At 41.1% G+C, this 72,089-nt stretch overlaps 2 protein-coding genes across 7 annotated transcripts; both read right to left on the bottom strand.

The window, feature by feature from the left end:
* Positions 1 to 9,801: 9,801 nt before the first annotated feature.
* On the bottom strand, positions 9,802 to 16,253 carry LOC131258211 (auxin-responsive protein IAA26-like). 2 transcript variants are annotated; one of them, XM_058259353.1, is made up of 6 exons: positions 15,875 to 16,253; positions 14,810 to 15,411; positions 13,173 to 13,441; positions 12,058 to 12,205; positions 10,631 to 10,695; positions 9,802 to 10,113 (listed from the first exon to the last, which is right to left on the bottom strand). In XM_058259353.1, the coding sequence occupies exons 2-6, from the start codon at positions 15,373 to 15,375 to the stop codon at positions 10,061 to 10,063; spliced, it is 1,101 nt and encodes a 366-aa protein (XP_058115336.1). In that variant the 5' UTR covers positions 15,376 to 15,411; positions 15,875 to 16,253; the 3' UTR covers positions 9,802 to 10,060. The 2 variants fall into 2 exon arrangements, with proteins under 2 accessions (XP_058115336.1, XP_058115342.1); XM_058259359.1 differs by having other exon boundaries at positions 13,173 to 13,435; positions 15,875 to 16,252.
* A 29,473-nt stretch (positions 16,254 to 45,726) lies between these two features.
* Positions 45,727 to 70,658, bottom strand: LOC131258195 (cytochrome B5-like protein). 5 transcript variants are annotated; one of them, XR_009177964.1, is made up of 7 exons: positions 70,397 to 70,640; positions 58,702 to 58,797; positions 58,543 to 58,580; positions 55,195 to 55,272; positions 55,016 to 55,107; positions 48,103 to 48,265; positions 45,727 to 46,047 (listed from the first exon to the last, which is right to left on the bottom strand). XR_009177964.1 is itself a non-coding variant. In XM_058259320.1 (6 exons), exons 1-6 carry the CDS (start codon positions 70,455 to 70,457, stop codon positions 48,199 to 48,201), a joined length of 432 nt encoding a protein of 143 aa, XP_058115303.1. In that variant the 5' UTR covers positions 70,458 to 70,639; the 3' UTR covers positions 47,930 to 48,198. The 5 variants fall into 5 exon arrangements, 3 of the variants coding, with proteins under 3 accessions (XP_058115303.1, XP_058115320.1, XP_058115326.1); XR_009177963.1 differs by lacking the exon at positions 45,727 to 46,047 and adding an exon at positions 47,141 to 47,530; XM_058259320.1 differs by lacking the exon at positions 45,727 to 46,047 and having other exon boundaries at positions 47,930 to 48,265; positions 70,397 to 70,639.
* Between the last annotated feature and the right edge of the window lie 1,431 nt (positions 70,659 to 72,089).

Here is a 72,089-nt window from a genome sequence, read left to right as displayed (position 1 = left end):
CACAATATATAACAATTTTCTTCCAAGATAAATGACTTAGATCTAGTGCACTCACAATCACAATTAAACAAACTCAAAAATACTTGAACTGGTTTGTCAAAAGAGAACTAAGAGAAAAACTAGATATAAGAATTTTACGGATTGGTTTATAATGAAGAGGAGATGCCTTGAAAAGTAGGTAGCCTCCTGTGAGTCGAGATGTATGCGAGCAGCATAATAAATACATGTCGGCGCATGCCTACTTATTAATTACTAGGTAGATGTACAATGATTCTTTGTTTTCTTATGCATGAGTAAGGCAAAACATATGCAGAGGAAACTAAAAGTGTTCGATTAAAGATACATCATACCAAATAACATCGTGCCTCGCTACAGCCACACATGTGTGAGGTTGCTTCCATGATATACCCTTATTTTCCAATACAAAGAATTAATGAGGGGTTTTAATATAAATATTTAGTTTTCTTAACAATTTTTCAGTGTAAGACTAAAGTAAACACAATTAAGACAAGTTGGTTAACAAAGACAAAAATTGATTTTCTAAAATTTTCAGATATATTTTTAAAAACCCTTTTTAATACAACATTCAAAAATTTGAAAAAATTAACAGAAAATTAGTTGGGCAAATCAACGAAACGAAGTGCATCATAAAAGGTATCTTAAAGATTTGAACCTAGCATAATGTAAATGTGCTTGATTTATTTGGAGGAAATAATATAAAGTTTTGAACTACCCCCCACAATAACAACTCAAACACATCATACGCACAATATTTTAAAGCAATTTGAGTTTCTTAAGTCAACACATTATAAGTATTTGCTTTATTTCAGTTTTATGAGTACTCTAGAGAATGTCCCAATTGTCATGGGAAGTGGTATCACTTCCACGCTCATATCGTAAGTCTATCAGAGATGTACCTACAGCTAGACATCCATTTATATCACAATTATGAAACTCATTAAGGATATAGTCCAACCTTCCTCGCTACAGTTCATGGCACTGTTACTCCATATGAACAAGGTTATCAATTTTCATATATAGTGCTGATACCAAATCACTCAAAGTAACTTGTTGTTATCCATTAAATATAGTTTTTAGAATCTCCAGTCATACAGGTTGGTTTTCCATTGCCGGTGATTTATCTAAATGGGACTTAACCCCATTCCCCTCAATGTACCTATCACTAACTCTCTATTTAACACTTTAGTTAGTGGATCAGTTAGATTCTCTTTAAACCTTATAAAGTCAATTGCAATTATCTCAATCTTGGATCAATTACTTGACTAAGTTGTCTTAGACGCATATGTCTAGACTTCCCATTATAAGTTATGTTGTTTGCTTCAGCTATCGCAACTTGGATATCACAATGCATCGCAATTGCTGGCACTGGTTTACCCCACAAGGGTATATTTGGAAGCGTATTTTTTAATCATTCGGCCTCATCACCTGTGATTGTAAGAGCAATAAACTCAAATTCTATCGTGGACAAAGATATAAACGTCTACTTCTTAGACTTTTAAGGCCTGTTTGGTCAGCTGCATTGGGTGGGATTAAGGTGGATGGAATTGTAAAAGTTACAATAAATGCATGTGTAAGATATTGTCCTTGGATTGGGTGTATCCCATGTTTTCTAATACTATGTTTGGAATGTATGCATTAAAAAATAAATTTCAAGATTTACTTTCAAATTGCACTTGGATTGAACCTAGATGAAGCAAAAATCCACCATTCATGGGATTAGTAATCCCATTTCACACTTTCCAATACAAGGCTCATTTTCCAAAGCCTATAAAGTTAATTTTAATCCTATTTCACACTCCTTCCAAGCATGTCATTCCCAATTTCAAAGTAGAATTAGTAATGCAATCTTATTTAATACAACTTAATGCAACTTTCTAAACAGGCCATTAGGAAACGGCGACTCCTCTAAGAGTAAGCACATAACCACTAGTAGACTTGGATTCTATTAAATCTAATATCCAGTTTGCATCACTGTACCCCTTTAATACGACTGGATATATGGTATACCCGAGACCATAGTTACAAGTCTTTTTCAAGTATCTTAATAATCTATTTACGACATTTCAGTGATCTTCTCCAAGATTACTAATGTATATATTCAGCTAACCAATTGCATACACAATATCGGATCTAGTACAATTCATTAGATACATTAAATGCCTAATGACACTAGAATACTCAAGTTATGATACACTATCACCTTCATTTTTACACAATTTTACATGTGAATCAAAGAAAGTGCTTCCAGGTGTAGAAGAATATATTTTTTCAAAATTTTCTCCACACGGTATGATTGAGTTAAAATGATTTCATCAGAGTCTTTCATAATTTTGATTTCAAGAATCACATATGCCCCTCTTAAATCCTTTATGTCAATTTGTGAACTAAGGAAAGATTTAGTTTCATTCATCACCACATCAATGTTAGAATCAAAGATCAATATATCATCCACATATAAACATATGATAACGTCTGCATTTTCGAATACCTTGCTCTATACATATTTATTTGATTTATTAATTTGAAAACCATTTGACAACAACACATTGTCAAATTTCTCATGCCATTGTTTTAGAGTTTGCTTGAGTTTATAAAGAGAGTTAATTAGTTTGTATACCTTGTTTTCATAATATTTTATCACAAGCCTCTTAGATTGGTTCATGTCAATCTATTTCTTTAACTCTCCATTTAAGAAAGCGGTTTTCGCATCCATTTGGTGGATCATAAGGTTGTAGATGAAAGCAATAGCTATTAATACTTGTATAATTGTAATCTTGGTGACTGGTGAATACGTGTCAACAAAGCCTATTAATTCTTTTTGCATATACCACTTACCCACAAGTTTAGCCTTGACTTTTTCAATAGATTCATCCAGTCTGAGCTTAGTTTTAAAAACTCATTTACAACGTATGCGTTTGCTACCCTCAGGTAGGTCTATCAATTCTCAAGTGTTATTGTGTAGTATAGAGTCCATTTCATTGTCAATGGCTTCCTTCTAAAAGGTCGCATTAGGAGATTTCATGGCTTCATTTTACGGAGATGGATAATTCTTTACAGGGAATGTGTAAAAGTCAGGTCCAAAGCCAATATCAACTTTGGCCCTCTTATTTCTTCTAGATTCCAATGGCTCTTCTATTGTATCATTCTCTACATCACTTCCCCTGCGGTTGAATCTGACACTTCTATGAAAGAAGTAGCCTTAGATTTAGTTGAGAATATATTTTCAAAGAAATCGACATCTAAGGATTCAATGATAGAATCAGCATCAATATGATCATGAGACCTTAAAACCAATAATATATAAGCATCTTTATTCTGTGCATAGCCTATAAATACACAACCAAGAGTTTTGTCCCTTAATTTAGTTTTCTTCGGTAAAGGTAACCCTATCTTAGTTAGGAACCTTCACACTTTAAGGTATCATAGGTTTTAAGGATTTTTCTTCCACAATTCATAAGGGGTTTTTATCAAAATGGTTATGAGGTACACAATTTAGAATATGATATGTAATATGGAGAGCTTCGCCCCATATATTATAGGGCAAACCAGAACTAGAAAACATAGCATTTACCATGTTCATTAAAGTTCTATTTTTCATTTCAGCTATTGTATTTTACTGAGGTAATATGGAGCAATTACCTCATGTATAATCCATTTTGATTCATAGTAAGACTGTATTCACCACCTCTATAAGATTTAAGAACATTCGCTTTTCTTTCTGGTTGATTTTTTACCTTATTTACAAAGGTTATGAATCTATCTTTTGTTTCATCTTTACTAATGATTAGATATACCTTTACATATATGGAGTAATAATTTATGAATGTAATGAACAACTTCTTTTCTTCATGAGCCATAATATTTTTAAAGTCACATAAGTCACTATGAATTAAGTTTAGAATTTGATTGTTACTTTTAACTCTTTTGAATAATTTTCTGGAATACTTAGATTGTACATGTATTTTACATTTATCTTGGTTTTTCTTTTCCACTATGCAAATAAGCTCCACAGATATCATGCTTTCAAGAGAATGATAATTCACATATCCTAGTTTAGTATGCTACATATCAAGAGAGTTAATTAACTAGATGGACTACCACCATTATCATTCATAACACTTAGTTTGAACAATCCATTAGTTATATAGCATTTTCCTACAAAAGTATCATTCTTAAAGATAACACATTTTCTGGATTTAAAATTTAACTTAATTTAAACTCATTCTTATTAAGAGTAGATCTAGAGACAAAATTCTTCTAAAGATCCAGTACATACAATACATCAAGCAGAATTAACACATTTCTAGAAAAAGGCTTCAAGCTCACATTTCCTTTGCTAACGATATTTGTCTTGGACAAATTTTTCATTAAAATGTCACTTGCATCATCTATCTTCTCATAGGAAGAAAATGCACTACAGTTGTAATAAAGATGCTTGGTGACACCTGAATCAATCCACCACTCATTTGAGACATAAGCAATGAGTACTTCAATAATGACCCCCATAAACTCTTCCACAACATGTGCATAGTTATTTTCTTTCTTATCGCATTTACAGAATCTATATTCCTTAGCAAAGTGTCCATTTTTTTTATACACATAACATCTTCAATCTTCTTATTGTTTTTGTCTATTTCTTTGTTTCTTTGGTCATGTTAATGCTTATTCTTTTGTGGTCCAGACCTTTGGTTTTCCTGATCATTTTGGCTATTCTCAACAAGGTGTGCCTTAGTTATGAATTTTAAATCTAGAGAAAGTTTATCATGGTTCCTCGCTTCTTCCTCTATAAGTATGTGAAGGATGAGGTCATCGAAGCTTAAATACTTTCTCTTATACTTTAGAGAGTTTTTATACTTCTTTCAAGATTTTGAAAGTTTTTCGATTATTACAACAGTTTGGAAAGCCTCATCAACCAGCATACCTTCAGACAAGATTTTATAAGCTATCATCTGTAGATTATGCACCCGATCTGCTAAAGACTTATCATCAGGTATCTTAAAATCAATATAATAACTAACTACATACTTCTTTATTCCAACATCATTTTGAATATCTTTTCAATATGATTCAACGGTTCTTTAGCAGTGGAAAGATGACAGCAGATATTGTAGTTTTTGTTAGTCATTACATTCATAATATGATTTCGGCACATATAGAAGAATCTGAAGAGCTAATACACGTTATTGTCGTTGTCTTAAAGACAAATTTTCTCCAAAATGAAGATGATCCTTGATGCACTGGTCTCAGAAAGTCTGCTCCATAATATAACAATTCTCCTCTAAGATTTTATGAGCTATCATCTGTAAATTATGTACCTGATCTACTGGAGACTTATCATCAAGTATCTTAAAATCAATATAACGACTAACTATATACTTTTTTATTCCAACATCCTTCATTTTGAATATCTTTTCAATATGATTCTACGGTTCTTTAATAGTGGAGAGATGACAGTAGATATTATAGTTTTTGTTAGTCATTACATTCATAATATGATTTCGGCACAAATAGTCACAATTTTTCTATTTCAATACTTCAATAGATGTCATTGGTTCATTTGTCTCAAGCGATGGGGCAGAGTCTTTAATAACATCAATTAGCTTGAGGGTAGTCAGATAGAATTTCATTTTCGTTCTTAACATGAAAAAATCTCGATTCTAAGAGTCTCAAAGACGATAGCCATAGTGTCAAGATTTTTTAGAGAGAAATCTATCTGTAAATTGTTGATTATAAAATACATAGATATAATAGAAAATTCAAAATAAAAAACTAGAAATAAGGATAGAAGAATCTGAAGAGCTAACACATGTTATTGTCGCTATCTTAAAGACAAATTTACTCCGAAAGGAAGATGATCTCTGATGCACTTGTTTCCAAAAGTTTGCTCCATAATATAACAACTTTCCTCTAAGATGAACGGTTTAGATTTGGTGCACTCTCAATCACAACCACACGAATTCAAGAATACTTTAACTAATTTGTTCAAAAAGAACCCAAAGATGAATTTTTTAAATTGGTTTACAATAAAGAAGAGATGACTTTATAAAGGAAAAATAGATAATCTATTATGGCTCAAGGCGTATGCAAGCAGCATAATAAATGTGTATTGGCTTTAGAGAGAAATCTATTTTTAAATTGTCGGTTATAAAATACATAGATATAGTAGAAAATTCAAAATAATAAACCAGAAGTAAGGATAGAAGAATCAGAAGAGCTAACCCACGCGATTGTCACTGTTTTAAAGACAAATTTGCTCTGAAAGGAAGATGATCCCTGATGCACTGGTCTCTAAAAGTCTGCTCTGTAATATAACAACTCTCCTCCAAAATGAACGGCTTAGATTTGATGCACTATCGATCACAGTCACACAAACTCAAGAATACTCTAAGAGCGTGTTTGGATTCATGGTTTCGAGTGTATAGTATCGTATTAGTGGGGTTGATGGGACATATCCCTCGTTTGGAAATGAACGGCTGGCGACACATTCAACGCTCGTGAATACGCCTGAGAACCACTTTGCATCATCGATGGGATTGTACCGCGCAACCGGCCGGACGTTCAGTCAGATGTAAACCGGAAGAAAGCATTTTCTTCTTTCACTGTATTGTTGGTAATGCCCAGTATGACCGTCTTTTGACAAATCCACACCATCGATCATCTTCCTCTCAAGATTTAAACCATAAATGGTGAGCTTTGATCATCCGATGATGTGGCCCACTGAGACAATAAAGCTGAAACAACAGCCGAACGATCTTCTTTTGATCATTGTAGCGATCATGAGGAAGTACATGGCCATGAAAGGTCAACATTTTTTTGATGGGTTTTTCTCTCTCCACCTAATGAACGGTTCAGATCCACCTTTCATTGCATGATGGTGGCCCATAACGAAAAGACGGAACCTCCGTTTCGCAACAGAGTCAACGTCGACTCTGTGAAGTTTGGTGGCCCACTTATTGAAGCTTCTTGGAAAATTCACTCCGTCCATTGGATTTAGGACGAAAAACCATCCGAAAGGGAGTGCTTTTGGAGTGAAATCAGCGTGACCCATGAGGGTGTTTACTCTGCCGTCCATTTCATGTTTAACGGTTAAGATTCTGCAATAGTTTTCATAGAAACAAAAGGACACCTAGGCAAGGGTAATGCCCACCTTCTGACATGAATGAACGGCTCAAATCCTTCAATGGAATAGTGAGTGGGCCCTACTACACGCAAGTATATACATCGTGTGACCCTTATCCGATCGTTTCCAAACATTGATCTGACATGAAATTGTATATATGCTAGAGTAATACGTCCTATCCAAACATTGGTTAGTGGCACGTCTCCGTTGGATGTATTCTGAATATTACCCAACGTATACATGAATAGTACCGGATACAATACAATACAACTAAAACGTGAATCCAAACACGCCCTAATTAATTTGTTTAGAAAGAACTCAAAGATGAATTTTTTGGGTTAGTTTGCAATGAAGAGGAGATGCCTTTATAAAGGAAAAATAAATAGTCCGTTATGGCTTAAGGCACATGGAAGTAATATGATAAATGCATATTGGCGCATGCTTACTCATTAATTATTAGGTAAGTATACAAACTACTCTTCGTCTTCTTATACACGTGTAAAACAAAACATATATAAAGAAAAGCAAAAGTATCTAATAAAAAACACACCACACCATAGCCTCACCGGCACCAACACTGCGGCACGTCCATGGCCGTGCGAGATTACTTCCATAATATATCTTTATTTTCCAGTAAAAAATTTAATGAAGAGTTTTAATATAAAATTTTAACATTCTTAACAACTTTATGATGTGGCCAAATATGACCTTCTTCAAACGTGTAAAATTGCCATTTGATAGCATGGACCGTCCAACCATTGAATTTTAGCCATGCAAAGGCAACGATGTGGCAATTCCTATCACCATCCACGTGTGGGCCAGACATGGCAGTTGGGATAAATGAGGGAAGACGTGGATTCTATCGACGAAACACAACCGACAAGAAAACAACCGCACCCACCTCTGCCAAAATTCCTTTCGTATGAGACCGCAGCTCCCCAAGTTAGGCGCGTGCGACTGGACTCTGTTTTAATTTAGTTATTTATTTATTTATTTATTTAATAACATTGCGGTGTATAAGCGTTCACACACACACACACACACACACACACCCCGCCAAAAGAGGTTTTGTAACTTTCAATATCAACAGACGGAAATGGACCCTTTCTCGCTTTTCCCATAAAAGGGGCCAGATGTAGCTTTAAACATCAAAAGTTCAGTAGCTTTTCCAAAGCATCATGTAGTTTAAATCGAGGTATTTTGTCCGTTGATTCATCCATTTTATACAGCTGGCTACTGTTTTCAATGCATGAAACTGGGTGCCATTGTTTTATGATCTAGACCGTCCACGTGATATCATATGCGTCAATTAAACTTCCCAGATGAGAAATTGCAGCAAAGCCTCATATTTAAATGAAACGAGGGGCCATGGAATTAATGGGTGTGATCTTTCCACATCATATCAGCGGTTCAGATTACCAAAACATGGGCCCCGCCTGTACGACAAAAAATCCGAGCAAAACGAACCGTACGTATTTGCTATCAGGCCGTAACCATGCGTACCTAAGACCGATGCCGAGGGCATTTTGGGAATGAATGGGATGAATGGGATAGGTGGGTCATTGAAATGATGGGCAAATTACAATCCATGAGTAGGTGATTATTGAGGACTGATAGATATAGGGGCAAAAGAATCATGGAATGGAATAGACGGGAAGATTTCTTCTAGGGCCCACTAATTAAACAGTACAAACGTACGAGGGGTATCTGAGTCCTTTCCTTCAAGGTTAACATGTGTGAAATTTGACAGTGATAAAGCAATCCGTGTGGCCTGATATTGTCATGTCAGGTGGGCCACCTTCATCAAGTTAGGCAATGAACGACGTAAAGCACAGAAAATTTAGATCAGCCCCCTAATCAGTCCTGGGAAAGCCTATCGCATGAAGTTCCTGCGCAAGGATGCTAAGTGGGGTCTACTGAGATGTTTGTGAGAAATCCACCCCGTCCATCCGTTTTGAGAGCTCATTTTAGGACATGCGACCAAAAATAAGGTGGGCCCACCGAGATGTTTGTGAGAAATCCATCCCGTCCATCCGTTTTGAGGGCACATTTTAGGATATGCGTCCAAAAATAAGGTGGGACACACGAGAGGGAAAATTGGGGAAAGAAATTCCTAACGCTGAAACCTTCATGGGCTCCACCCTGATGTTTATATGCCATCCAAACCGTTTATAAGGTCATTTACCACTGGGATGAGGTGAAAATACCAACAAAAAAAAATTGCCTGATACAATTTATGGCCACAAAAATGTTTCAACGATTCACACTGAATCTCCACTGTTTCCTCTGGTGTGATCCACTTAAGTTTTGAATACACATAATTTTTTGTCACATGACGTAAATGAGCTCTTAGAACGGATGAACGGGGTGGATTTCTCACAAACATCCTTGGGAAGGAACTTCCTGCCAAAGGCTTCCGCAGAAATCCGCGTCCATCAGGTGGGCCATGTAAATAATAATAATAATAATAATAATAAAGACATCCAACGAAATATATGCAATGCATGCGGTGCAATGCCAAGTGTGCTTGACCCACTAAGTAGGGAAGCTTGCCCAGCCCATTTGCTACCCTCCCTGATGAGGGGGTCCAAGATGGAGTTTACATATTGGACCTATATAACGAGTGGCTCAGATCAGCTACGAAAATGAAGGCATGAAAATATCAAACAACGAAAACATTTGTTATTACAGAATGTACTGTATATATATGCATATAGATATATAAATATCCAAATACTGCTGATATATTTTCCTCTGAAGCACTTTTGCAATCCCCCAAAAAGAGGGAGGAAAACAGAAAACCAAATCCATTCCACCGAGAAAAAGAAAAACCCTTACAGTTACAGCTCCAATCTTTTTCCCATAAACAAGATAAAGATGTCAAAATGCCCAAAACCCAGATCAAGAAAACCACCCTCTTCATCTCACTTCGGTATCCGGCAGCGATGTATTTTCCTGTTTCCGGCTCCCGACTGCGAGGAAGATGACCCAAGATCAACCCAAGTTATTATTAGCAAAAGCACATTAATGGCAAGAGATGTGAACAGGTATGCAGAAATGGGGCATGTTTTGATGCTGGACCCAAAGTGGCCTTTTTCTCTATCAACTACTCATTAGGCAGGGCCCACCTTTCAGTGATCCTGGCAAGTCCCATTAAAGATGGGACATGTAGCTTAATCAACATGTTCATTGAGAAAAAAAAACACTGACAGCCACATGGCTAAGATTTTAGGATGAACTACTAATCATGACGGTACCCAACTTATGAATGGTCCAGATCACTCTGTGGCTGAATTGAAAGAGATCCGTTCTTGGTCGGCAACTACCTTCCTCAGATTATTATCAATCCAGACAAAAGATCCATTTTAACATGATAATTACTAAACATTCATATCTGTAATGCCCGATGTGTTAAGGCTAAGATTTTAAACTATGCTACATGGGAAAAATGAAATAAAATGAGGTAATGCTGATTATTGATATACTCACGATGGAGTGCAGAAAGTTCCGAACTCTTCAGAACGCGCAACCTCTTCACCGTAGTTACAAACATGCTGCCAAATGTTATGAAAAGATTAGGAAACTTCATTTTGATTTATTTTTGCAATTTTTGACATTTTGATTATTCATTGCATATGACATTCGGGACAATCAATCATCGATCACGACTTTTCGTTCCATGCCACTATTTAGTGATGCAAAATCACAGCAATTGGATGATGCTAACAATCCGATTAATAGTGTAAAAAGCATACATTAAAAATGTAGGTTCAATCATCATCTTCAAACATCTATTTTGATAGGGACACCATCATGGGGTGGGGAGCAAAAGGACAGTCTGGATACAGTAGAGCTCTCAAGTACAATATAAAAGCTAGTTGTCTACATATGAAAATTGCTAAAAATTCTATTAGGACGAGGAAAGCTCATATACACTATTATTTGGTGCATAAACGATCGACAGCTGTTCATTCTGCCTCGTGACCTGTGAGGGCGTAAGATCTCAAATCTCGAGGGAGAATGAACTGTGGCTGACAGTTTATATACAAGTTCCTCATTTTAATAGCTGATGCAGGTTTACAAAGAAGAAAACAAAAGTTCCATTTGGAATGCCTGTGTGTTTGTGTCAGCTGCATTTGCCAATAGTTAAAACAAATCAAAGAAAAGAGGATAGGATCGGATCGAGAACAAATTGTAGAACACCATGGCAGATTATGGTATATCATATTCTCATGCACATGCCATTCTCATAAATGGGACGGACGTATGCCAATCGAAACTGCCAAAATTATAGGCGCCATTTTGGACATGTCATGACTGAAAATTCATGTTTATTAGGTTATCCTAATAGTCCGATTGATGGAAATTTGCCGAATGAAGTCAGACCATTAAATGTTTTCTTTTTAACCTTCCAGTGGAAATTTGCCGAATGAACTCATGACTTCCAATTAACTTATGATTATGATGTCTTATTCTGGGTGTAGAGCTGATTAGGAAGACTGAGAAACAGAATCCAGTTTAAACAGACTTTTATATAATCATCTGAACATGGTAAAAGAATAGGACAACAAACAACATACAGCAAGATGCCACATCTGTGGTACTGTACCATTGTTCCTGCCAACATGCTAGTTACATAGGTCATCAGTACCACCAAAACAGTGGGCCCCACCATGATGATCACCCAAAATAATAATCTTGCACTGATGCCCTTCACAAGTGGCATGTTTTCAGGAAAGATGATATGGTACTGCAAGTTGTGATACCATTGCCCGTATGTGATCACTTCTCGAAGAAAAACACATGAATTCTTTAAAAAAATCATGTGTTTTCTTACCTTGTAAACCGTATAGTACTTAAAAAACAGAGATTGACAGAGTAAGAGTGGGGAATGGATTGAAGTAAGACATGCATACCCCCATGGAACATCACCAACCAGCATCCTGTCTCCTTCATTGTCTTCATAAACCAAAGTATATTCTCCATTTCCATCTAATAAACCTGTGATTGGAGGCAGTTCTTCTGCAGTGTTCTGATTTCCAGCAGCAGTAGAATCTCTTTGAGCTGAACAGAAAATAAGAAGAAGGTGAAATTGAGGAAACCCGTGTCTGTCCTTTTGTTTCTTATCATATGTAGCTAAGAGTTCATGCCTATAACCAACAAGAAGGCCCAAAGAAAATGAAAAGATGAAGAGACAATGCCAAAATGGCATGTGCGAGACCCGAGCAATCATCAGGTGGGCCTAACCATTCATGTGCCAGGTCCCATAAACCAGGTGAGTCAAGTGGGTAGCATGTGTAGACTGCATGCAGGACATTGGTCATCTACTTAAATTTGTTCATTTTCCATACAGATGGAGCTGCCTGACGAGCAAGCCCGACGGATCTTTTAGGAAATGCACAAACAGAATGGGCCACCTGATGAACGCCTTGGATTTCACGTGTTTGACATATTTGACAAGTGGGGATGACCATTAGAGCTGTACATGAGTACCCTTTTTTACGAGGCATGCCAAGCCCACACGTATGTGGATCCTACCCATCCACACACAAACACAATATAAGACGTGTGAGAGATCTGAGCTTTCCATGAGGTGGGCAACAATGTTTAATTCTTCTCAATTAATAATCATTGTCGCCCACCTCATTGAATGTGCTCTCACTGCTGGTCCCAAGCCCAAATAAAGGATGGTTGCATCAGGTTGGAAGACAGATTCAAACTCATGCCATCACTTCTAACATGAATCCAGAGAACATGACATCTCAATAATAGAGTAGAATGGTGGAACAGGATTCATGTAGCCAACCCCAATTAATTGGGATGAGGCTTAGATGATAACGACGACGATCTAAACAGTGTGGCCCACCTGATGGAAAACTCTGATCTAGCACATGAGCCATATTGGCATGTGTGCTTGAGTGTGGTCGTGCAGAGCTCCACATTAGTGTGGAGCTACTTCGCTAATGCCTAAAAAAAAAAAGTCTCATACAGAAATATATCATTACACATTACATAAATTCATGCAAATCACCTGCAAGAAGGGCCCTGAAGAGCTCATCTACAGCACAAGATAGTTTCTCATAACTGTCATAGGCCTTGAGATCTACCTTTCTACCAATTGGAACCCCATCCATGTTTATCTTCACAAACAAACCTTTCCGGCAATTTTCATTTTTCTCTTTGGGTTCAGAAACTCCATTTTGCGATTCAGAAGCTGGTTTCAATGAGCTGTTTCCGATGTTCTTCCGGAAGGAACGGATTGGAGGCCACCCCACAACAGGAACAGAGGCAGTTCTGTTTCTTAAATAAAAATAAAAATCCAAATCAATTTACAGTTTTCATATCTATACAAAACATAAATAAATAAATTTCTACAACAGTTGCAAATGCAATTCACAAGAAAGAATCAAACCCACATCACAAAACCATTAAAATCTCAAAAGTGGAAGAACAACAGAGAAATTTCCCAACAGGTATAACAGTTACTCCATAATAAGCACGCGGGCAAGCGATGTGTTTTGTCAGCAATGAACCAACCAACCTGACCAGCTTAAGATAGGCTCGGGTTGAGTTTATCATGCTTTGGGTCGAGATCGGATCAGCGAATGTAACCATTTAAGTAAGCAGGCTGCGGCTCATGTTGAGATCGGCCTAACACAAGTCCAGCCCGACTGCCCCTACATATATACATACACATATCTACATACATATGTATGTGCACACACACACACACACACACACACACACACACACACACACACATGTAAGAGCTCAACAATTGGGTGTTTGCTTTAATATAACACAGTTCCTTTACAAATGGGTCTGGTTGGGTTGGTCCAGGACTAGGCTTAGGAATCTGCTAAGTGGGTTGGGTCGGGGTTGGGTCGGGTCGTCTCTCCTCAGATCAGGATCGGGTTCAGGCCGACCCATTGCTAACAGCAGCAACAATACAATATATATTTTCTACTGAAGAACATAAACAAAATGAGATTTCTGAAAATAATTTCACCTTGCAAAACACAAGCACACTGCCAAAAACTAAAATATAAATAAAAGATATAGATCATCAAAATAAACCTTCAGCTTCTATAAATGGATAAAATAACATGAATATCCCCTATAGAAAATTTTACAAATACATAAATACATACATACGAGAAGGTGCAAGTCCAGCCTGTTGGATGGCACCTTAACGTCCAACATGCAGATATCTTCAATCTGTCAGGTCCATGTGATATCCAACACTTCTAATAGGTTGGCTCCACCATGACGATCACCTTGGGTGAAAATAAGCCCCACCCACTCATCAAGAGGACCACACCATAGAAAAAATGCCTAGCCACTGATAAATAACAAAATACATATGTGGTCCAACTGATGGGTGGATGTGGCTGATTTTTGCTAATGATGATACTCATGATGAGGACAATGTACTAGACGGATTGGATGTCACAGGCGCACATGATTAGGTCAGAAGTTATTCATCAGGTGGACGGTAACTCATGGTCCAACCGGTTGGACTTAAAGACCATCTCCATAAATTTTATTAGGGAAAAAAGGACACATGAAAAATGTGATTGAAGAAATACGTGCAATTTAAATAAATACAGATAAGGAAAAAAAGGAATTGATAGAGAGAGATTTGAATATTTTCAGGTGTGACAGTACCTTGTCTGAGAGTTACTGGCTACAGCTGCATTTGCATTTACAGAAGCTGAAGAACATGGGTTCTTCTCATGGGCCTGCTGCATCTCAACCTTTGAGGCATTTGCATGTGAGGATTCCTTCCCCAGGACAGGCAAGCTTGGAATTGATTGCATTTGGAACTGGAGGAATGCAGATTTCTGGAAAGCAGAAGCAGATGGAGAAGAAGACCAAGGAGGGGGTTGAAACAAGACCGCTGGCTTCTGAGAGGAAACCTTGTGGTTTGAATTGCTATCTGCACCTGTTTCTGCGACAACTGTATCAGAAAACCCCCTCTTTGCACCAGCAGAAGGATTGCCGTTCTTGGGAGCCTTTGGAAAATACCCAAGAGAGAGGAGAGATTCCTCATGTCTTTCTCTGTTACAGTTTTCTTTGGAAATCCAATCCCCAGGTGGCCCGAGCCTCAGCTCCAGCTTTTTCTCCTCTGTAACTTGAAAGGATCCTCTATCCCTTACCAACCAATCCCTTTCATTAGGAATCAGATCAAGAAACTGCTGGCAGGACTCTCCTTCCCTTGAATGTCCCTCCATTTTCTCAGCAAATGTGGAAGTAAACCACCTCAATCTCTGCAGAAGAAATGACCAGCAGAACATTAAAAAACAGAAGATAAAACAAAATAAACCCAGGTGAAAAATCATCATTTTGCATGTAGAAAAACCAACGACTTCCAATTTTATTTTATTTTTTTAAAAAAAAAACAAAAACAAAAACAGGGATTCTTTACCAAAACCCAAAAAAAAAAAAAAAACACCGACATCTTAAATCAGCCAAATACACATTTCCTAGTCCAAAAGACCAAAAACCCAAATACAAATCCCCACCTCTAACAACCACTTTCTCAAACCATCCCAAAAACCAAAAACCCAGATTTTGAAAGGGGAAAACAAAAAAAAAAAAAACCCACCTTAACACCATCCAAGCAGCTGGAAAACAAAACCCAAAGAATAACAAAAACCTGAGAGAGAGAGAGAGAGAGAGAGAGAGAGAGAGAGAGAGAGAAGAAAGTTGATAGATTTACAGAAAACCCACCTTCTCAAAGCATTAAAATCCTCGCTTTCAAATGCAAATACCATGTGGAGGCAGAGAAACAAAGGTAGTAAAGAGTCTTGCTTACTTCTCTCTTCTTTCACGCAGATATATGGAACGGAATATGTGGATTTATTTTTATATTTTTTGTAATTTTTTGTTCTCTTTTGCTTTATAATTTCACAAGAAAAGGAGGGGTTGAGGGATCAGAGAGAATAAAATGCAGGGGCAGATGAGGAAAAACAGAGAGAAGTAACAGATTCTTTCACTCAAAACCAAACTAGAAACGGAATTAGAGCTTCTGCTCACGCAAGGGTGACAGCAGACAGTGAGAGAGAGAGAGAGGATGCGTGCGCCTATGACTATCTCAGCACGTAAAACCATGCTCTCCCTCCCTTCATCTTTGTATATATATATATATATCGGTTTTAGATAACTGATGGACCCCACCATATATTCTTAACTAATCGCCAATTGGACGGTTACGATTACTAGAAAGCAGTGATTGCCTTGTGACCCGTGCTGAGTGAGATGAGTCACCGCCGACCATGCTTATTGACTCGTGGTAGCTGACGTGTCATGTTTGGCGTTTTAGCGGCTGTTATTTCGATTGGGTGTTAAGTTATAAACTAGTCTATATAAGTGGGGCCCAACCATTGAGCTCGTGGTTCCCATTCTGGTGGGCCATACTCCACGAATTTCCTCAATCGGACAATCCTGACCATTCAATTTTAGAAATGTAATTACATGGCCAACAAGCCAGGCACCAACGATCCATTCATGATGAGGCCATCAGATCAGCGGCTTGGATAACGCAACCCTGGCCCCACACGAACTAAATAATGTTGAAGTTCGCTGCTAGTTACGAACAGAGAACCAGGCCTCTGCTCATTGTCATATGCTCCACTACTCACGTCTAACTAGAACTTGTAAAGCTGCTCATTGTATTGGGACACTTAAACAGTACTGCCCATCAATCTAGACCATTCATTATATCCAGTCCATATTTCATGGGCTATTATGAAAACATCAAACTGATCTGACAGATATTAACCATTTAATCAATGGATTTAAACATGGATGGTACAGATCATTTATCCAAATAAAAAAGTCCAATCGACAATGTGATCCACTTATTTGCTAGTGGCCATCATGGATTTCTTATAATTCTAAATGATCGCTATTATTAGGCAATTGTAACCAGCACATCCATGGATTGGAAAAGGGATGGTTGTAGAAGATCAGGCTAAAAGGATGGATTAGATCATTCAATCAATGTGATTTTTTTCATGGTGGCTCATGAAATGTGTTCGAACTTAATGGACGGTTTAGATCAGTAGATTTGATTGTCCAAGTGAACCTATCCCACTAGGATACCCTATTCTCTCTCACTTAATTAGTTTTAACTATAGCAAATAGTAAAATTAACTAATGAAATTATAAGGGATCGCTTGGCACCCTGGATTTAGGGGGATTTCAAATCCTTTTGGTTGTTTGGCAGCATAAAGTAATTGGAGGTAAACAGTTCCGAATCTCATTTAAATCCACGGTGAGAGTTGCTGTTGCTGCTTCTTCTTCTTCTTCTTCTTTTTGTTTTTTTGTTTTTTTATTTATTATTATTATTATTATTATTTTTTTTTTGGATTAGCTTGTTAATACACACCCATGTCTATTCACACACTCCATGTTAGCCACCCCCGCTAGGGATCAATGCCAAGACCTCAAGTATTGAAACGAGGTATCTCCACTCAGTCTACCTGTTGAGCTATGGATATGGTGTATCCATGATGAGAGCTTGGATTACACCTTAAGTCTTCTCAATAGTTGAAATCCCTTAGATTTGAAAACCCTTGGATTTAAAATCCTCCTATTGCGTTTGGCACCTTAGATTGGGAATAACTTTAATCCAAAAGTATCTATACATGGTATATTTGCAAGGGTTTGAATTTAATTACTAAATAAACTTTAATAGCTCTAATTAGTGACATATATAGGGTTTGACACAATGGTTGTAATAAGCCCACTAAAATATATACTTTGCCCGAAAATGATGAAATTACAAGTCTTGAATGAGCCACAAGCATTAGATCATGTCCAAGTGACTAACAAATGATTTTAACCATTGATTTATATGGACAATGTTTGGACGATGCTGATCATCATATTCAAGTAATTAATGGTAATGCCATCGATAATCTAATGTTTTTGGATATCATTAGTAGGCTATGTGCCCGATAAAATAATAGTATGGTAACACACATGTTACACATACAACTATTGAAATGATTTTAGGTGTAATCCAAGTTTTCACCATAGATTTGAAACCCCTTCTTCAAGGGGATTTGAAACCCTTACTTTATACTACCAAACAATCAAGGGATTTGAAACCCCCTCAAATCCCCTAGTTGGTTGGCAGCATAAAGTAACTACGAGTTTCAAATCCCCTCAAAGAGGGGGTTATGAAATCTACGATGAAAGCTTGGATTACACTTGAAATCCTTTCAATAGTAACATGCAACAATCGAAATTATTATAAGGGGTCATTTGGCACCATGGATTTGGGAGGATTTGAGGGGATTTCAAATCCCAACGCAAAGTAATTAGGGGTTTCAAATCTCTTCAAAGAGAGGGTTTCAAATCCACAGTGAGAGCTTAGATTACACCGAAAATCTTCAATAGTTGCATGTGTAACATGTGTGTCATCGGACCATCATTCTATTGGGCACATGGCCCACTAATGATATCTAAAAACAATTAGATTATCAAATACAGCACTATAATTACTTTAATATAATGATCAATACCGTCCAAACACTGTCCCTGTAAATCAATAGTTAAAAATAATGATTAGCCACTCGATCATGATCATGTGCTTATGGCCCATTCGAGACTTGGAATCTCATCGTTTTCGAGCAAAACATATATTTTAGCAGGCTTATTACAACTATTGTGTCAAACATTGCATACGTCATTAATTAGAGATATTAAAGTTAATTTAGTAAGTAACTTCAAAGTCCTATAAATATACCATGCATGGCTACTTAGGATTAAAGTTAATTCTCAATCAAGGTGCCAAAAACAATAGGAGGATTTCAAATCCAGGGATTCCAAATCCACTCTCCCAGACAGGCCCTAACATTTTGGAGCCCGTTTGGCCACCTGCATTAGGTAGGATTAAATGAGATTGCATTCGTCGTCCCATTTAATCCACTATACGAGTATGTTTGGAGGAGACTTTTCAAACCGGGATAGGTGTCTTTGGGTCTCCTGCCCAAACTGCGGGTCAAGGGGAAAGATTTGTCAATCCTTCATGGATTGGGAGAATCCTGCAGTTATTCACCCAAAAGCATGCATGGTTTGCATCCTACGTTGGTGAGTGAAAAGGGCAAGCTCCGTGGGTCGTTCCATGATGGTAATGGTGGAATCCATGTCGTCCAAAATGATGTTCGGGTCATTTCAGGGCATTTACTAAAAAATGAAGTCGAGTAGGGAATGGAATGGACCACAACCGGGAATAAACAACTGCATCATCTGGTGTGGTCCAGTGGATCTGTGACCTGCCTCAGTTTTTGGGATCATGTCATAAAATGACTTTTGTAATCTCATGGTATCTTTCCTAAACATGACTTTATTCCAATCCCACAGGATAAAAGGTACTTACATATCTTCCAAACATGGCATTAAAAAGCATGGGATAAACTAAATTCATAGACAATACCTTATACATGCATTAATTGCTACCTTTTCAATTCCATCCACTTTAATTCTACCTAATGCAAGTGGCCAAACGAGCCCTTAATGTTTCCTAACATACATCTTGTGTATTTCTAAATTAGCTAGAGGGACTGAGGGGTTGCTTAGAACTTGGAATTAGGTGGTATAGAATTGCATTTGGTACAACGTAAATTCTGTGAGTCATGATAGGTTTCTAGTAAATTTAAATTTAACATATCTGTGAGCTCAACTTAATGCATTTGTATTTTCCACATCGTCCATTTACGTGCTCCCTACACATGACAATTGAGTTGCATATATATAAAGGTGACCACCCCACACATGACAATTGAGTTGAACGTATATAAAGGTGACCACCATTAATTTTGAAATCTTATTTGTTAATTACAATTCTATCACCTACCAAATATAAGCTTCTCTGGATACATTATTTTTCTAAAATTAAGAATTTGATCCTAAACGTGGGACATAAATATCAAAATACCATGTTTCAAACATAATATCATCATATAATAATCGTATTAATTCTACCTAATACAATTCAATACCGTTTAATCCTGTGTTCTAAACAGGCTTGTTGTTAGACATGGATTGTTTTCAATAATTCAAACTATTCATACACTGGGTTAAAACATTGATGGAGGATACTTGAAACTTATCCCAATTAAAATATTTGAACCCTTTGATCATTCAAAGGTTAATACGATCATCCATATTATAAAAAATAAAAAATTCAAATGATCAAAAGATTAAAATATTCTAACTAATGAAGGTAAGTCAAAACATATAAACAGTTTGAATCAATGGAATATGAGTCCAATCGAGAGGTTAAATCCAAGCATTCCAAGCAGGCCTCAGAGTCGTGCCTATGCTATTATAATATTTTTTCTCAGAAAATATCAGTGCATGATGGCCGCGGGACACTGGACCAATGACAATAAATCTAGTGGAATTAGTACAGGAAAGCTTTCCAAGCACCTACTTGAATTTGGATCAGTCCCGTCCACATTACCTTAAAAAAAATATTTATACTGGTTGGATGATCCAAAATCATACCTCCACTAAAATGCAAAAACAGATGGACCTGATCATTTGCATGGATATGTCCAGACACGGATGTCCAGGATCACCCTACTGCTATGATTTTTGCATAGAAGTGAAAGAAGGGTGGGCCGAACATGATGGACGGTCTAGATAGATTAGGATCCAGATACAAACGTACAAGGTCAGGCTTTCATGCATTGAAACCACCATATCATTTCTATGGACCAATATCTTCCCACAGTAAAATAATCAAGTGGGTTTGATTCTTTAGACATGATTTGATGAACGGATCTGATTTTACATGACTATAGGGATGAACAAGATACAACCTCTCTATTTGTGGACTACAGATAAGCATTGAAAAATGGATCGAAGATAAACTCTTAATTGATAGAGGCAATATGTGGCTGCAATCCCGTTTGATTGGAGAAAAATAAAGGAGGTGAAGATAAAAGTGTTATGATTACACAAGGATGATTTCACAGCAATATTTAAAAATTGATTCTTACGGATTCCAATATCATAGTTCCATTTGTTTCAATATTGGAAAAAGGGCAATTGATGAGGAGTTGGATTTATTTATTTATTTATTTTTTAATTTTTTTCTAGCTGGCCTATCAATTCAACGGTTCGGATCACTGAGCCATGGCCCAACTTGTACTAAACAAAAACCCGAGCGGGGCTGTACCAACTCCCCGCTCATACACCGAAACAGGTCTCGCACGTGGAGAAGAGGAACGCGTGTGCGAGATACTAACGGCTCAGCTGGCATTCCCGTCGGGCAGATGCGGGCGCGACTCCGGCGGATTCCCTGATCCACCGAGGTGGGTGGGATCCCCGTCCGTGGGCCATCCTGTTGTATGTGCCTTATATCCGCTTCGTTCATCATTTTTAAAAACTCATTTTAAGGTATAATCCAACAATGAAGTAGATCCAAATCTAAGGTGGATCATAATATAGGAAATAGGGTAATCGATCATTAAAAAATTTTCGTGGGCCCCAAAAGTTTTGATTCAAACTGATATTTGTGTGTTCACTTCGTTAAGGTCTCCCGAACCTTCTCAACAGGTTGGATGGCTAACAAACATTTCAATTACTTTTATAAAGTTTTTAATGATAGGATTTCAATTAAAACTGTTCCCATGGCATGGTCCACTTAAGCTTTGAATATGTTTACTTTTCTTATCATGCCCAAAAATGAGCTGTCAAAATGATGGACGGTGTGATGTAAGTCACATCGATAACAGTGGGCGCTACGGTCAGGGATCCTCCCAAGCCGCGCCGGTAGATGCCATGTCTCGCCAACCTTCCTCTCGTCAGGAAGCTGACAATTGTACAAAAAAAGGTGAACTCTTCCGGAGAAAATGGCCAACCGTCCAAATCACTTATAGACACGTGGCCCATCCGATGAATGATCGTTCTGAATTTTTTGGACATGATCTCTAGATAGCTAGATCACCTATGAAGGGTTCTTATCTCAATGCACGTGTTTGTCCTCCACACGTGTGAAGGGAGTAAAGTACATAGCATTATATCCTCTCGATTTTATTATTGGAAAAAGGAAAAGAGAATGCAGAGCACTGAGGAGAAGATCTCTGCAGATCTAAATACGCGGACGTTGTGCATTTAAAACAGGCACAGATCCCATTTTCCTCTCTCACTCACTCTGTTCATCTCCTCTGGCCACTTGTCGTACGCAGCGGTTTAACTTGAGTTATATGGGGCCCACCGTATTCTTTTTTGTTAAATCCACTCCGTTAATCAGATTATACTTTATATTTTACTGTACATACCAAAATTTAGGTCGATAAAAATTTAGATGGTTCTACACCACGGGTAAAAAATGCAAAAAATAACTCCTAAAACCTCTAAGTTAACGCTGTGTGGTCCAACTTAAATTTGGATCGGGATGATAATTGGGTTGAGTGTTTTCATCCTGGTTTGGAGAACTTGATGAACGTATTAGATGGAATACATACACCATTTTTCGCCCCACGTACAATCTATGGTTAGCGTCTCTTTTCAAAATTTCCGTGTAGTATGGCCCACCCCATCTCTGTATCGAGCTGAATTTTGGTGGAAATATCTAAAATCGAGGGGCTAAGATGATGTACGGAGTGGATTTCACACATACAACACAGTGGGCCCATGGAGTGTGGTTGTTGTACACGCCACATGCGGACAACAGGTGTTGTATAGGACTGGAACCCCTCATCACCGTGCTCGTGCCGCTTTTATCCCCGTCCACGTTTCCTCGGCAAAAAATTGCCTCCGTAAAAAACAAAAAAGCGAGCTACCTTTACGGAAATGCCCCTGGTTCCTTCAGACAACGACAAAATAGCTGTTCTAAGTCACCTTTGTATTGACGGCGATGATCGCTCGTCGATGACATCTTTGGGTCACTCACTCGACCTATCCAAGTCTCAGGCAGGACCTTTTCTGGGGAGCGATAACATGCATTCGAGCTGCGTGGGGCCCATCCGTGATGTTTATCAAGAATCTAGAACTGTGCATTGGTAAGACTTCTCACGTTAGCCGTACATCCAAACAATCATTCCTATGGGAAAAAGCTCAGGTGGGACATGCCACGGGGAGTGGAGGTGGATTGTGTGGTGTGCAGGGGTGCATATCGAACCGGTAGAACTATGGAGCCAGAATCGACCAAACGGTCTGGTTTAGATCGGTTCTAGGGTGCACTAGTTTCAATTCCAGTTCTAAAAATTAAAGAACCAATTACAACGATTTAATTCTTCGTTTGTGGAAATGGAGAATTGAACCAGACCATGAACTGATTTGTAAAACCGATCTTTGGATTCAGACTGCAGAACCAAACTTGGAACCGAACTTAGAACTAAATTAAAAACCCTTTAATTGTTAACATATTTGACTCATAATTTATGATTTACAATGCACTATTTAATTGTTTCTATAAATATATTTTTGCACGCCTTATATAATATCTAAGCTATTTATCAAATTGATCACAACATGAATGGACATGGGCTAAATTATAAAATAAAACATGCAATTTAACTGAATTATAAAAGGCCAAAAACTGTGGAACCAATCTGGTTTCGGTTCCGAATATCCTATAACCTTTAGGAATAGTTTGGTCGTAGATTCACCCCAGAACTAGACTAAACCGGCCCATATGCACCCCTGGTGGTGTGCCACGGACCCTCAACTTGCCTAATGTGTTGATGTCACCAAGTACAATGGGCTCCACCATGATGTAGGTGTTATATATATCCAAACTGTCCATCCATTTGCGAAGATCATTTTATGGTATGCATCCAAAAATGAGGAATATCCAAGGCTTGAGTTGACCACACCACATAAATAAGTGGGGACACACCATTGAAAAATTTTTGGGGGCCACATAAGTTTTGGATCAAGATGACATGTTTTATCCAGTCTATGTGAAATTATGAACGGGTTGGATAGCCAATAAACTTCATGGCGGGCCCTAAGAAGGTTTCAACATTGGGTATCATTGTCCCCACTGCTTTCTATGGTGTGGTACACCTGAGATTTTGATCTGCCTCAATTTTGGGATCATGAAATAAAATGATCTACCAAATTGGTTGGCGGCGTGGATACAATGGATACATCATTTAGGGTGACGTCAACATACTATGGAGGTCGGTGGTGCGTGGCATGCCGAGCTTTCCGCTTCCATGGGGAGCAATGTGCAATCATGCCTATATTCTATGTATTCAGTTTTCTTGGCCCAATGTAAGAGTTTTGGAATGCCTTAAGTTTATCAGTCCCTTAATCCTGGTAGATACAACTGATGACTGAGTTGGATGTTATATACACAACACGGTGGACCCCACATTCCGTCAGGAAGTTCCTATTGTGGGCGTCCCCTCCCCAATGTGCTCCATTGGTCCCTTTGGTGTGCGCCACCTGAGTCATGGATCAGGCTGGATTTGTGGATCGAGGCGTAACATTGAGGGATGTATCTATTGGACGGTTTGGATAGCACTCAAACATCATGGTGGGCCCCACAGATTAAACGTGCGGTTCCAGCACGTGATCATTCCCGCTTCCAAATGAACCGCCTGAATGCTAAAAACAAGCACGTGATCATTCCCCCTGCTAAAGAAGTTTTTATTGGTGGCCGTTCATTCCCCACCGTGGGGTATACTTGACCCTTGGATCTGCCTCATTTTTGTGCTCGTATCATAAAATGATGGAAAAATGGATGGACGGCTTGGATAAAACAAATACATTACAGTGGGCCCCACAGAGACCTTGACAGGAGCAAGTACGTCCTGGCAGGGGCAGGACGCAATCCGTGTCCTTGGGAGTTTTGTTGAGTACCCAATCTACAATGGGACCCTCTACTTAGTGGGCCTTGATCCATTTCCATATCTGTTCGACCCTGATGCAGAGTACCTGCTAAAATATCCCCGGGAGACCTCAACGGTCAATATCTACTCAATTATCTTTTGGTAATGATCGCATACGTCGGAACCTTTCCGAGTTCCCTTTGGTAATTATCTTTTGGTAATGATCGCATGCATCGGAACCTGGTAAGTTCGAGCTGTTGGGATCTAATGTACCGTGTCTGTGCCATCCAAACCGTCTATCAGGTTCGATTCCCATTGTAATCCCAAAACTAAAATCTAACCTAATCTAGAATTCCAAAAGTGGTGTGGGCCACAGGACAGGAAACAACGGAGAACAATGGGGAGGGAATGCCCATCAAACAAACATTCAGATTATGTTGGGCCCAACGTGCTATGCATGTGCCATCCAATCCATTCAACAGAAGTGCCACCAGGATGAAATGACGTTCCAAAATTCCGTCAATTGCAGAATTCAGTTGGGCCACACCAAGTGAATTTAAACACTTTAGGCGTGATTTTAAATTGTTCCCTGTGGTGTAGCCTACTTGAGTTCTGCATGGACCAGAGTTTTGGGCCATTCAGTGCACATAAGACGGCCCACCTGATGCACGGTTTAGATTCCTCTCAAACGCATCATGGTGGGTCCCACAGAGGCTCGAATGTATGGGAAACAAATGTAACTTCGAACGTATGTAATCATTCCCCGTTATCTTTTAAGATTAACTAACAGGAGGACATCCGTTATATCCTCATGTTTTCACTTTCTACAAGTGGGCCCCATGGATCTGAGCCGGAGATGTAATATGGATAGACCATGGCTTAAAAGTCTCCTTGATGAGATCATCCTGGTGCCTTCTTCGGTGGCATATAAATATTAGATAGACATCGTGTGGCCGGGATCTTCCTATCCTAGAGCCCTTTCTCTATCATGTTCCATCCACATCAGGACCCATTAGATCAGCAATACGAATGACTGAGACGGAAAAAAAAAAAGAAAAAAAGAGGGTACTGTGCATGTATTCGGTCTGCTTGCTAATCCTACAGGCCCTATATACATTTCCACGTGTGTATAAATGGAACGCACGTGATAGATCCAAGCTGTCCGTCAGATGGGTCTTACCGTGTAACTTCTCTCGTCAAAGAATCAGGCTCGTCCATTGACCAAGCTGTACGCAATTCATGAAACAAATGGAGAGCTAAAAGGACCTTATCTAAAATTTTCCACGTTATGTTTCTTTTGTGGTGCACTTGAATGTTTGCACCAGACTGACTTAAGTCAAGGGCGTCTAAATTGTTGGACCCATCTGATGGATGGCTTGGATTTCGAGCCAGTGTGTCACATTGGCACTTGTTTGTCAAATGGAGATGTGATGTTTGTGGAGAGCGGATTAGGTGATACCCGGGCCTCACCCAACGGACGCGGATTTCTTTCGCAGGAAGTTCCTGCGCTGGGAACCCAGGTGGGGTCCACTGATGTTTGTGAGAAATCCTATCCGTCCATCCATTTTTTGAGTTCAATTCAGGACATAAAGTTAAAAATGAACCGTTTCTAGAGCTCAAGTGGGCTGAAAACATGATAATTGAACGTTCACAGTTGAAATATCGGTATGCTATAAAGTTTGAATCTTGCTAATATTTGTGATTTTAGCTCATCCCAGTAGAAATGAAGTTATTAATGATATGGATGGCTTGTAAACATCACTGTCGAGCCTAGGTAAATTTTAATACATTTTCCTTTAGTATAGCCCACTTTAGCTTTGAATACGGTTATTTTTTTATCATGTCCTGAAATGAACTTAAAAATTCGGATGGAAGGAAAGAATTTCTCACAAACATCACACTGGGCCGACCTGGTTCAGCGAAAGGCTTTCGCAGGAAATCCGCGTCCCCACCAACACCGTGCCGCGGCTGCCCCCCTTACCGTGGGACCCATATATATATATATATATATATATTATATCCACACCGTCCATCTATTTTTCTAGATCATTTTAGCAAATTATCCAATTATCAAATAGACCATACCATAATTAACAGTGGTGATTGAATGTTCTAATGGTAGGATGGTCATATGACCTTATCAACAGATTGGATGGTAAATAAACATTAGGAAAACAGCAAGATGCTCCCTAAGAATGTTTTAATGGTAGGATGGTCATTACCACTCTTCCTTATGTTATGGTCCACACGATAATTGGATCTGCTTCATTTTTAGGGTAATTCCCTGAAATTATCTCTAAAAATGGATAGACGGCATGGATATATAATACATACATCAAGGTGGGCTCCACGGACCGTCTTGGGTGAGGCCGGGGTCTCTCCAAATGCACACGTGTGGCATTAGCAAACCTCGCTACGCACTCCGCAGTTGTACACTTCTCAAGCCTGCGTCCAAATCCAAATCGTCCAAATAGTGCCAAAAACTCTAGACGGTTTACAGTCCCAGAACCAAATTGATTGGATGATTTTTACTTCTAGTTAATCGGTTATTCTTTCGTTGAATTTTGATCGTTCAATATTATTTATTCCGATCACCCTTAAAATTCCTCCATTAGGCTTGTTAAGACCATGACGTTAGTGTGATTTTCTCTTGTTAGCCAATCTACAATTATTCCCTCGACTTGAACAGATCAGATCGAGAGAACTTAGATATCAAGGATATGAAGGCTCAGTGCATGCGTATGGTTAATCACAGACCACCATAGCATGAAATTTTTTATTTTATTTTCCGTCGCATCACTTTTGTCGATCTCAAGTTGAGTTTTGCTAACGAGGGGACTGTAGCCGTCCGATATGATATTATGGAATCATGTTTAAATGATCTAAACCATTCATATGATGGACCTCACCCCAGATGGGTAATATCCGGAAAAAGAAAAAAAACACTCTTCGGTCGATAATCAACTCTTGTCCTGTAAATATGGACCGTTCCCTTTAGATGTTGTGTTGTGGCCCATTGATAGGTTGTTACAATATTGAAGATTCTTCTGGTTATCGTCATCGTTGAAACACGACTACATATCCAACAGCTACAGTCCCGACGAGGGTAAGATGGTCATTTTACGGCAGCTCTGGGCGACACTTGTGTATTTTAGCTTGTGAGGAATGTTTCCTAAATTCCGATCTTTTGAGACTGGTGTCGGAAGAAAGAAACTCGGCTGAGTCGGCACCTACTAACGAGGGTTAAGTTAACTCAACCCTAGTGACTCAGTCATTGTGATGGGCTGAGGGAATTGTGATGTGACCGGAATTGGTCGGCTGGTCTCGATTGGATACTGACAAAGGCATGCTGCCTCGTCAGCCTATGGATGTCTGCCACGTGTACGGATCGGAAGTTCGGTCCCACATCGAAAATCTCCAGTGTGGGCCCCTCGGCACTAGTGTGCGCCTCGGGTGGCTCCGCCACCCAACGTGCGCCGCATGATTATTGCACATGACTATTTATTCGTATGCACTATGGTGATGCTAAACCAACACGGCGGCTCGTCCACCGTACACGTGGCACACGTGTAAGGGCGTCTGGACTCGGTGTGGCACCTCTGGAAAAAAAAAGGGGAATAATCTTTATTCTAGAAGCGAGCGTGTGGGTCCCACCTTGATGTGTGCATGACATCCGCTCCGTCCATCATGTGAGACCGTCATGTTCACCGTCCAGGCCAAAAATCATGCCGATCCAAAATTCAGGCGGCACACGTTATGGAAAATAATGTTTAAAATCAGTCGGCGTGGCCCATTCAGTTTTGAAATGGCCTCATCTTCTTACCGTCCATTGATTCGGATGGGATGCGCATTATGAATGGATTAGATGAAATATACATAACAAGGTGGGCCCCATACACAATCTAAAAGGTTCTTATGGTGGGCATCCCCATCCCAACTACTCCCCGTGGTTTTCCCCATCTGTTTTTTTGGATGGGTCTGATCTGTTCGATGTGGGGTGAACACGAAAGAGCATTGGCTATTACCACTGTTGGGGACAAAAGATACAGAGTTCGGAGACTCGGACTTAATGCCTCGGGTCGCCAAAGGATGTATCAGATCCGAGGCATGGTTTACTAAACCGAGACAGAAGTTAAGTCGGTTCGGACGACACATCAGCGATCCGGGCATGCATCGGGCCGATCTTCTTATCAGATCGGCCAGCGCAAGATAAAGCCTCATCCCGAATATCTTGGGATAAGATCCCCGACCCCGAAGCTCACGGGATCGGATGAAGACTGAAGATGGGCACGATCCTGTCTTCGTAATACCAGGAGAGGATCCCGCACACGATATCAGGAGGAGAATCCTCGTACGATTAAATGCTCCAGCAGCTATAAAAGAGGAACCTCCATCGTCTTGTGAGGTAGGCAAAAATTCTTTCTCAATACCCCTCAATACATTTAGACCCAGAATCCAGGCCTGACTTTAGCATCGGAGGGTCCCCTGCTCAAGCCAGGGTCTCCTTTGTCCTCTTTCCGTGCAGGTATACGAGGGTCTAAGAGGACGAACCAGATTTTTGCATCAACAGTTTGGCGCCGTATGTGAGAACCGTACAAAAAAGCCATCTCATATTTCTATATTGAATTCCATGGTGATGACTAGAAGGACGGTCCCAGAAGAAGATTTGAATGAGATTGCGATTACAGGGCCAGCGGGTCCAGTCGCGGTCCCCGCAGCCCAGAACCCACCTAACAACCGCCAACGAGGAGCGACCAGAACAAGCAACAATCAGCGGGGTCGCAACGATGGGCGGTTGGACCAGGAGGTTCAAGAAATCCGGTCTGATATGAATATGATGAAGCAGATGCTGGAACGAATGTATCAGCAGCAAATGCAGCCACTCCCGCATCCTCAAGGGGAGACAGCGCACGTACTGACTGCGGCGGTTGATCCTCAACCTTCCGCGCCGCAGTCTTTCCGGCCGAGCCAACCCCAAGGTGAATCAGAACCATCTCCAGCGTAGTCGGCCAACGCTTCCCTGCCCCCGACCGATCTTCGACACGAGATAGAGCGAAGAAGGCGCAACCGCCCTTCCATGGAAGACACGACAGAGAGCAGTGAACCCTGGAAAGCCGATATTCAAAATTTTAAAAGAGAAGTGCGGGAATAAATGTCGAAAGAGATGGCGGACATGAAGCATGGCCGGAATATGTATTCGACCAGATTCGAAGCAAAGGCGTCCCCCTTTGTGGACTCGGTAATGAAGGTTCGGTTGCCCGAGAGGTTTCGATTACCTCAAATCACTCCTTTTACCGGCAAGACCGACCCGACGGAGCATATCGAATGCTTTAGAACCTATATGGAGCTCCACGATGCCTCGGATGCAGTAATGTGTCGGGCCTTTTCTCTTACATTGACCGATGTAGCTCGACTGTGGTTCAAACGGTTGAAACCAAAGTCCATCAGCTCATTCGTTGAGCTGAGCGACGCCTTCCTCACCAACTTCATTGGCGGAAAAAAGAAATTGAAGCCCCCTGCACATCTGAACAACATAGTTCAAAAGCAGGGAGAGCTATTGAAAGATTATATCAAGCGTTTCAATTTCGAATCCCTTCAGGTTCGAAAACATTCAGAAGAAACGGCTCTCAATGCGCTCATGCAAGGAGTTAGAGATAAGCCATTCCTGGCATCTCTAGACAAAACTCCGCCCGATACTCTGGCAGAATTTATGGCACGGTCGGATAAGTATGCAAACGCCGAAGAAACGCGAATTCTGTGTGAAACTAAATCTTTGGTCAAAGAGTCGGCCAAAAAGGAAGCCGACTCGGCCGGAGGAAGGAAACGCAAGGATGACCAAGCGCATGATGAGCGAAGGTCAGACAAACGACCAGATCGAAGGTTTTCCACATATACCCCCCTGAACAAGACTCAGGAACAGGTATTGATGGAAATCAAAAGCGAAGGCTTTGTCAACTGGCCCAGTAAGCTCAGGAGTAATCCTAATCGGCGGGACAAGGATAAATACTGCCATTATCACCGTGATCACGGGCATAACACAAGTGATTGCCGTCACCTAAAGGAAGAGATCGAACGACTCATAAAGGACGGCCGACTCAAAGAACATGTGATTAAAGCTGGGGTAGCTGAAGGACGTCCGACCGAGAGTTAGCCTATGGAAGAAATCCGGACAATTGTCGGCGGTCCGCGAGGTGGGGGCGACTCAAACAATGCTCGAAGGAATCACGCGAGAAAACTTAGTCAGCCTAAGTCCGAGCTTATGATTATAGATCGGCCACCGAAGGAGAAGAAAAGGGAAAGATATTGCATTTCGTTCACAGAGGAAGATGCCCGAGGTATCTATCACCCCTACGATGACGCATTGATTGTCACCCTGACTATCACTAACCGAAAAGTGTTCCGGATACTCGTCGATACGGGGTCATCCGCAGACGTGTTGTTTACTCAGGCGTTCGACAAAATGGGGATCGAACGATCCATGCTACGCCCAGTTCGGACCCCGTTGATCGGTTTTTTCGGAGGACAAGTACTGCCCGAAGGGATTGTCTCGTTACCACTCACTGCTGGTAGTGCCCCACATCAGACGACGATGATGGTTGAATTCTTGGTCGTCGATCAACCCTCAGTATACAACGCAATACTCGGCCGACCTTCATTGAGTCTCCTCCAAGCCGTGGTATCCACATACCATCTTTCACTGAAATTCCCGACCGAGTCGGGAGTAGGAATTGTCAAAGGAGACCAGCAAGATGCGAGGCGTTGTTACACGATAGCTGTAAAGGGAACCGCCGACAAAAGTCCGATCAACATATCAACGATAGAATCATTGGACCCTCGGGGCGAGAGTCATGAACGAGGGCAGCCGGTCGAAGATCTTATCTCAGTCCCCTTAGTCGAAACAGATGGATCCAAGACGATACGAATTGGCTCGTCTTTACAGTCCCCCTTGAAAGAAAAGCTGATAGCCCTGCTCCGTAGGTACGCCGACGTATTTGCCTGGTGTCATGAAGATATGGCCGAGATCGACCCCTCTGTGATGACTCACCGACTCAACATCGATCCGTCATATCGACCGATCCGACAGAAGCGACGACCGCTCGGCCCTGAACGATACGCCATCATTGAAGAAGAAGTCAACAAACTCCTCCAGGCTAATTTCATAGAAGAAATACACTATCCAGAATGGGTCGCGAATGTCGTGCTTGTAAAGAAATCCAACGGGAAGTAGGGAGTCTGTATTGACTATACTGACTTAAATAAAGCCTGCCCGAAGGATAGCTTTCCGCTTCCGAGGATAGATCAGCTAGTAGATAGTACCGCCGGACATGAGCTCCTTAGCTTCATGGATGCTTATTCAGGGTATAATCAAATTGCAATGCATCAAACAGATAAATCAAAAACTACCTTTGTCAACGACAAAGGCCTTTATTGTTACCGAGTGATGCCATTTGGTCTGAAGAATGCCGGCGCAACTTATCAAAGATTAGTTAACAAAATCTTTGCTCGGCTTATAGGCCGAACCATGGAAGTATACATTGACGACATGCTCGTCAAAAGTATATACGCGGCAGATCATGTGAATGATTTGGAAGAAATGTTTCTCATCCTACGGAAGTTTCGGATGAAGCTGAATCCGAGTAAATGTGCTTTTGGGGTGGGCTCTGAAAAGTTCCTAGGTTTCTTGGTTAGTCAGCGAGGAATAGAGGCAAACCCTTAGAAGATAAATGCTTTGATTGATATGGAATCCCCTAAAACCATTAAGGACATCCAAAGGTTGACTGAACGAGTCGCAGCACTTAATCGGTTCCTGTCCAGAGCCACGGATAAATGTCTCCCTTTCTTCAAACAGTTGAAAGGAAGACAAACAATGGATTAGACGGAAGAATGTGAAGCGGCATTCCAACAATTAAAATCATATCTCGGTTCTCCACCTCTCTTATCAAAACCCGAATCAGGGGAGTCCTTGCTCCTTTACCTGGCAGTATCCGAGGCAGCGGTTAGCTCGGTTTTGATACGAGAATCCGAAGGAAAGCAACTGCCGGTTTATTATGTCAGCAAAGCGTTATTGCCAGCAGAAACGAGATACCCAAGCTTGGAAAAAGTTACATTGGCTTTAATAACTTCCTCTCGCCGACTCAGGCCGTATTTCCATGCCCATACCATCATCGTGATGACCGATCTTCCGCTTCGCCAGGTATTGCAGAAACCAGAAGCTTCCGGCCGACTCACGAAGTGGGCTATCGAATTGAGTGAGTTTGACATTCAATACAGACCAAAGGTAGCAATCAAAGGGCAAGCCGTAGCTGATTTTATTGCCGAGGGAACACCACCAACCGAATTTTTCGGTCAACGATATGCCAAAGGATGTTGCAGTTCCAACAACAACCGCTCCCCCGACCATACCCTGCCCCATTCCTTGGAAACTGTTTGTCGACGGTTCTTCCAACTCGAAGGCAAGTGGGGCTGGGGTTGTGCTGGAAACCCCCGATCATACCTATATACAGTATGCCTTACGACTTGGATTCCAAGCGTCGAACAATACAGCAGAATATGAAGCATTGTTACTCGGCCTCCGACTCGCTGCTAGCATGGGAGTCATGCACCTAAGTGTTTTCAGCGATTCTCAGTTGGTTGTTAATCAAGTTACCAGTGTATATCAGACACGGAAAGACCAATTAAGAGCATACATGGAGAAAGCGAAAGAACTTATCAATGGATTTCAACTCTGTCGTGTCACTCGGATCCCTCGTACAGAAAACGGCAAAGCCGATTTATTAGCAAAGCTCGCCTTCGCCGATGAAGATGATATACTCAGGTCCGTCCCTGTCGAATACGTCGATAAGCCGAGTATAAATGAACCAATTAGCGAGGCCGTCAATACAATCGATTCGGAACCATCCTGGATCGATCCAATCCGTCAATACCTTGACAAGGGAAAGCTGCCTGAAGATCGTGCCGAGGCTCGACGAGTTAAGATCCGAGCCTCCCATTACACCATACTCAACGAAATCCTCTATAAGAAAGGTTACTACGCTCCGTTGCTGCGGTGCCTCAAACCCAGTGAGGCGAACTATGTATTACGTGAAATCCATGAAGGAATCTGCGGAAACCACTCTGGAGGGCGATCTCTCCCCCACAAGGTCCTACGACAGGGATATTACTGGCCCACTATCCAACACGACGCTCGCAAGCTCGTCCAAAAATGCGACAAATGTCAACGGTTCGCGGCAATTCCGAGGCAAGCCCCCGAAGCACTGACGCCGATGACTGGTCCCTGGCCCTTCGCACAGTGGGGTGTCGACATCATAGGTCCACTCCCTATGGGAAAAGGTCAGACCAAGTTTGCTGTGGTAGCAGTGGATTATTTCACGAAGTGGGCCGAGGCAGAGCCATTAGCTAAAATAACCGAGCAGAAGATCACCGAGTTTGTATGGAAAAACATCATCTGCCGATTCGGAGTACCCCGTACCATTATTACAGACAATGGAAGGCAATTTGATAATAGGAGCTTTCGTGAGATGTGCGACAACCTCGGAATCAGAAACGTATATTCTTCACCTCATCATCCTCAAACTAATGGACAAGTTGAGGCGGTTAACAAGATTATCAAGCAACATCTTCGGACCAAGCTTAACCGGGCCAAAGGAGCATGGGCCGAAGAGCTCCCGAAAATTCTTTGGGCTTACCGAACTACAGTTCGAACCGCCACAGGAGAAACTCCCTTTTCACTCGCGTATGGCTCGGAAGCCGTCACTCCCGTTGAAATCGGATTACCTTCGGCTTGAGTCACTTCGTTCAATGCGGAAGAAAATGAAGAACTCCTTACACTCGGGCTCGACTTTCTGGACGAACAAAGGGAAGTGGCGCGGCTGCGCACGGAGCACGACAACGACAAGTGGCTCGGTTCTACAATACCCCAGTTAAGATCAGGAGGTTTCGAATGGGAGATATGGTTCTCCGAAAAGTATTTTTCAATACCAAGAAATTTGGATCGGGTACGTTGGGACCCAATTGGGAAGGACGCTATATCGTCTCGGGCATCATCCGACCGGGAACGTATCGGCTAGAAGATTTAAACGGACAATCATTGCCTCATCCTTGGAACGCTGAGCACCTCAAGATTTACTATCCTTAGCTCGGTACTCAATGTTTAAAGACTCTGAACTAAGAAAGATTAAAGCCAAGTCAAATGAATAAAACTAAGCGGTTTCTTTCATTCATCAACCACATGCGGGTACAACATGTGAATACATCGATTTTAAAAAAAAAACAAAAACACACAAGGGGCCCTGGTTACTGTCCTCCGGTAGGAACGGTACTTGAAGCATTCTAGCATGTACCGGCCTCATCCCCAGCAGTGACTTCAGCAGCGGCGTCTGGATTCTCGGATTCCGAGGCTCCTCCACCCTCGATTTCTGAGAGATCAAGGTCAGGAAAAGATTTCTTTATGTCTTTGACACATTCCAGATATCCGCTTTGAAACAAGCGATCCCTCTCATCCTCGAACTCCGCTGACTCAAGGAAAGCTTGGACGCTTGGTCCCTAGCCTTCTCAGCCTCCCGAGTCTTCTCGTTGGCCTGCTGAATATGCCCCACCGCCTCAAGCTTAACCCGAGCCAAGTCATCTGCACAAGAAGCATGGACTGCGAGAACTCGTCGGTTCTCTTCTTCAGCTCTGGAAAGGAGAGCCAATACCCGAGTAACCTCGGCTTGCGCTTCATCAAGGGCTCTCCTGGAGAAAGCCGCCTCTGCTTTTGCGTCTTCGGCAGCTTTCCGGGCAAGGGCCGCCTCGCCTATCAGAACGCAGACCCAAGTTTCGGCATCCTCGCGTCGCCCTTCGGCTTCCGACAGAAGAGTCTGCAGCCGATGAGTCGAAGATAACTCTTTGCTGGCCTTAATCAAGCAGGGAGCGAGTTCAAAAAGCACCCTTGCTGCATGGGCGATGGTTTGCGATGAAGGAGCGTTGTAGAGACTGATGAACTCTTTTTCGCTCCCATGGGCTAAGGCCCAGGGAACCATCCCCGACACCACCTTCTGCAGGACGGACGGCCCTTCTTGGTTCATTTTCTCCCCTCTGGAGGATGCAGTCCTCGTCTCTTCTTCCCCTCTGGAAGACGCAGCCCTAGTCTCTTCCTCCTGTCTCGGAACATCCGTCGCAACGTGTCCCGAGTCGGGTGCCGCCTGAGGTTCCGAGGCTGTGGCCACCGTCACTTCCACCCTTTCTTCCGGGTCAGAAATTACGACGACAATAAGGGCAGAAGAACTCGCAGGCTCCTTCTCCTTTCGCACCACTCTTTGTCTTTTCGGCGGCTAAGGCTCCGACAGAAGAACTGATCGAGGAGGAGCCTTTAACTTCGAAACCGCCCTAAGAGGAGGACGAGCTCCAGTCATTTCCGAGGGGGCTGATTCGGGAACAATCCTGAGATAGGGTCGAGCTTCGGGCAAATCTAAAAATAATATAAAAAAACAAAGTAAGTCAGGAAAAATTCAGGAGATACATGAAGACACATTTTCAATTACCTGTGACGGCCGAGTCTAGACCTGCGAGATGAAGACGCTCCGGCTGTAAGAGCACCTTCCAGGACCTATCTGCCGGATCCAACGTCCTCAACACTTTGATCCGAGCTGAAGCACTAGAGCCGAGCTTCTGCCGCTTCTTCGGAATATCTGCCAGACACAAGCCCGTCAGACTCAGAATATTACAAAAATAAAGAAGGGCAAGAGAGAAGACCCAAGTCACCTGCTCTCTGGAACGCCCGAGGAACACGAGCCTCGCAGGACCCGGACTCAGCCGTCTCCCAGCGACCACAGGCCCAAAACCAACGTTCTCTCCAATGTTTGTTGGAAGTGGGAGGGTCAGTTATTAGGGAACCGCCTCCGCCCCGCCAAGCAGCGAAGACATAAAAGCCGAGGTAGTTCGGATTCACGCGCACTTGGTATAAGTGAAGAAATTGCCGATCGTTAGCGGTGGTGTTCCATCTCACCACAACACGCACACCCGAATAAGTTCCTCCACCCATTCGAAACTATTTGCGGCAATCTGAATACGAGATAAAACTCTCCGGACAATGGCCTGAAGGGGCCGACGCAAGCCGCATTGCATCGAGACTTGGTAGATTGCGACCCCCGCAGGAGGATGATCCGGCAAGTCATTCGGACGGGGAGATAAGTGATAACCGATTCGGGATGTGATACCCGATTCGGATTCTCTCAGATCCGCCTCGATTAAAACCGAGGGAACCGGGCAGCTTAGATCATCCCCCGATCCTTCTCCTTCAGACTCGGCGTGTGCCGACTCATCAACAGGAACCGGCCCAGAGGTTCCCTCGGCAATCAATATTTTCTCTTCTTCCTCCTCTTCTTCCTCCATGCCCCTTGGAAGATTAGGCCTTCCCGGGCGGGTTATTAAAGACGACCCACCACGAGAAGGATCAACGGAAGCAAAGCGCTCCGCCGGAGCTTCAGTGACCCTCTCAGAAAGAAAAGCAGCGTTCGCATCAACTGCTATTTCTGTCAGTAAGGAAGGCGATTCCGCAACATTCCAAAAACGTTGCGCTTCGCCTTCATCTCCGGAAACTCCCTCCTGGGGACTTCGAGAACCTCTAGCCGCCATTATCACTAAATAAAGAGGAAGGGAAGACTCACCGGAGGGAGAAAGAAAAATGAAAATGGCGAAAGGAGCCGCTGACAGTTAAGAAAGAGGAAAGGAAGAAGACGAAAGACCGAAAAAGCTCCAAAGGAAATGCAAAGCGGGAATGGCAGTAGAAGTTCGAAATGCGGGACTCCCACCATTTTATAAGATTGCCATGTGGCGGAAGCAATTAATGGGGAAATGATTCGACGCCTGCATCGACTCCCCCACTCGACACGTGGCGCACGTCGACTGACGACAATAATGCCCTTGCTATGTGTCCAACCCTTATTGGCGGGGTCAGCGATTTGACGGCTGTCGGCGCATGCGATGTCAGAAACTGAACCGTCTCCCGTCAAAGGCGACACAAAATGTATTAAATGACTACTTATTGTCTCGGACTGAGTTATGAACCGACTCAAAACTCGCTACTCCTAAGTGTCACATGAAACACACGGAGTAAGGGGGCTTATTGTTGGGGACAAAAGATACAGAGTTCGGAGACTCGGACTTAATGCCTCGGGTCGCCAAAGGATGTATCAGATTCGAGGCATGGTTCACTAAACCGAGACAGAAGTTAAGTCGGTTCGGACGACTCGTCTGTCAATTGAGTCGGCCAGGCCCGAAGAAGGAAGGAACAGTGTAGAATGAAACGCCATCCCGAAAATCAAGTAAAAAGATCCCCGATCCCAAAGATCTCAGGATCGGCTAGATTCCAAAAATGGATTGGCATCAAATCTCCGTGATACCAGGAGAGGATCCCGCACACGATATCAGGAGGAGAATCCTCGTACGATTAAATGCTCCAGCAGCTATAAAAGAGGAACCTCCATCGTCTTGTGAGGTAGACAAAAATTCTTTCTCAATATCCCTCAATACATTTAGACCCAGAATCCAGGCCTGACTTTGGCATCGGAGGGTCCCCTGCTCAAGCCAGGGTCTCCTTTGTCCTCTTTCCGTGCAGGTATACAAGGGTCTAAGAGGACGAACCGGATTTTTGCATCAACAACCACCATCAGGGCCTAGTCAGAGAAAGATGGTCCTGTCAAGGCCCTGTAGGGCCCACCTAACTGTATGTGTTTTTTTTAAAATCTAAGCGGTCCATCCATTTTTTGAAGGATCGTTCTAGGGCATGATCCAAAAAATGAGGCAGATAGAAGGCTCTAGTGAACCACACCACAGAAACAACGGGGATTGAAAGTCCACACAAGTTTTGGATCAACCTGATATTTATATTTTCCCTTAATTCAGGTCTATGTGACCCTGTGAACTGGTTGGATGGAAAATAAATATAACAGTGAGCCCTGGAAAGTTTCAACGGTGGGGATTATTGTCACTACTGCTTCCTGTGATGTGGTCCACTCAAGCCTTCGATCTCCTCCTTTTTGGGCTCATGCTCTAAAATGATCTTTTAAAATGGATGGACGGCTTGGATAAAACATAAATATCACGTTGGGCCCGCGGAGCCCCTTACAGGACCGTCCGTCTCTTGGCGGGTCCCGGTGGTGGTAAGTACACACCCATGTCAGTACACTCCCTGTTAGCCACCCCCGCTAGGGATCGATACCAAGACCTCACGTGTTGAAACGAGGTATCTCTACTCAGTCTGCCAATTGCGCCATGGATCTGGGTGTTGGTACGTGCGACCCCTGACTGTACATGACTACATCTACTCCGTCTGTCTGTATTGAAAGCTCATGTTAGGACATGATATTTTTTTAAAAAGCACTATCTGTATTGAAAGCTCATGTTAGGACATGATTAAAAAAAAAAAAAGCAGATCCAAATCTCAGATGGACCATAGTTCGGTAAACAGTGGTAATTGACCATTAAAAAAATCTGGCAGGCCACAAAAGCTTTGAAACAGGATGGTCTTTGTAGCCTTATCAACAGGTTGGATGGCAAATAAACATCTCGGTATAATACATGAAGTTTTTAACGGTGGAGATTCAATCACGACTCTTTCGTGTGGCCTAGTCCACCAAAGATTTTGGTTAGCTTCATTTTTGGTATCATATCCTGGAGTGAGCAGTAAAAATGGGACACTGTAGATTTAAGGCACATCCACAGTCAGAGGTCCCACCCACGTCGGTGGGTCCACATCCACAGTCAGAGGTCCCACCCAACTCGTTGGATCCGCATCAAAATCCGAGGATCCACCGAAGCCGCGCCCGCATGTAACATGTAGAAAGCGTGGCTGAATGACCGTACCGTCTTATTCTATAAGTATGCGGGGGGCCCAGTGCGATGTGTGGTCATATTCATTTTGCGTTCGTAAGGCGGCCGTTACATGCACGAGGGAGCCCATGATTGGGACGGTCTTGATTGTCATGGTAAATGAGTTGCTTTGATTTAGCGACGGTGGCAAAACAGCCTCTACACCGCTACTCATACTGTAGTTCACCACCATTTTCAAAATGATGGCGACTCTTCAACCACACTCATCGCATACTTTTACGGCAGTGCAGACCGTCCAAAACGCTGACCCAAATGTCAATGGAGCATGACTCAAAATTTACGCTGAGATGGTGATATCAACCGTCCTACTTTTGTGTGGAATTTGGACTGCTCACTATTTCGCTTCTAACCATCCATTTGATACTCATCAATTGAAAGGTTTGGATTATTTTATCAGTCTAATCTTTTAGATATTTTGTCCATCTACAATGGGTCCCGCAAAATTGGATGGTTTTGATAGACGTAAATGAGTGACGTATGAGATGAGGATGAGTCAAACTAGTGGTGAACTATCATATTTTATTATGATAGTTCACCACCATTTAACTCATCCTCGCGCTCATCTACGTCCATCAAAACCATCCAATTCGCGGGGCCCATTGTGGATGGACCAAATCTTTAAAAGATTACTCTTTTAAAGTAATCCAAACCTTCCAATTAATGGGTATCAAATGGATGGTTAGAAGCAAAGGGCGAGGGAAGGAGGAGTGCGTGGGCTACCGCTCATGCAAAGGGCGTTGCTTGGCAAAAAGGAAGGGGGGAGAAATTCGTGGGCTTTCCCTTTTCGTGTCTTTCTCAACCTTCCTCTATAGAAAAAGCACGCAACCGAAATTCAATGTACACATGCTCGGGTTGCATGGTGGGCCCCACCTACAATGACGTGGCAGATAAACCTTGCGTATGTTGGATCTTCTTTTTTTTTTTTTAATAAAAATTCTATTTTATTTTTTACGAGCTCCGCTCGAATCCCCTTTTTATTTGTTTTCTGTCTTCCAAAAATCTTTCTTTCTTTGCATGTGTGTATGTAGGGGAGTTAGTCTATACTCGGCTACGTATGACCCTTGATACGCAGGCACTTCAAAATCGGACCTGTAACTTACTTCAATTCAAATTAAACCGACTAAATTGTGGAGCTCACTGTCACAAAGCTACATTCCAAAAATCAGATTCGTTCCAAAATCCTAACCTCTGATTCGTGGACACTTGTTTGTTGAAATAGGACCGATCAAAAAAATTTCATTTTTAACCGTCCCAATAGATGTCCACAAATCTGATAGAAAAATAATAAAATAAGCATAGTTTCTGGTTTATGATACATCTAAACCTATATGCATAAATTTGACGTTTAATTTGAATTAATTGTATGGCATTTATACAATTTCTAAGTGATTTATAAGTGTCTGCGTGTCATCCATCACACGCTGCCAGAGTATCAAAGTTCTTGTAGTGTATATATGTATGGAACATGGATCAGAGGCGGCTTTGCTTTCTTTACCGCACGCTTTCATTGGGATGATAGATTAGTGACTAAGCTTTGATTATTGGAAGCTTAAGTCACTTCATTAAACTAAGCTTGATTACATATATATAAAGCTACTTTATGTTTTTTCCTCTCTTATTATAAGTTGCTAGCAAGCCCTATGGAGTGGGGCCCACATGTTGGAGTAATTCATGTATCATTAAATAGAAGGTATGAATTATATACACTGAAAGTCTGTGTATCAATTGTCTGCATCGTTCAACTGTTTTAATCACCATTGATCAGGTCCGTCCAATCTACTGTTAGCTGTCTGGATGGATCCTGATTAGAAAATCTCACAGACCAAATTACCTGGATTGATTGATTAATTGGCCGTTGGCCGTGAGCTCAACTCATTGTGCGGTCCAAACAGTGTATTTGGTTGTAATCTATTTTTTATTAACCTCGGAGAGACAGTAGGAGAGTGACATATGTCATTGCACAAAGAATAGAAAGAGCATGAAAATATCCTCAAAATATTTGGAGTGCTTTTTGTGAGATTCTGATCGGATAAATTCATTTTTACACGTCACCAGATCGTTGATGGAGTAATGTGGTCGAGCTGCTAGTGAAGAGATAAATGCGATCGAGTTATTCAAGACAAAAGGTGACTAAAAGTAATAAAATCTTAGCCAATTGAAGAGAAAACATACCGAAAGGAAATGTAACAAAAGAATAATCTAAATAAGAGATGGATCTAAGCCGAAGTGTCTATAAACCTATCTAAAAAAGTTGGCCCCACTATGAGGACCATCTTATATAGAATCAGCTTGATCGACTCAGCTGGTGGGTTCACCCATTATTCATATTATATTATTAGCTATCCATTTTTTCTATGGTGTGGCCCATCTAATTAGTGGGTTGGGTTGATTTTTGTATCAATTGATCCTCTTAGTGGGGCCAAACCATCAAAAGGATTGGATTCCACACAAACATGAAAGGTTGGAACTTATTCACTAGTTGAACCCTAAATAATCATCCAACCAGTTGGATAGGTAGTAGACCATTAAAGTGGGGGGCATGACCGCCCCATCTACGGCAGGATAAACCATGAATCACTAATCCAACCGCATGTTGATGTTGATTGATTGAACATCAAAGATGGTGTGGAGACAATGTACAAGAGCATACCCTAATATTTTATTAGGGTGTTTTTACTAATCTATATTAGTTGTGCACATGATGCATTCATGGGTTTCCTTTAAGAAAAGGGACACCTATTGTATGGATGGTAGCCCTTATTTTGGGTTGTTTAATCCATTAATAAAGGTTTAAAATCCTATAATTGGGGTTGATGGGATCTAATCCATGATGACTTTTGGGTCATGATTTCAGGATCATGTCATGGTTACTACAAATTTGAGAATTCTTTGAGTGAAGAAGCTTCTTATCCATTTATTAATTGAATTATGACTTGAACATGCTACCTTTTCCATAGGGAAAGTGCTAAGTGTTTCTTTCCATATACACGTGGCACTGCATTTATGGAATGGAGAAGTTAATCTAGTGGGTCCTACTGGTCATCATCATGATGTGGATCACCTTTTATGTGGACAGGATATACTCCAGATTTGACATGTTGGTAGTAGAAAAATGGCTGTGCCATAAACTATGATGCATCCACTGTATCTGATCATTTCTATTGTATAATATCAAGTCCCAGCTCTTCAAAATAGGCGGCCAAGAAACTCCGGATGGCAATGGCTCGCATTCAATCAAGTAAAAAAAGGCTAAACATTCAATGGCTAAGATTAGCCTAGATTTTTCAGGTGTATGAGCCATCAAAGGTGTTGACCCATTTGATTTGGATCCCTAAATCATTGCCTCCAATTTTACGAAGCTAAAGCCTGAATAATTGACGCAGGGATGAACGTGATGAGGATAACTACTCCGAATCCACGGAGCTTCTCTGGACTCCTCACAGAGACTTCTCGAATCCACGAGGAAAGAAAGCAGAAAATAGAAATAAATTCTAATAAAATCGAAATTGATTAATTGATGAATAAAAACGAGTTCACAACCCTTTAAATAGGGGTACCAAGCAATGGGAAAGAAATCAGAATCAAACTACAACTCAAACTCTTAGAATCCGCGACTTACTATAAATAGTAAACTTACTATTTATAGACGGTCGTGATGTCTACTAGTGCGCAAGGTTTTCGGCCAAAAATAGTAAGTGTCCTATTTGGCTTCACCAAACCGTTCTCCTAATTATTCTAAGCTCTTTTCACGTTGGGCGCAACTCCTAAAGCCCGACGGATGAAGAGTTATAATCAAACTAAAACTTACTATTTATAGTAAGTTTTTCGAGCCAGAGGTTTTTCGCAATTCCGGGTTGCGTAACCCAGCATAGCGGGGCTGGTTGGCTAAAGTTGCTCGTTCTACCCCACAATCATATATTTTACCTCAGATAATTCATTCCGGATTGCGAGATACGCTAGATTTAAGGTTCGATGGTCTGGATCACTTCTGTTGTCGACCGGGCCTTTTCTGATCCATCTTGGCCATGTAACTGTACGCGACCTGCTCTACATCAATAATACTGTAGAAACCCTTGGGATGGATGCCTATCCAGCCAAAGGTGGGCTCCACTTGATGGGAAAGAAATTTGTATTTCTCAAGAAACTTTATTTAGACAAAAGTGTAGGAAACGAAATACTATTTCTCACGTTTGTTTATCAACAACATATTTTTGAGACATTTGAGACCAGTTTTTTTTTGGCAAAAAAAGATTTTCTTGATAAATTTTTTTTTTTTTTTTGGGTTGCAACTTCAAGTCTTAAAGTTTAGGATGCAATAGGAGCCCCACTCTAAGGGCACTTGATTAACGGCTTAGATGGAATATATGGTATTTACATACAAACATATATTCGTCTTGTTCACGTGGTTTGTTGTGGACAGGGTTACTTAAGTTGTGGATCAGGCTGATTTTTTATCACAAATTCTAACATTGAGGGACAATTCTAACGGACGGAGTGGATTTGACATAGAGAACATAGTAGGGCTATATGAAGCTCACTTTACCTGGCCCCTAGGAAGAGTTATTTCGGTGGGAACGGATCATGTACAACCCTAAGCTCACCCAAGATGGTGAGGCCATTATGTGGGGCCCACCTTAATGTAGGTATTTTATATCCATGTTGTCCATCTGTTTTGCCAAATCATTTTACATCATGAGTGCAAAAATGAAATATATCTAAATAAACTTCTTATAAGCTATAAACATTTTGGATCCAACTGATATTTGTTTTATTTTTTATTTTTCCTTCATTCAAGTTTGTTTAACATTATGAAAAGTTTGGATGGAAAATAAACATTACAGAGGTCCCTATAAAGTTTTTAATGGTGGGGTGTTCAATCACCATTGTTTCTTATACTAAGATCCACCTGAGATTTGGATCTGCTTCATTTTTGGCTCGTGCACTAAAATGATGGGAAAATCAGATAGACAGCTTAGATATATGATACATACATCAAGGTGGGTCCATGGTAAGGGCTGCACTGTCTTGGCAGTAAAAATGTAGGAAAGGAAACGTGATTTCTCTAGGGTGTATATGAGAAAATAAAAGTACAATTTTGAGGAAAAATTTGTTGGTGGGAAATTAAATTTTCCTTCCTTTTCTAAGAATTATCATTACAAAAAATGGAAATATGGTTTCTCGAGAAATCTTCTTTCCTTTCTCACCATTTCATTAAATCCAAACAGGCCCTAAATAACTATTAATTGTGATACTTTTCATTAAGCATTCATAATAATTTAAAAATAACATTGCAATTTAAGGTAAGCTGGCCAAACGATCAATGAAACATAAAAGACTGGACACATTTTTTATTTTTTTTCATTAAATCAAGAATATGTTACTTTCAGTTATACAAATTTGAAATTAGGAAAGTTTTGTAGGCCAAACAGACCCTTTTCTTTACTGTTATCAATTTTGAATTACCAATGTACCAAGATCCTCTTGCCTGGCCTACATTCCAAACGTGAGAATCAAATAATCACTACACGATACTAGAATAATATTCTCCATTATTGTTTCTGGTGCGATGCCAGCTTTAATGGCCAATTTGGATGTAAAGCAAATCATGATTGGTTAGGCTACGGACCGTGTTCCACCCAATTGCAGTTTGGGCAAGTGGAAGACATTCCATCTGTGGCCAAATATGTGGCCAGCCAAACATGCCCTTAAAGCCATCTCCCACAAATTATAACATTTTTTAAGAGTCAGATTCTCACGATCCTCTGTTCTGTTAACCCATGTCACATTGACAATTTCACACTCTTTCATTTCTAGCTCTAGTGTCAGAATAACTACTTTGTTCCTTTTACAACAACAACAACAATAATCAAAATGGTCTATGAGCGTACCATATGGCAATGATCACGGTACAGTGCTTTGGCCGAAAGGCTCTTCAGTGCAAGTGGGGTCCATGGTTTAGTGATCAAAATAGTTGAGAAGATGGGCCTCATCTTGGATGGAGAATGGATTGAAAAATCACCTAGCTTAAAAGATCCTAGCTAGATAACATTTGGTCTTTGTTTAAGGTTGAATATGAACCAGTGCTGTATTCTCTTTCCTAACCGTTAATTTGTTAGCCACCTATTCAAGAGTAAGGATTCTTCCAACCTCTGGTATTTTCCATGGCCAATCACCCAGTGAGGGCCATAACATCATTTGCTTGGATCAACCAACATCGGCCCCACTTCTACAAAACTGATTTAAATTTTTTTTTTTTTAAAAAGAAAAAGAAAAAAGAAAAAAGAAAGAATGTCACCTTAAAGGTAAAGAAAAAGAAAGAATTTCTTCTTAAGGATGTGCTAAGTACAGATTTCGTATCACTCTGAGGAGCTACCATCCAAAGTATTTTACGAAGTTGTGTATTCATGTGGGGCCCCTGTGGGCCCACCTACGATCACAGTGGACAATTTGATAGGAGGGTTAATTGCTGATGACCCCAACATCATCCTGATTGAGGGTGACCACAACCCACTCAAATAAGGTCGGGTCCTTGCTCTTGCTCGGGTGGCAGACTCTCAGGAGTTTCAACATGGTCAAGGATTCAAGTACCCATAGGTGGTGAAATCCCACTCCTGCGTGGGTGTGTGTGCGTGTGTTATATGTGTGTGTGTGTGTGTGTGTGTATATATATATATATATATATATATATATATATATATATATATATATATAAACCCCACTCAAATAAGGTCACTGCTGTTCATTTTGTGCAGTCCTAAATTTTATGGTTGTGATTTTCCAAGCATGGTTAGTGGATTTCTATTTCCTCCTGTCCAATGGTTTTTCTTTGATCATAGATCACAGCACCATGACGAGGGCATGACGAGTTTGCACTAGATCATAGCTTCACGGACAGATGCCAAAGACTGTCTTGTGCCAACGTCTAGAGGATGATCTCCCATGGCTTCAGAAAATGAGAGCATGCATGCTAGCAAAGAATTTATAAGCTCCTCCAATCTGGATATTCAGCAGTTCCATGGAAGGGGCATTTAATTTCAGCATGGCAGTCTTGGTTTACGCCATTGGTCTGTTGGACCACCCGATGGATGGGACCGTCCTTCCAAAATCTCCATGATCAGGCAATCCTAAACTTTCAATGTGGTCTGAAAATATATAAGAAGAGCAATGCAACAAAGGTCTGCATCCATCTGACGAAAAGCCCAAGATTGGTGTAAGGATCTTCCCATCTGGGGCATGGTCCATCCGTGGCAGAGATGACAGACCAACGGTCTGTATCATTGAAAAACTGATACAATTCACTCAAAGTGAAAACCCACACATACAGCAGTCCCCCTTGGTCAAGGATCTAATAGTTGCTCCCAGACGGTTGACTTTGAGTTCCTTTTCCCTCTGTTATGACCCAGGGTCTAACATGCATTGCCATCCACTGTGGCCCAAATGCTCAGATGATCTGATCGTTTGCACCATCAATATTCTCATTACTACAAATAAGCTATTGTCCTATAATCACGCTTCAATTTTTATCCTAATCTTTGATTTTCAGAGTTGAATGCGAGCCATTGAAATTCTCCTTTTCTATGGATAGGGATGGTCACAATCATCTGTTCAGCATAAGTTTCTAAGGGTAGCCCGTATAGCATAGATTCCACAGCATGGATGGTTCGGGTCATGGACCACTCAACATGCGTATTCAGGGGTTGGCAACACAAGCTGGATCCTGAGGCACAAAAGTGGCAAAACTCATCATTGTTTTTCAGTGTCAATGATATTTTGAAAGCATTGAAGTTAAGAACCGCACATCATATATGCTGGGCCCCATCCAAACTGTACACTTGGCATGCCAGTGTGACAATCCAGACCATTGACCTGACAACTGATCAATAGTTAGCCAAAAATCACACCATTTGGGCGTTCCAAACCTATCTGACTGTAGAACATTTGCCCAATTTTGTTTTAAACCATTCGTTAGCTGGGGATCAGTGTGATTTCTAGGCCATGAATTATCCATAGTGAGGTCCAGTCCACAGGATGGGTTATGTGAACTGTGCTCAAGCATGCCACATGCTTAGTTTGGATGGGTCACACAGTACAGAATAGTCGAGTAATAGCAAGAGAATTAAAGATGGATAAAGTTCTTTATAAAGGAAGATTAAATTCCCCAAGAAAATCTCTGTCAAAGGCCAATCCAATTCCTTAAGAAAGGACACAAATGGAGTCAATGTCATATAGTCAGAGAACACATTTCCATATCACATTGAAAGCAGAAGAGAACAAGGTCAGAAGAATTACCATATGGTGTCATCCTTGGTACCACAACAGGTTTCTGGAAGATAGAAATGTTTCAGCTTTGTTGCACTTGAGATGGGTCAAGAGATGGTTGTGGTTTCACCGTTTCAAATCACCAATGTAGAATTCGTCCACCATATCAAAGACCCGGGTTGCATGCTGCGGCCTGCAGACAAAAACACAAGGAATTTTATCAAAACAAGACAGTGAGGGAAGTCACCACTTAACCACTGGCGGTATTGGAGTCACGACCTGCAGATGCCTGTCTGCAAGGAAGAAGCAGAAGCACTGCACACGAGCCGACCTTATGTGGGTCCCTCGCTTAATGTGCCCTGGTCTATAACTCAGGCAGGTCCACTCATCAGCTGGACCACGCACTAAAAAATAGATGGCTAAAAATGAAAAACCATCCACATTCAATATATGTGAGGCCCACATGACAATATAACAGCATGATTTTTCGGGCTTTGGTGTGTTCATCTGGGGCCAGCCAGACAAACAGCCTGGATATTGCACATTTCTGCCACTTGGGCACATGCGGAGTGCCAGTGTCTGGCATGTGCAGATGATGCCCCACTAAAGGTAGTGGGCAGTTGGGAGCAATTGATTTGTTGAGCCTACTCTTTTGATAATTGATAGTGATCAAGGTGACAACCATTCAAATAAATAATAAATATCCCATGGTTTTTAGTTTTTGTTGTCAGGGAGATTTAGATCCTTGTTTGGAGGGCTAAACATATTGTTTTCTCTATCCACCAGCGGGTCCAATCCTTTGGTTTATGACAGCTTGGTTGTGGGGATTTAGTGATCTTATCTTTGTATTAGTTGTCCCTTTCTGTTTTCTGATTTTGAATGACTTGGTTATTATTTCAAAGTAAAAATAAAAATAAAAACAAAATCTCGTGTTAACCTGGCCCTTTGCTTCATCGAAAGCATGCATGATAGTGTCCTTCATGATGTTCCAACAGGCTTTAAAGAAAGCTACCACTATTCACTAGGCATGCCTAGTTCCTAACTTCTCTTGTTCTTTTGCCACCATGCATACCACTCATGATCCGAGTCTTGGCAACATCTCGCCTGTTCAAGCTGTGGAACGGTCTTTTTGGGGACCATCAGTTGGATCATCACATGACACCCCCAGTTCTAATGGGAGGTTTGCCTGATCTAACATGCTGTACTCCTCCCCATTTTCCATATTTTCTTTGTTTGTTTGTTTTTCTTTTCTTTCCTTTTCTCTTTTTTGATGAATGATTAAACTTTTATTCCAATAGCAAAGTGATGGAAGTCACAGAACAACATAATACAATCATACGCAAAACCAGGCAAGCCAACCCAAACATTATGCAAGCCACATAGACATCACCATGCAGCTCGGATGCCATGACACTGATAGACTCCAAATCAGTGTTTTAAATAGCTACACCATGTAGCATATACCTTAAAACTACATAGCTCATGAAAATACCCGAAGTCGCATGTAGCCTATGCTATATAATAATTTACATACGTTACATGCTACATAGTAATGCATGGACATTTTCACACCAGGCTCAAGTGGGGTTGCCTGTGGGATGCAGGGGCACACTCTGGGTGAGTGGCCCATGTGAGGCAGGTGGCTCGTGAGAGGTAGTACCCATGTGATTTAGGGCCCACGAGGGAGGTTTGGCCGAGGTCCTAACTCATGAGATGTGGGGCCTGAGCTATGAGATAAAAGGATTGATTTGTCATGCTTTAATAGTTTGAGCTTTTAGAGCAAGTGGTTAATTGTCCTACATCAAATTGCTATCAGAGTGGGAGGTCTCGTGTTCGAGACTCCTCACCGAGGGTGATTAATGTAGGGGCATTTTCACACCGGGCTCGAGTGGGGATGCCTGTGGGATGCAGGGGTACACTCGGGGCGGGCAGCCCGTGTGAGGCGGTACCCATGTGAGTTGGGGCCCACGAGGGGGGTTCAGCTAAGGTCCTAACCCATGCGATGTGGGGCCTGGGCTATGAGATAAAAAGGTTGATTCGTCATGTTCTAACAGTTCAAGTTTTTAGAGCAAGTGGTTAATTGTCCCGCATCACGGTTGACATGGAGCCACGGCGTATTTGCCTAGAGACCTCTCTGTTCTGTAATGAAATCATCTCGAAATCCTCCTGTCAATTGTAATATTCTTCAACATGTAAGGAAGAGATAAAGCCACGCCACTCAACATTAGGGAGCACTTTCTCCATAACCTAGACTAAAGCGTAGTCGTCATGATACATGTTAAGGATGTCAGGCAAAGATTGCAGCTTTGTGTTAAAAGCGTCCCCGTTTTCTAAATTCATGAGATGCAACAACAAAGATCTCGGATTGACTATAATATCGCTAGAAAATTTCGGAGAACACACTTCCTCTAAAAACACCCAAGGATCGAAAAAACAATCTCAAAATTTTCGATATATATTGTCATTTCAGGGCGAAAGGCCCTCGAAATTTTGGGGAAGAGTGTCTCCCTCTTTAGGGAGCAAAAGGACGCAATTGGAGCCTTCCACCTCTCTCCTTTGGAGCTCTCCCAATTCCATCTCGACCGTCCGATTATGATGTGATGGATTCTCTTCCTAGCACACTCAGAGAAGGCCGGATGGACAGATCTCACATGTGTGAGCTTTTCCGGAAAGATCTCTAGAACCCACGGAGACTGAGCTTTGAACATTCGGGTTGAGTATCGCGTAATAGTCCACCGCCTGTTTGAAATAATGAATATGTGGAAGTATATCGACTAAGTAAGGTTCCGCACGGACCCGAGGGAGGAACATATCGTCACACGAGTGTAAAACAGGTATGGGTGGACTGCGGAAGTACCGAAATGGTGCTCCTCCTTCAGATACGCCCGGAAAGTTTATGGGAACCCTAGTATCTTTGGTCTGAAAATTGGCTTGTTTTACTTCTTCCTGCTGAGATTTTGGTGAGGGGCTTCTAACGCGACCTCCTTTTGCACAGAGATATGAATGATATCTTCCCCAATTTGAAGAGCTATTTTCTCGGGAACTATCTTCGACCTCCTTGCCCAGATACAGAGACTCATGGGTGGAGCTGACCGGAGAAAATGATATTATCTAAATTAACCATTGGATGGAGGGAACCCCACATCGACGTTTCATTAAGACACTGTAGGACAATGTTATCCGGACCAATATTACAATAGGACTGAAACTAGAGCCAAAGATCACAGATAGAAAACCTAGGGCGAATGGACACCACGATATAGTGTTGGTATGAATCCCATTCCTTCGGGATGACCTCTTTGGGCATCGAGATAATGGGATTAAGACTCCTTGCATTTGGACCCAGATGGGGGGTTGACCCGATAGAATAGGCAAGGAAGATTCCAATAAAGGATTTGGGGATGGAGGTTTGTCTCCCAGAAGTGCCTCCTTGAAAGAGGACGGGGGGTTGGGAGACTTTTCCAGAGACTTTGATCCTTCCAGAATGGGGGACAGAGAAGGAAATGATGAGTTAGGGTGAAGGATAGGGTCTTAGAGAGGGACAGGGGATTTCTAGAGTTCTTTGTCTATGGAGAGATTTCTGGTCAATTCCCAGTTTACTTCTCTCGGCCCGTAATGTGCTATTTGAACTCTCAAGGTTTTCCCATAGAAATTCTGACCGTTCAAGCCCTCAATAGCCTTGAATAGTTATTCTTCCTCCATCCTCACAAACGTAAAACCTCTGATAGAGGTCTATTTGTTTCTTGGAATCACGACTTCTCTAACCCTACCAAATTTTTGAAAAACCCTAAAGAAGTGGTGTTCCATCCACTCCTCTGGGAAATGATTAACAAAGAGAGTTGGAAGTTCCTTCAGAGGCATACACCGGTTACCTCTCTTACATTTCTTACCTTGCTCTCTATCACCGTAATCCAACCATCTATCTCACCTTCATGCGAGGGGGTTTCGATACCTTTGCCTTTTGAAAGACTGCTTCTCGATCTTTGAGGCGAGGAGGATTTGGAGTCCTTTCGTCATCTCCTCAATACAACGTGTACCTGGGGTCGTCATGATGGGGATCTTCTAGGGCTGTTGTTGTCTCTTTGTCTAGAATATTCCGAGATGAAGTCGCCATCGAGATCCCTAGCCAAATCTATGCTTCTGTTGCTTCTCGATCTACTACTCAATCTGGATGTAATTCCTTTACTCCAACAAGAAGTAAATCTTTTAGCGATTTTAGTAAAATCAATAAAAGTAACAGTATTAGACCAGTTCTGCTGCTCTTTCTTTATCTTTAATCTTTGCTCTATTTTTCTTGTTATTTCATATTGTGTTTGGTTGCACAAGATATCATGAAATTTTCATTATTAGTCAGTCTAATTTGGTGCAAAATATCATGGTATGATGCAATTGAGCACAACCTTAATTTAAAAATCTAGAAGCAGAGCTACACACTATGTAGCTTATGCCTCACGCTTCAAGAGGGGTAAATGCACTGCTACACACTATTCGCTATATGAAACACTCCTTTAAATGCAGGAACCATAACAGAGCTTGCTGCCCCTCTCTAGCCAATCTATCAACGGTGCTATTAGCACAATGGTCAACATGAGCAAAAGTCAGTGACAAGGTTCGCAAATGTCAATAGCTTCCTCCATCACTTCACTACATCCCATGGGTAGTCTTCTCTTCACCCAACCCAGCACCAACTGGATTCTCCTTCAATGATTAGGTGCTGAATGGATAATTGAGCTGCCATCTTGATCCTGTGAGCAAAAGCAGCTGCTTCTGCGCAACAAGAACACTTACAACAAAAGCTTCTTGCTGCTATGATCTCTCAGAATGACTCCAGTTCCTAATGGACCCAGATTTCCGAGTGAGCAACCATACTTCCAAACAACTCTCCCTTAAGGTCCGGCAGTTTTCCCAAGTTTCCACTTGGCTTCCACTGAATCTAAATGAATAGTTTTGATATGCTTAATTCCAATTTAGCTGAGCTATCTAACAAAAAGTCCACACTGTGGATAGAGCCCGGTGATTATGGGAACATTGGCCTTCTGACTTCAAATTCATGAGAGAAATAATCAACTGGTCCATCAATTTTTACTGAGTTGTATTCTACAAAGTTCTTTTTCCATCTCTTCCTTGCTTGCAAGTTTTTAATCTATATATCCCATCCCTGGATCGTCTTGAATTTCTCATAAGAAATTTGTTGGCACCATCCACAAGATCCTTTAATTTAAATTTTGAATAGTAAGTCGGGACAGTTGTCCCCTTGCCTTTTATTTAAAAAATAAATAATAAAATCTGAGGCTCATTTCAGGGGACTGTTCCTAGCACAGCCATTATTATCCTTTCTGTCATCTTTTTTATCATCCCATCTGGGGCATTGCATTGGACCACATGTTTAAGCATGTCTCCCTCCACGTGTTTCCTCGATATTTTCCAAAGATGAACTCTTCTTTGTTGAAAGCTAGACTCTGATTATCACCCGAGAGCAAGTTTTACTGGCCTGGTCCCTCCAGAAATGATGATCACCCTCACCCACCTGATCTCTTAAGACCACCCACACTGGCTATGGTCACTCCTTCAAGCTTCTAGTTGATCCAGCATCCATAATTGACGCTAGAAGGTTTCCTCCTGGATCTTCAACATGGCGATGCTCCTTATGCTTTTCATCCCTTCTGCCATAACCTTGATACAGACAAGGCATAGATCTGCTCCAACCTTTGTGTAGGTTGATCTTCCAAACCTGATCCACGCAAGAGCCTATATCAAAGGAAGCCTTTTGTCTCCACACATGTAGAGGCACAGTGGCTACTAACACATCCAAACCTCCCTAACACCTCAACACTCCAAATCCTTCCGACCACTTCAGCATTCTTAGAGGATCGCCTATAAAGCTACTCTGCTTGAGAAGAACCATCTCAACATCTTCGCAGGAAGGACAAATGATATGATATAGCATCTGCTACAACCTTTTTGCCTGAGTGCTTCCAGCTATATCCCATTTTGAGTTAGTCCAATACTAAAGATCACTTACAGTGATGAACGTTAGGTCAGCCATACTGACTAGGGCCATTTCAATCCGGGTCAACTAACCTGTACAAAAAGTAGCTTCCACTGATACAGTCAGCCATGGATTATTTAATGATGATGTTGTCTCTAATGATTGGCAACCCTGTTGTTTCTTTTTCTTTTTCTTTTTCTTTTTTCTTTTTCATTTTTTTCTGACAAATCATTCCTTCTAGTCAGAGTGTTTTTAAAACCTCTTCTGGAAGTTGGTAAAACTCGAAATTTTCCTATTCATGGCTGCCTTTGGTGGTCTGTCTGAATTCTAACTGTGACCTCTTGAGTGCAGCTAACTGTAGCTACTCAAGTCCTTCAAACAAAGTCATGAGAAGGCAACAAACCATGAAGCGCATAACAGAAACATACAACGTTATCATGGCATAACCCAAAATCACTTGCATAATCGACTGGGCGATAAACTTATGTGCTGCAAAAGAATCGTGAAAAATAATAGAACTGATCCAGAGCAAATGTAAGGTCTTGATGCATCAGGATGTGTAAAGTGTCCAGAAACACCCAGTCCATTCAAGTGGGACTTGTGGTTGGTGACCCAAATTGTTGATCTGATGGGCCCCATCGTCAATGAGTTATAGCCCACGATCGGATGACTACGATCCTGCAATCTGGGAGGTTTTTGGAGCATTGACATTATACATGGCCCCCACCATATCAGCCATCTGGATCAGTGAACCACGGCCCCACTTGTACAGACTGGGCAGGTTAGATATACACATCAGATGCATCAGGCCCTATAATTCTCTGATCAAATGATTCAAATTGTTCCCTCCTACCTTGTTATAAAATGAGAAGACTTCTAGAGGAGGCTGCAAAGAACCATTTGGAAACTATGAAAGGGACAATGGTCAATAAAGATGGAATCTTCTTAACATACCCAAAAAAGCCTTCGGTTGAGTCGTCCCCAGCATGCACTAGTATTGCATCACCTCCCGGATGTTCTTCCACATATGGAGTAACATCATAAACCTACATGAGAGTAACCATCACATGCAATGAGCACAGTAACTTCAACAGACAACAAATCATAATATCAAACTTGAAGATTATAGGAACCTTGTCTTTTATTATAATCCAACAATCAGTCCTTGTGTTATGGAGAGAAACTTCAGCTTTTGTGTACAGTTTTGTTGCCTGAGGATAAGGAACACAAAAAGAATATAGTAGATTGTGAAATGGATCTCCAGTTGAACAACTGTAATCTCAATGCCAAAGAAGTAGGGAAAGATGGCTGGAAATGGTAGAATCACATTCATTTTAAAAATTCATTACACTTCCCTAATTTTGTTATGGAAAGGAAGTAGATGAGAAAATTACTCTCATGCATCTAATGATTAGAATCTATATATCATTTTTTGAAAGATGTTAGATATTCCAGACATTGAGCTTAAGTTAAGAGTGTGTTCAGATAAATAGGATATGTACCTTAATAAAAACAGCAGCTGACACCACAAAATCATTGCATGCCACCTTAGTGAAGTCAACTTTATTGTGAAAAGTGTAGAGAACTATATTTAGCCCTGGCTGAATATGTTCTCTTTTTTAGCAAATAAAAAAAAAAAAAAAAAAAAAAAAATTTCTCTTGGCAACATGTCGCCCTTTTTCCAATGAAATACAACTATGGCGCCTTGCCCAACATAAGGATTGTGTCGTCTCAGAAATGTTTCTATTAAAGCATATTCCCCTGGGCTGCTTGGCTCTATAGCACACTAAAATGAAATTAGATCATTTAGATATCATGTAAAATGTTAACTGAGTTCTCCAATGCAACGAAGAGAGCCTAAAACTAGCTCAATGAAGTAGTAGACCTATCTGAGAATGTTTTTAATCAGTGTAACCTATCTTGATGCGGGACTATTCCCTGCGGATGCATGCAATCACCCGCAACCACATGCATCGGGTAATGCCAGGGAGGTGGGGAAGTCATCAGTGTAACCTATCTAATCATGTAAGCCCAGAAACTTTTTTAGCATTTGTCTATGATACCTTCTCTACTATCTCCTATATTAAGATTCCCGACCAATGAACTGCTGCTTGGGATGTGCTGGTGCTAGTCATTAGTAACTCCAGTTGAATTATAGTTGCACAAGGCATGAAGTGAAGTGCAAACAGATTTGGTGCAGGAGCAGGGAAGCATCTGTTTTAAAATGTTAGCAGGTATAAACAGCTAGGAAGCAGGAGCGGTAGCAGTAGCACAATTTCAAAGCATGATTCGAAGCAAGAATGGAACCTTGTTAGAAGGATTGCAACTAAGATTTGGATATAGCATTTTGGATACAGTCTTGAAAACCCAACTAATACTCCAAATTCTAATGATTGACTTTCTTTGTAATGTTGATGTTAATGTTATCATGTAATGATGTTGGTATGCACACAACTGCTTTTATATGATGGCGTAGCATAACTTGAAACAATTGAACTAAGATACATTACTTCCATAAAACTGACGACCTCTCACTTGCAGTAGACAATAAAACAAACAAAAGGAAAAAAGGATAATTTGTCGAATCACACCAGTGGATACTAGAATCACTCTCCTAGGCTAGAGCCGATCAATATTCAAAATATTCACATCATCCATAGTATCATATGCAATGTTGTCGAATTGCATATGTGATCACATATGCCTATGCGCAGATGTGATTGCACAATCGCATATGCGACCGCATATTTTTTGTTTTTTTTTTTGAAAAATTTTTAAAAAAAAATGGAAAAAATAAAATAAAAATGTAAAAAAAGAAGAAGAAGAAATTAAGGGTAACTTTCCTAGGTTAATAAATAACTAATTTTACATATTTAAAATATATTTGAGAGAAATAAAATCAATTAAACAATGAATTAAATAGCAAGTGCTTGAATCTTGATCTTTCAACTTCCGAGACCACTTGGAAGTAGGAAATATGAGAGAGAGAGAGAGAGAGAGAGAGAGAGAGAGAGAGAGAGAGAGAGAGAGAGACCACTTGGAAGTAGGAAATATATGAGAGAGAGAGAGAGAGAGTAAAAGAGTTTTGGAGTGAGAATATTGCAAATGGAGGAGGTTTGAAGTAGGAAATATAAGAGAGAGAGAGAGAGAGAGAGAGAGAGAGAGAGAGAGAGAGAGAGAGAGAGAGAGAGAGAGAGAGAGAGAGATTAAGAACACTTGGATTAAGAAATATAAGAGAAGAAGAGAGTACAAGAGTTTTTGGAGTGAGAATATTGCAAATGGGAGAGGTTTGGAAGCCTTCTTATAGACAAAAAGTTTTTTTTTTTTTTACAAAAAAATTAAAATAATAAAATAATGTGCCAACCGTTGGCCAATATGCAATTGCATATGCTGTATGCAATTGCGTACATCGCATATGCGATCGCATATTTTCGCATATGCAACATATGCGATCGCATATGCCATGATCACATATGTGATCTGCATATGGATATGCACATACGCGATCGCATATGCACATATGCAGTTGCACATGACAACAATGATCATATGTATGGCCTGCAGCCCGTATATAGGCTTCAATCCCTCATAAGAAGCTTCTAGAAAAAAGCCTCTAGAAGATCCCCCATCTAATCTTACAATGGTCCATATAGGGTTACCAAAATAAACCAATTACATCCCCTTCAATTGGTCCAGATCTGTCATCAAAGCCCTTGACTTTGTCCAGATAATCAATGGGCTCGACCTTAACCCTTCATGTGGTCCAAATATTCAATACAAAAGGTTGGATAGGTTTTATAGATGGTTAAATGAGCCTGATCTGATGTTTAGACCCTTAATGGCCCTGACCTGGGCCGTATCTGCAATCTTAAGCCCTAGAAGGACCTGATCACACAATCAGCCAGAGGGACAAATCTGGGCCTTGATCAGACAAATGGTGGCCTGTATGCATAATATCATTTCTCTTTCTTAATCAGCATAAGATAAAAATAAATAAGTTCCTAGTGGTATATTCTCTCTTTACTGATGCTTTTCATTTACAAACATGAAGTTTTTGTCCATTAACCAATGATTGATCTTCTGCAATTGTATAAAGCCATTGTTCTAAGGCGTGAAATACACCAAATTCATTTCATTTCAGAATGCCTAAGAGCAGAAGAAGCTCAGAAATAAAATACAACAAACCATATCATTACAAGCTTGTACATGATGCCTCCTTATCATAGCCTTGTCCTAGCTATTTGGGATCCACTTTATCATGATCGCCTTAGACATCGACCCTCCTCAGTTACCCGAGCCAGGGACCAGCTAGCATATCTCACTAGATGGAGTATGTACATCACAATACAGAAGTATTTTATTTAGAAAAAAGAAAAGAAAAGAAGCTCTCATGATCCCATGCCACTCATTTTATAGAAAGTACCCATTCGCTATAAATGCTTCAAGCAAGATTATATTACGGGAAATATGCACCTGCATACCTTACTAGAAGGATTTGTCTGAACAACTTTTGCATCACCTGAACGGCCAGGTTAAAGCAAATGAATAACCAAAAAAGCAGCAGATATGCAGTTGTAAGTAGAAATACAGAACTACTTGGGAGGAAAATGATATAAAAAGAAAAGTATCCCAATTCTTACCAGACTTAATAGCTCTTGGAATTAAGAAAAGAGCTACAAATATGGCACCCAGAATCAACGTCACAACAATCATCACCATGTCCAAAATTTGATTCCCTGAGTTGGTTGACAAGGAAAGAAAAAGAAAAAAGAACTTGATTAGAAGAAACATTTAACAAGCGGGTCATCACCATATATGAATAGGCTTCCTAACTCTATCAAGAAGTCTTGAAACTGTAGGAAGTTCACAGGGAACTGTGATAGGACTAAAAGGCGTATTGAAACGCATAGGCTGGACTTTTAAGCAGAGAATGCATCCAAACGCTGGAAAGCTTCCTTGTACATGGGCATTGATGCCTTAAGTAGAGCTTCCCAAGCATCCAATTCCAAATGGCCCCTAAACATGAGCATCCAAGTACAAAATCTCAACATCCATTAAGCTGCTCGTCCAGGACTCATAGTCCACGATTATGGGATTCCCCTTGCATCCAAATGACCCCATCACTTAAGCAATTGACCTGGATGGTTCGGATGGTCCAACAGTTGGACCAAAGAACTAACTGAGCCCGATGGTTTCATTCCAATAAAGGGTTCATAGGCCATATTTCTCGCCAGTCCTGGTCCAACCATCTGGTTTGGTCCAAGTTTTAAAAATAGGGCAGTAAACAACTAACAAGATTCTGCGGTGGGACTAGAACCTAGGTAGAAATTTCTTCTACAAAGAGAATGTTAATGGGCAGTAAATTAAGGGGTCGTTCAGATGCTTGTAAAATTTTAAGTTGTGAACACTTTACACCTGTAAAGAGTTTTGTAGGTATATTGTCTACATTTTGTCATGTTAGTGGGAAAGTATTTATAGGTAAACAGTTTTCTGTGTCTGACTAACTTGTAAAGTGTTTACCAAGTAAAACTGGGTATTCACAGTGGTAAATCCAGCCAAAATCTTCAAATCACATAAAAATGCTTAAAATAAGAAATGATATTGCTTTAACACGGATTGAACATCCTGCATCCATCACAGTGGCCCCACAAAATATCTGGAAGGTTTTTAATGGTGAGCGTTCTAATCCGAACTGTTCCCCGCGATGTGGCCAACGTAATTTTTTTCAAAGGGACTGATGCCTTGGGAAAAGGGCTCACATCAGGGGACAGACGTGTTGGATGGATTTGATGCCCTGCACCCATCATGGTGGGCCCCTCGCACAAGAGTGCGTGTGTATCAAAAATAGCACTCAGCCCTATGTAAACTTTTAATGTGTAAACTATTTACCTGCAATCTGAATCTCTCCTTTTCGTAGGAAAGTAGGTGCTGCAAACACTTCACAACATTTTTTTCCCATCCAAACTCTACATGTAAAGTGTTTACTGCTTACTAAATGGCAAGTCTTAGATAAAGGTATGGTCTGTTCGGTGTGGTGGGGAAAATCACTAGAATGGGAGGTATTAGATTCCATTGCGTCTTCGGAAGGTATTCTGGTTATTCGGAACCCAAATATTTGGTGTCGAGAGGATAGTACTCCTTACCTTTGGTGTTTAAAGAAATTTCATCAAGATTCCGATGGGTATTTTTGGCGGTGCATGGGCTAAATAGATTACGTATGAGGCCATAATTTTGGTCAGAGTTGGATGTGTATCGGAGCAGGTGGTCATTACCATGGTGTGTGGGAGGGGACTTCAATGTCGTTAGATTCTCACATGAAAAAATCAAATGGAGGGAGGATAACATGAAGCATGAGTAGTTTTTCAAAATGGATTACTAAAAACAAGATGATCGATTTGCCAATGGGAGAAATAAAGTTTACATGGTCAAATGGGCAGGCAAAGGTTATTAAATCAAGGTTAGATCATTTCTTAATTTCTCCAGAATGGGTGGACAAGTTCCCCCTTGTGCACCAGAGAGGTTTGTCGCGGCCAATATCTATTCATTGCCCGGTTTTGCTAAAAATTGATGAAGAGGATTGGGGCCCTCACCCTTTCAGGTTTCAACTCGCTTGGCTAGAGATTGATGGATTCTCGGAAAAGGTGAGGGAATGGTGGTCTTCAATGTCGATTCAAGGGGGAGTGTGATTTGTTCTCTTTCAAAAATTAAAATTGCTAAAAGGAAGATAAACATGTGGAAAAAAGAGGTCTTGGGTAGTCGAGAAGAGGAAACGTCACTTCTAAAATATTGAATGATACTCAGCTCTTAGACACCAAAGAAGAGGCGGGTGAGCTTTCGGATGAAGATAGAGCTTGAAGGGAAGTCTTTAAAGCAAAGTATAACACCAGGTTAAGAGAGGACGAAATTAAATAGAGACAATGCTCGAGGGCCCTTTGGTTAAAAGAATGAGACAAGAATACAATATTCTTTCATGCTACAGCAAGTGTTCAAGCAAAAGGAAATAAAATCAAGTAATTAATGGTGGAGGGGGATAGAGTAGAAGGTAAAGTCAAGGTGTGTGACTAAGTCGTTAACTTCTATAAAGATTTGTTATCACTTGAAGAATGGTCAAGAGCAGGTCTGGATAATTTGCATTTTGACTCTATTTCAAGAGAAGTAGTGAACTCGTTGGAAAAAGTTTTCTTGGAGGAAGAAGTTAAGCGATTGCAAAATTGGGAGGCGCCAAAGCACCAGGGCCCGATGGTTTCCCAATAGCTTTTTATCAAAAGTTATGGAAGCTTGTAAAGAGTGAGGTTATCGGGTTTCTACATGAATTCCTTAAGGTATGGAGGATTACAGCAAAGCTTAGGACCACATTCATTGCCTTGATTCCAAAGAACGAATGTGCAGAGAAATTAGAGATTTCAAGCTTATTAGTCTCTTGGGAGGTCCATATAAAATATTGGCAAAAGTTCTAGCATCCAGATTCCATTTGGTCATAGGTGAAGTAATATCCATAACTCAAGGAGATTTTGTGGAAGGAAGAAATATAGTGGATGGAGTGATGGTGGCTCAAGAATGCATTGATTCTTATGATAAGAGAGGAAAGAAAAGGTAATACATACTCTAAATATTGAAAAAGCATATGATCATGTAGATTGGGATTTTTTTGGATTATGCATTGGTAAGGATGGGTTGTGGAAGAAATAGTGATCTTGGATTTGGGCATGCGTTAATTCCGCAAAATTCCTAGTGTTGGTTAATGGATCTCTAAATGGCTTTTTCTCAACCTTTAGAGGTCTGAATCAGGGGGATCCTCTTTCCCCATATTTATTTGTGGTGGTTATGGAAGCCCTTAGTAGGATGATTCATAGAGGAGCTATGTTGGGGCTGGTGAAAGGTTTTGGGGTGGATAGTTCAGATTTTCAGGTGACTCATCTTCAATATGCTGATGATACCTTATTATTGTGTGAGGCAAAAAAGGATAAAATGAACAGTCTTAGAAGAATTATAGTTTGTTTTGAGGCAGTATCAGGCTTGAAGGTGAATATCAATAAAAGCGAGTTGTTCGGGGTGGGAATCGCTAAAGAGTCGGGGCATTTGGCGAATGTCTTTGGATGCAAGGAAGGCTCTTTCCCTATAACTTACCTCAGTCTCCCATTATATACTGGAGGATCGTCGAAGCATATGTGGGATAAGGTGATAGAAAGTTTTGATAAAAGGTTATCTTGATGGAAAGGAAGACATTTATCTTTGGGAGGCAGATAACTTTGATAAAGGCGGCGATGTCCAACCTACCGATTTACTATATGTCTCTTTTAAAATGTGCAAAGTCGATTTTGCTTAGTTGGAAAAGCTAAGACGGGATTTTCTATGGAAGGGAGTGGAAGAAAAGCGTAAATTCCATCTTAAGGAGTGGGAGGAAGTGTGCAAGCCTTTGGATCAAGGAGGAGTGCGGTTAAGAATTTTCGAGGTTGTGAATCTAACTTTATTAGGGAAGTGGGTAAGGATGTTTGGAGGGGAAGAGGGTTTGTTATGGAGAGAGGTGGTAAGTAGGAAATATGAAGATAAATTGGGTAGATGGAGTAGGTTGTCATCACTATATAGGGCTTCGAATATATGGAAATTGGTGGCGTCCCTAAAAGACAAAGTTTGGGAAGGGATATGATTTTCTTTGGGAAATGGGAAACTCATTAGGTTTTGGCAGGATACATGGGTAGGGGATTAAAGGTTGGGTGAGGTATTCTCATGGCTAGCGGAGATTGCTTTGAAGGAAGATTTAAGAGTGGACAGATGTTTCTCGGTGAAAGGAGAGGAAGTTATTTGGGCTTCGCTGTGTAGAAGAAATGTCGAGGATAATAAGATTGAAGAATTTCTGAATTTGATGGGTTTGCTCTCGAAGGTGAATCTGGTAATGTCTATGTCGTATTTAATGATTTGTAGGGAAGAAAAATCCCGTACTTTCTCGGTGAAATCCTTCTACAAGTAGTTAAGTAGGATAGGGATCAATGAAGATGAAAGTTTAACATTCTTTATATGGCATTATGGGGTTCCTCCAAAGGTAGCAACGTTCAGGTGCTAACGGTGGATAATCTTCACAGGAGAAAGATGATTCTTCCAAATGTCTATCTTATGTGCTTTTAGGAGGAGGAATTGGTGGATCGCCTATTTATCCATTGTTCATTTGCTAAAAAGTTATGGGATCATTTCTTCGGGTTATTTGGTGTAGCTTGGGTTATGTTGGATTCCATTGATCACTTCTTTTTTATGTGGCATAGAGCTGGTAAAGGGAAATCCAAGAAAAAAGTATGGTGAATGTCTTTTACTAGCGGGTATCCGGTTCCTTTGGTTAGAAAGGAATGATCGCTGTTTTTTTAACCGAAAGGGGAAAGAAACAAAGGTCTTCGGTGGGGCTAAATATCATGTGATGGAGTGGGCGATTAATCATTTTCCACATTGTTGGATCGAGTTGTAGTCTATTTTCTCTTTGGGCTTTCAGGCTTTGTAATTTTTTGTTGCGGCCTGTTTTAATAAAATCATTCATGTTTTTTTATAAAAAAAAAAAAAGAAAAAAAAAAAGCAGTCAAACAACCTTTAAGGGGTCATTTGGATGCCTATAAAGTCCCCAAGTTGTAAAGGTTTACAGGTAAACAAATTACAAGGGTTGTTTCATGCCTGTAATTGCCTATAAAGCTTTTACAGCTTGTAAAATCATTACAGCTTTCAGTTGCAATCTGAAACCTGGCAAAATGCCATGTTTCAAATTTCAGGTAACGACTAGATTTTTAAAAAGTCTTTTTAAAGGGAGCATTACAGGCTCCCTTCCCCAACGACTCTCTCTCCCCTCCTCCGGCCGCTGATTTGCGACCCATCTCTCCTTCCCGACCTTCGACAATCAGTGATTCCTCCCTTCTTCCCTACCTAAAGCCACCATTGACACCTTCATACTTCACTGGCGAGTAGTGACCCCTTCATCCTCCGCCAGAGACCAGTGACCCCTCTTTTAGCTCTTCATCTCTTCTTCCTTGCCTTCGAAGACCAACGACCATCATTTTTTCCCTTGTCATTTGCACAAGGGCCCCATCTGGTTCCCCATCAGGCTTCTTCCTTTTTTTTTTTCTTTGTTCATTTGCACTGAACGAAAAATCAGAAGGCATGTTAGTCCACAGTTTGGGAATTCATTGGGTGGGGGTGGAACAAAAATCTAACTAAATGGATGATCTTTATCCATTTAATTGACAACATACAGGAAGAGGTTCCACCAATGAATGGGTATGCTTCTCTAGTCACTGAGGTGTATGGATGTTGGCCCATACTTGGTGAGACACACCTGGTGAACAATCTAGATTATAAGTCATCGTACCACGATCTAGAACACTGATGGGATGGCTATGTATTGATGGGAAGAGGTTCCACCAATGAATCGATAGAGTTATCCAATCCATGCGATATATAGAAGTTGTACCATCCTTGGTGGGGCACACCCGATCAATGGTCTGGATCACAGGTCGTCATACTATGATCTAGAATGTTGATGGTGTGGTTATGCATTTTTTGCTTCGTATGGAAATGGCTATATTGTATAATGCATACTAGCAGTAATACATTAATAATCGGTAGTTTTTCCTTATCCAGTATTTTAAACTTTGATTTCAACCCTCTTTTTTTATTATATATGTTTAAATCTTCATTCAGAGAGTAAGTTGAACAAACGTCTACTATTTTAATCGAACAAGAGGAATTAGTCGAGCCTGACCCACTGATAGCCAGGTACGAGTACGCCAAGGACCGGCCCATTGATAGCCCCAGTCACACTGCTCTAATTTCTAATTCCCTATTTAATATAGATCACCTGTTAAACACACAAGGACCACATGTTTTCTTTAGGTGGGTTTTTACCGATTATTCAATTGCCTTGATTAACTTAATTGAAGGGATCTCGAGGGTCAATGATAGATCGATTTTGGGTTGATTTTTAGCAAGGTATGGCCAAGTCTTCTTTTTTTTTTTTTAATGTGGTTCGAATGTGACCCATTTAAAAGCGGGAAACAAGAACACAATTTTTTTTCATGGGATTGCCAATGCCACGGCGGAAGCCAATTGTATCTCCTCTCTTAGTGGATGGTGAGAGGTTGACTGATAAAGACCACCTTTACGAGTCCATTATCAGTTTCTACTCCCTCCTTCTATTGGATGAGAACAATAAGTGTCTAAATTTACATAATCTTGATTTTGATTATAACTCTTAGGAGGAGCAACTTCTCTTAAGAAGCTGATCCTTCTGGACGACATCAAGGCAACCATTATGGATCTTAGGAGGGACAAACTGCTGGGGTATGACAGTTTCCCTTTGGCCTTCTTCCAGTATTTCTAGGAGCTGGTCAAGTTAGACCTTCTAGGTTTCGTCAATGAGTTTTCCAGTCTGGTCATTTGCCTTTTGAATTGGAGTGCTTTTTCCTTGCTCTTATTCCTAAGTTGGAGGGAGAGGATGGTTTTAAAGACTTCCGACCTATCAATCTTATTGAAAGCTCTTACAAATCATGGCTAAAGTTCTAAGTCATAGATTGAGATTGGTCCTCTTGAAGATCATTTTCCCTTTTCAGAATGCTGCGTTCGGAAGGCAAATTCTCGATAGTGCGCTAATAGTCCACGAGTGTCTTGATTCCTGTGAAAAGGTGGTAAGATCAGGGGTGCTTTGTAAGCTTGACCTTGAGAAGGCCTACAACCATGTGGACTGGTCTTTTTTCGATTATATACTTGCTCGGATGGGTTTTGGGGATAAGTGAAGAGCCTAGATTCATTCTTGTGTTTCTTCTACTATATTCTTTGTGCTCATCAACGGTTCTCCCTTTGGAATTTTTAGAGCTTCTCAAGGCCTCTGTCAAGGTGATCATTTGTCCCCTTTCCTCTTCATCCTAGTCTCGGAACCCTTGATAACTGCCCTTAGCATATTTGTCATTTACGATTTGCTGATGATACTTTATTGTTTTGCAAGGCTAACGATTATGTGGCAGATTTTTTTTAGTATGATGATTTATTGGTTTGAAGTGATTTCAAGTTTGGAGGTCAAGAAGTCTAAGAGTGACTTCTTTGGTATTTGTCTGCCCAGGGAGGACATCTCCCAGCTAGCGGAGCCTTTTGGATGTTGGGTCGGATCCTTCCAACTTCTTACCATGGCCTACCTCTTTGTGTGGGGAAACCGATATTGCGTTTGTGGGACAAGATTATTGAGAGCATGGAGAGAAAGTTCACCCCTTGAAAAATCAATCTTCTCTCTCTCAGAGGTAGAATCACCTTAATTAAAGCCTCTCTTTTTAATCTGCCTCTTTATTATATATCCCTATTTTAGTGTCCTAAATCCGTTCTTCTTTGGATTAATAAACTTTAGAAAGAGTTTCTCTGGCAAGGGGGTTCCTCTAGAAAATTCTCACTTCTTAATTGGAATGAGGTTTGTCGAAAGGGGGGGCAAGGATCAAACGTCTGGATTTGGCTAATGATGCTCTTTTGGGCAAATGGGCTTGGTGCTTCGGTCTGGAGGGGTCTAGTTTGTGGAGATTTGTTATAGCTACTAAATACGATTGTCTCCAATGGGCTGGTGGACTAAGAAATCTTCTCTTTATCAGTCGTCCTTTATTAGGAAGGGGATCACCTAGGTAGCTTTTAAGGTTTTCGAAGGCCTGGGCTTTTCTATGGGTGATGGGGCGAGATTCGAGAATCATATTATAGGAGGATATTGAGTGTGGAGTTTCCTCCCTCAAATCTTCCTTCTCAGCTCTGGCTATCCTTTACCCTAACGCAAACATCTTTGTGGCTAATTGTTTTTCAGGCCATGGAGAGGAAGGGGTCTAGCTTCCTCCTAAACGGAGGAATTTACTTGGTCTTGAAATATATGATTTAGTTCGTCTCCTGTCTCGTTTGTAGGTGTTCATGCCTACTCCTGGAGAGTAAGACTCATTGGTTTGGAGACACGATAGTTCAAGAACCTTCACAATGCAGTCTTTCTATGGCATTCTTTCCGAGCCTAAGATATCCAGCAATTGTTGCCACATGGATCATGTCTGGTCCCATAGGGCTTGATGGGGATATCACGCGCACGCACGCCGCCCCCACGCACGTACGCAAGGAGAGGGAGGGCCCCACCGTCGATCTGGCTCAATGACAACGTCCAGGGAAGACCTCTTAGCTAGAAGATAGAGTTTTAGTTCAAGAGAGTGGGCCCGATAGCCAAGTAAAGCCCATCACGGGATCTCATGATCGTGGCCCACTAATCGGATTGATTTCATATTTTAGGTTTTGATTATTTATGTTATTTAGAATATCATGAACGCTTTAGATTTCTTTGATTAGTTTTTATTTTGGTTTACTTAATCGCCTAATAATAGGTTGCGCACATGGCGCGAGTTTTGGGGTATAGGGTTTTCCTATAAATAGGCACCCCTTGTAGTTCTTTTTATTCATTGAAGTTGAATAAAAAAATTCCTGCGTGTTTTTTTTTTGCTCTCTGAATTTCTGAGTTGTGGAAAAAATTCAAGTGGGTGCAAAGCCCTCCCTCTTCGAAGGGCTAACTACCATGGTGCGAAGCCACGTCTATCCCAATCTGCCCTTATTTCATATCATCCATATTTCTCTCATTTTACGATCATCATTGCATCAAATCTGTCTGTTTTGCAACCGTTCATCTCCTTACAGCCAGTTTTCAGAATCTGACCCTACATGAGGGTTGAAACTTCGACGGAGCACCGCGCCTCGACCGCACATCGGATTGCGACAAAACTTAAAGGGTTTGAGGTCCCCTCCTGGCCGACTAAGGTCAAGGAAGCAGTTTGGGGATTCGAGCCCCCAGCGCACGTGCGGCCAGCCTACTGCGCACATGTGCCAGGCCCTGGCCTGTTGTCCGCACGCGGGAGCTGTTCCAGGTTCAGGTTTTCTTCCTATTTTCCTTTCTTTTATACCTATTTTCATAACCTTAATCCTAGATTGCATCTTCCATAATTTATTTGCCCATTTTCTCACCTTAGGGTTCCTTGAATTGAAATTAGGGAATCCCTTGGATTAGGGACTGATTGTTGTGCATGTGTGGCTGAACTCTATTTCCCTTTGAGCATCGTTTGGTCCCTAATTTTACTGATCCAGTCCTAGCCTTTGTAGGCCTGGACCCGTGCAGATTCCCCTTTACTTAAATGTTTGAGCTTTTGTATGGGATGTGGAATTATTATGTGATTGTTTTGAATTAGTATGATTTAAGCCTGAAATCTTGCATATCATATTTAAATTTCATGTCCTGCATCAGGGCTCCTCCAAAGATAGCAACATTTGCTTGGTTGGTTTAGAGGAACTACATTTTAAAGGTCGATAATCTCTATAAAAGGGAAATGATCATGCCTAACATTTGTCTGTTGTGACTTTAAGAAGTGGATCGGTCATCCACTTGTTCCTCCACTACCCGTTCTCTTTAGGTATTTGGTCTGGCATTATTGTCCTTGTGAAAGCTTCATGGGTGATGCTTCCTTCTACTAATGGCCTCTTCAGTTCTTGGAACGCTGAAGATGGGAGGGCTTTAGGAAAAAAGAAATGGAGGATTGCCTTATTAGCCGTCCTTTGGGCCATCTTGGGTGAAAGAAACAACCATTGTTTTTGCAATAAGAGTGTTTCTCCTGTTGGGGTGTTCAATCGAGTCTGGATGTTTTTTAGGGATTACCCCCCCTGATTGTGTTTAGCTTTGAGGAGTTTTTCCAGCTAGTGGCCCGCTGGTTGCTGTATTTTATTTTTTACTTTTCCTTTTTCTTTTGTTTTATTGCTTTTGTTTGGTTTAGGTAGTTTCTTGTTTTCTAGCTCTTGCCTAATAAATTGCCTCATCTTTCGAAAGAAAAGAAGGATGAGTATGGAGTTGTGCGGTCAAGTCCACTTTGAGAGGTCTCAGGCTCAATTTGATTATCATGACATTTAGAACCAAGACACGATCCATTGGGTCCCATTTCAACCTAGATGTTGCAGAATTTAATACATCCTTATCGGAAGTTCCCCATCAATGACAGTATTTGTTAGGTGATGTGATGAAGAGGAAATGAGAAGACCACCTGTGGGAGTACCATAAGACAATCTATTATCGCACTTTCGCCAAGACCCAGGACACTCATTACGTGGGACCTGCCACAATGCATTGTGGCCCAAAAATAAGGTTGTTCCAGTTAGGCAATGGGCCACACAAACATGGAAAGAAACAGACTATTAGAAGATAATTGCTAATGGTCTACATTTCATCTGCAAGCGTGGCCCACTTGCTGGGTTAGAACAGTTTGATGATTACTAAAGACATGTTTAAACCTTTTAATTGCAATTAATTTAGTGGTAGTCTATGGTTAACTCTTTATATTCAGTAATTTCTCCTCCTGAAATGGCATTTGAATTAGTGGGCCTAGACTTGGTCTAATGTAAGGATCGACGCTGGGCTTTATTGAGATGGGCTCAACCCAGTGATCCACCTTAAATGAAGCACTTATATGTCATTTGAAGATTGTATAGGGATTAACCTCTTCAAGCTCTATCTAGTATAAATATCCCATTATAAGCTGTAAACACTTGACAAGTTATCTAAACACAGACAATTGTGTAGTTGCAATTAGTTCACAGCTTAAGGCCAAACATAACAGGCTGTAAACACTTTATACCTTAAAACTTTACCAGCATCCAAGCAACCCATAAGTGGCAAAAGAAAAAAAAAACAACAACAACAGCGACAAAAATTTCAATGCTTTGATACCATGAAAAGATTGCAAGAACGAGATTCAGTTTCAAATGAACTCAATCTCTGCATCAAAAGAAGAACTAGGAATAACCACAAAATCCAACATTCACTCCATCGACAGTTCTTCTGTCGAAAACAGCTCTCTATGGCTTTTTTTTTTTTAATTATATTTTTTTAAAGGCAAGAAAAGATTCATTGGCAAGTAATTCCTAAAGAGTAGCAAACCAGATTTCCGCATGTTGGATGTGCAGTTCTTTTGAAACTATAGATCAAATCGACTGCCAGCATGCTGATCCAAAATGCAGAAAAAAAACGCAACAAGAAAAGAAGGTCTTCGATTCCAAACTGAAAATGAGATTTAGGGTTGCGTTTGGCTCATGACCAGCGGAGGAAAATAGATTGTGATTTTGGAAATTTCCAAGAAATCGGAAACGGGGCCTCTGTTGTATTGGAAAGAAACGGGGCATCGCTACATGACTTTTTAGAATTTTTTAAGATCGCGAATTACCTTAGCCAAACGCAGCAACGTTGAGAAGCATTCAAATTTCAATGTAAGGAACGTAATGCAAATGCAGGAAAAGAGAATCTCGGAAAAAGAAGAACGGTCGTACTGAAGCTCGCAAGGAACAAGAGTGATGCTGTAGCGGCTTTTAGGGAAAACAGGATTTCCATGAATCGGAAGCGTCTACTACGGAAGCGGATTGCGGGGTGCGGCACGCACACACCACCGACCTCGGTGGTGTGTTAACGTTACGAAGTTATGTGGGGCCACCATGATGTACGTGTTATATCCACACCGTCCATCCAATTTTCGAGATCATTTTAGCTCATGATACATAATACATACATCAAGGTAGCCGCACCGTCTTGTGTGAGGTTGGTTCTCACTTAATCCGCTCTCCTCCTTTCCTGATCTGCTTTTTGGTAACCTAATCCAAACAGGCGAGGCTTACTCAGGTAGGGCGTGACCTTTCCCATGGCTAAAACGGACTCGGATTAGATACTGACAGGTTGAGTAGCGAGTCGGCTACTGAAGTGACGTCACCGAGTTCTGTGGACCCACTGTAATATATGTGTTGTATCCACACCGTCCATCCATTTTGAGATATCAATTTAGGGCATGGACCAGAGAACGAGGCAGATAAAAAGCTGTAGTGGATCCCGCCACAGAAAACAGTGGTGAGTTGAAACTATCCTAGGGCCCACCATAATGTTTATTTGAAATCCTACCTGTTCAAAAGTTAAAAAAGACATGAAATAAGGGAAAACACAAATATCAAGTTGATCTAAAACTTTTGTGGCCTTTAGAAGTTTTTAATGGTGGGTGTCACTGTCCCCACTGTTTTCTGTGCTGGGGTCCACTGGAGCTTTGGATTTAACTCATTCTTTGGATATTGCCCTAAAATGATCTCTCCAAATGGATGGAAGGTGTGGATACAAAACATACATCATGGTGGGGCCCACAGAACTTGGTGACGTCACTTCAGTAGCTAGTCTGGCTACTCAACCTGTCAGTAGCTAATCCGCGCCCGGCTAAAACACCTTGGCTTCATGGCCCATCCATCAGGTCCGGTGCGCTTCACATTTTCACCGTAAAAACCCAAGATTAGCCCAATCCAAAATTCAAATGGGCCACACCTATGAAAACAATATAAAATCACACTTAAGTGGAAATTTGGCCTTCATAAGTTTTGGATCAGGTCTAGGGAAGAAGAATAGAGACGAAAAAAAAGGTTAGATCACGTTGATTTTTGGATGAGTATCACCAAGTCAGCGGTTTAGATGGAATATATATATACACAAGTGGGTGAAATCCACTTTGTGTGGCCCAAGGTCCTATTTTTTTTACTGCCTCCGATATTGATTGGAGTCAATGTATTTCACACCTATCGGATGTGGACGGCCCGGTTACACCGCCGGGCTAACCTCTGACCAAGCCAAGCTTGCATTGGTGGGATCCACTTTTGTGTGGCTAAGGGTCATATTTTTTTACTGTCTATGGATGGAGTCAATGTCAGTGTGCCACTATCTCACACACCTATCGATGTCACCGGGCCCGGTTCTGGCCCGGCTAACCTCCGTCCGAGTTAAGCTTGCGTTGTTTAAAGCAGGCCCAGGTTTAGCCCAGGCCAAAATAGTCTAGCCTGGGCCAGCTTGAAATTTTTATGCTGGGTTAGAGTCTCGTGTTTCTCCTAGCGGGAGAGTGTGGACACCCTCACGAACGTTGGCGAACCATAGCCCATTGAGTGCTTTACCTCGAGGCCATCGACATTATAAGCTCTATTGAAATAGATTTTTCAAAAA

This window comes from Magnolia sinica, chromosome 1 (genome assembly GCF_029962835.1).
Source record: "Magnolia sinica isolate HGM2019 chromosome 1, MsV1, whole genome shotgun sequence".
Lineage (NCBI taxonomy): Eukaryota > Viridiplantae > Streptophyta > Magnoliopsida > Magnoliales > Magnoliaceae > Magnolia > Magnolia sinica.
This window is presented reverse-complemented; position numbering and strand designations above follow the sequence as displayed.

Bases quoted from the DNA above. Each gene is read 5' to 3' on its own strand.
- LOC131258195 (XM_058259320.1), bottom strand. From the start codon at position 70,457: ATGGAAATCCTGTTTTCCCTAAAAGCCGCTACAGCATCACTCTTGTTC. The intron at 55,273-58,542 runs GTATGCAGGTGC...CCTTATCCTCAG, and splicing joins AGACAAATCCTTCTAGTAAG to GCAACAAAACTGTACACAAA. The intron at 55,108-55,194 runs GTTCCTATAATC...ACTCTCATGTAG, and splicing joins GGATTATAATAAAAGACAAG to GTTTATGATGTTACTCCATA.
- LOC131258211 (XM_058259353.1), bottom strand. From the start codon at position 15,375: ATGGAGGGACATTCAAGGGAAGGAGAGTCCTGCCAGCAGTTTCTTGAT. The intron at 10,696-12,057 runs GTATGCATGTCT...AACATTTGGCAG, and splicing joins GTTGGTGATGTTCCATGGGG to CATGTTTGTAACTACGGTGA. The intron at 10,114-10,630 runs GTGAGTATATCA...TCTTCCTCGCAG, and splicing joins GGAACTTTCTGCACTCCATC to TCGGGAGCCGGAAACAGGAA.